Raw genomic sequence first — 69,796 nt, 5'->3', positions numbered from 1 at the left:
GCTCGCACAGAGGCACAGAGACTGGGGCTGCTTGCTTGTCTTGCCACCTCAAACTTCAAACGTAGCTTATGGGGTCCGTGCCGGGAGCCTGCGGCAGCCCTGCTCCGAAAATGCGAATGTCTGCAGATAGCTGGCAGGCAGAAGGGTCTAGCTTGGAAAGCTTTTGCTCAGCCTCATCTGCCCACGGCACTGCTCGCACAGAGGCACAGAGACTGGGGCTGCTTGCTTGTCTTGCCACGTCGAAATTCAAACGTAGCTTATGGTGTCCGTGCCGGGTGCCTCCGACAGCTCTGCTCCGAAAATGCGAACGTCTGCAGATAGCTGGCAGGTAGAACGGGATACCCTGTAAAGCTGTTGCTCAGCCTCATCTGCCCAGGGCACTGCTCGCACAGAGGCACAGAGACTGGGGCTGCTTGCTTGTCTTGCCATCTCAAACTTCAAACGTAGCTTATGGGGTCCGTGCCGGGAGCCTGCGGCAGCCCTGCTCCGAAAATGCGAATGTCTGCAGATAGCTGGCAGGCAGAAGGGGCTAGCTTGAAAAGCTTTTGCTCAGCCTCATCTGCCCACGGCACTGCTCGCACAGAGGCACAGAGACTGGGGCTGCTTGCTTGTCTTGCCACGTCGAAATTCAAACGTAGCTTATCGTGTCCGTGACGGGTGCGTCCGACAGCCCTGCTCCGAAAATGCGAACGGCTGCAGATAGCTGGCAGGCAGAAGTGGCTAGCCTGGAAAGCTGTTGCTCATCCTCGTCTGCCCATGGCACTGCTCGCACAGAGGCACAGAGACTGGGGCTGCTTGCTTGTCTTGCCACCTCAAACTTAAAACGTAGCTTATGGGGTCTGTGACAGGAGCCTGCGGGAGCCCTGCTCCGAAAATGCGAACGTCTGCAGATAGCTGGCAGGCAGAAGGGGCTAGCCTGGAAAGCTGTTGCTCAGCCTCATCTGCCCATGGCACTGCTCGCACAGAGGCACAGAGACTGGGGCTGCTTGCTTGTCTTGCCACCTCAAACTTCAAACGTAGCTTATGGGGTCTGTGCCGGGAGCCTGCGGCAGCCCTGCTCCGAAAATGCGAATGTCTGCAGATAGCTGGCAGGCAGAAGTGGCTAGCCTGGAAAGCTGTTGCTCAGCCTCATCTGCCCATGGCACTGGTCGCACAGAGGCGCAGAGACTGGGGCTGCTTGCCTGTCTTGCCACCTCAAACTTCAAACGTAGCTTATGGGGTCTGTGCCAGGAGCCTGCAGGAGCCCTGCTCCGAAAATGCGAACGGCTGCAGATAGCTGGCAGGTAGAACGGGCTACCCTGTAAAGCTGTTGCTCAGCCTCATCTGCCCAATGCACTGTTCGCACAGAGGCACAGAGACTGGGGCTGATGCTTGTCTTGCCACCTCAAACTTCAAATGTAGCTTATGGGGTCTGTGCCGGGAGCCTCAGGCAGCCCTGCTCCGAACATGCGAACGTCTGCAGATAGCTGGCAGGCAGAAGGGGCTGGCCTGGAAATCTGTTGCTCAGCCTCATCTGCCCACGGCACTGCTCACACGGAGGCACAGAGACTGGGGCTGCTTGCTTGTCTTGCCACGTCGAAATTCAAACGTAGCTTACGGTGTCCGTTCCGGGTGCCTGCGACAGCCCTGCTCCAAAAATGCGAACGTCTGCAGATAGCTGGCAGGCAGAAGGGGCTACCCTGTAAAGCTGTTGCTCAGCCTCATCTGCACACAGCACTGCTCACACAGAGGCACAGAGACTGGGGCTGCTTGCTTGTCTTGCCACGTCGAAATTCAAACGTAGCTTACGGTGTCCGTGCCGGGTGCCTCCGACAGCCCTGCTCCGAAAATGCGAACGGCTGCAGATAGCTGGCAGGCAGAAGTGGCTAGCCTGGAAAGCTGTTGCTCAGCCTCATCTGCCCATGGCACTGCTCGCACAGAGGCACAGAGACTGGGGCTGCTTGCTTGTCTTGCCACCTCAAACTTCAAACGTAGCTTATGGGGTCCGTGCCGGGAGCCTCAGGCAGCCCTGCTCCGAAAATGCAAACGTCTGCAGATAGCTGGCAGGCAGAAAGGGCTAGCCTGGAAAGCTGTTGCTCAGCCTCATCTGCCCAGGGCACTGCTCGCACAGAGGCACAGAGACTGGGGCTGCTTGCTTGTCTTGCGACCTCAGTCTTCAAATGTAGCTTATGGGGTCCGTGCCAGGAGCCTGCAGGAGCCCTGCTCCGAAAATGCGAACGTCTGCAGATAGCTGGCAGGCAGAACGAGCTAGCCTGGAAAGCTGTTGCTCAGCCTCATCTGCCCATGGCACTGCTCGCACAGAGGCACAGAGACTGGGGCTGCTTGCTTGTCTTGCCACCTCAAACTTCAAACGTAGCTTATGGGGTCCGTGCCGGGAGCCTGCGGCAGCCCTGCTCCGAAAATGCGAATGTCTGCAGATAGCTGGCAGGCAGAAGGGTCTAGCTTGGAAAGCTTTTGCTCAGCCTCATCTGCCCACGGCACTGCTCGCACAGAGGCACAGAGACTGGGGCTGCTTGCTTGTCTTGCCACGTCGAAATTCAAACGTAGCTTATGGTGTCCGTGCCGGGTGCCTCCGACAGCTCTGCTCCGAAAATGCGAACGTCTGCAGATAGCTGGCAGGTAGAACGGGATACCCTGTAAAGCTGTTGCTCAGCCTCATCTGCCCAGGGCACTGCTCGCACAGAGGCACAGAGACTGGGGCTGCTTGCTTGTCTTGCCATCTCAAACTTCAAACGTAGCTTATGGGGTCCGTGCCGGGAGCCTGCGGCAGCCCTGCTCCGAAAATGCGAATGTCTGCAGATAGCTGGCAGGCAGAAGGGGCTAGCTTGAAAAGCTTTTGCTCAGCCTCATCTGCCCACGGCACTGCTCGCACAGAGGCACAGAGACTGGGGCTGCTTGCTTGTCTTGCCACGTCGAAATTCAAACGTAGCTTATCGTGTCCGTGACGGGTGCGTCCGACAGCCCTGCTCCGAAAATGCGAACGGCTGCAGATAGCTGGCAGGCAGAAGTGGCTAGCCTGGAAAGCTGTTGCTCATCCTCGTCTGCCCATGGCACTGCTCGCACAGAGGCACAGAGACTGGGGCTGCTTGCTTGTCTTGCCACCTCAAACTTAAAACGTAGCTTATGGGGTCTGTGACAGGAGCCTGCGGGAGCCCTGCTCCGAAAATGCGAACGTCTGCAGATAGCTGGCAGGCAGAAGGGGCTAGCCTGGAAAGCTGTTGCTCAGCCTCATCTGCCCATGGCACTGCTCGCACAGAGGCACAGAGACTGGGGCTGCTTGCTTGTCTTGCCACGTCGAAATTCAAACGTAGCTTATCGTGTCCGTGCCGGGTGCGTCCGACAGCCCTGCTCCGAAAATGCGAACGTCTGCAGATAGCTGGCAGGCAGAAGTGCCTAGCCTGGAAAGCTGTTGCTCAGCCTCATCTGCCCATGGCACTGCTCGCACAGAGGCACAGAGACTGGGGCTGCTTGCCTGTCTTGCCACCTCAAACTTCAAACGTAGCTTATGGGGTCTGTGCCAGGAGCCTGCAGGAGCCCTGCTCCGAAAATGCGAACGTCTGCAGATAGCTGGCAGGTAGAACGGGCTACCCTGTAAAGCTGTTGCTCAGCCTCATCTGCCCAATGCACTGTTCGCACAGAGGCACAGAGACTGGGACTGATGCTTGTCTTGCCACCTCAAACTTCAAATGTAGCTTATGGGGTCTGTGCCGGGAGCCTCAGGCAGCCCTGCTCCGAACATGTGAACGTCTGCAGATAGCTGGCAGGCAGAAGGGGCTAGCCTGGAAAGCTGTTGCTCAGCCTCATCTGCCCACGGCACTGCTCGCACAGAGGCACAGAGACTGGGGCTGCTTGCTTGTCTTGCCACGTCGAAATTCAAACGTATCTTACGGTGTCCGTGCCGGGAGCCTGCGACAGCACTGCTCCAAAAATGCGAACGTTTGCAGATAGCTGGCAGGCAGAAGGGGCTACCCTGTAAAGCTGTTGCTCAGCCTCATCTGCACACAGCACTGCTCACACAGAGGCACAGAGACTGGGGCTGCTTGCTTGTCTTGCCACGTCGAAATTCAAACGTAGCTTACGGTGTCCGTGCCGGGTGCCTCCGACAGCCCTGCTCCGAAAATGCGAACGGCTGCAGATAGCTGGCAGGCAGAAGTGGCTAGCCTGGAAAGCTGTTGCTCAGCCTCATCTGCCCATGGCACTGCTCGCACAGAGGCACAGAGACTGGGGCTGCTTGCTTGTCTTGCCACCTCAAACTTCAAACGTAGCTTATGGGATCCGTGAAGGGAGCCTGCGGCAGCCCTGCTCTGAAAATGCGAATGTCTGCAGATAGCTGGCAGGCAGAAGTGGCTAGCCTGGAAAGCTGTTGCTCAGCCTCATGTGCCCATGGCACTGCTCGCACAGAGGCACAGAGACTGGGGCTGCTTGCCTGTCTTGCCACCTCAAACTTCAAACGTAGCTTATGGGCTCTGTACCAGGAGCCTGCAGGAGCCCTGCTCCGAAAATGCGAACGTCTGCAGATAGCTGGCAGGTAGAACGGGCTACCCTGTAAAGCTGTTGCTCAGCCTCATCTGCCCAATGCACTGTTCGCACAGAGGCACAGAGACTGGGGCTGATGCTTGTCTTGCCACCTCAAACTTCAAATGTAGCTTATGGGGTCTGTGCCGGGAGCCTCAGGCAGCCCTGCTCCGAACATGCGAACGTCTGCAGATAGCTGGCAGGCAGAAGGGCCTACCCTGTAAAGCTGTTGCTCAGCCTCATCTGCCCATGGCACTGCTCGCACAGAGGCACAGAGACTGGGGCTGCTTGCTTGTCTTGCCACCTCAAACTTCAAACGTAGCTTATGGGGTCCGTGCCGGGAGCCTGCGGCAGCCCTTGTCCGAAAATGCGAATGTCTGCAGATAGCTGGCAGGCAGAAGGGTCTAGCTTGGAAAGCTTTTGCTCAGCCTCATCTGCCCACGGCACTGCTCGCACAGAGGCACAGAGACTGGAGCTGCTTGCTTGTCTTGCCACGTCGAAATTCAAACGTAGCTTACGGTGTCCGTGCCGGGTGCCTCCGACAGCCCTGCTCCGAAAATGCGAACGTCTGCAGATAGCTGGCAGGCAGAAGGGGCTACCCTGTAAAGCTGTTGCTCAGCCTCATCTGCCCATGGCACTGCTCGCACAGAGGCACAGAGACTGGGGCTGCTTGCTTGTCTTGCCACCTCAAACTTCAAACGTAGCTTATGGGGTCCGTGCCGGGAGCCTCAGGCAGCCCTGCTCCGAAAATGCAAACGTCTGCAGATAGCTGGCAGGCAGAAGGGGCTAGCCTGGAAAGCTGTTGCTCAGCCTCATCTGCCCACGGCACTGCTCGCACGGAGGCACAGAGACTGGGGCTGCTTGCTTGTCTTGCCACCTCAAACTTCAAACGTATCTTATGGGGTCCGTGCCAGGAGCCTGCGGGAGCCCTGCTCCGAAAATGCGAACGTCTGCAGATAGCTGGCAGGCAGAACGAGCTAGCCTGGAAAGCTGTTGCTCAGCCTCATCTGCCCATGGCACTGCTCGCACAGAGGCACAGAGACTGGGGCTGCTTGCTTGTCTTGCCACCTCAAACTTCAAACGTAGCTTATGGGGTCCGTGCCGGGAGCCTGCGGCAGCCCTGTTCCGAAAATGCGAATGTCTGCAGATAGCTGGCAGGCAGAAGGGTCTAGCTTGGAAAGCTTTTGCTCAGCCTCATCTGCCCACGGCACTGCTCGCACAGAGGCACAGAGACTGGGGCTGCTTGCTTGTCTTGCCACGTCGAAATTCAAACGTAGCTTATCGTGTCCGTGCCGGGTGCGTCCGACAGCCCTGCTCCGAAAATGCGAACGGCTGCAGATAGCTGGCAGGCAGAAGGGGCTAGCCTGGAAAGCTGTTGCTCAGCCTCATCTGCCCATGGCACTGCTCGCACAGAGGCACAGAGACTGGGGCTGCTTGCTTGTCTTGCCACCTCAAACTTAAAACGTAGCTTATGGGGTCTGTGCCAGGAGCCTCCGACAGCCCTGCTCCGAAAATGCGAACGTCTGCAGATAGCTGGCAGGCAGAAGGGGCTAGCCTGGAAAGCTGTTGCTCAGCCTCATCTGCCCATGGCACTGCTCGCACAGAGGCACAGAGACTGGGGCTGCTTGCTTGTCTTGCCACCTCAAACTTCAAACGTAGCTTATGGGGTCTGTGCCGGGAGCCTGCGGCAGCCCTGCTCCGAAAATGCGAATGTCTGCAGATAGCTGGCAGGCAGAAGTGGCTAGCCTGGAAAGCTGTTGCTCAGCCTCATCTGCCCATGGCACTGGTCGCACAGAGGCGCAGAGACTGGGGCTGCTTGCCTGTCTTGCCACCTCAAACTTCAAACGTAGCTTATGGGGTCTGTGCCAGGAGCCTGCAGGAGCCCTGCTCCGAAAATGCGAACGTCTGCAGATAGCTGGCAGGTAGAACGGGCTACCCTGTAAAGCTGTTGCTCAGCCTCATCTGCCCAATGCACTGTTCGCACAGAGGCACAGAGACTGGGGCTGATGCTTGTCTTGCCACCTCAAACTTCAAATGTAGCTTATGGGGTCTGTGCCGGGAGCCTCAGGCAGCCCTGCTCCGAACATGCGAACGTCTGCAGATAGCTGGCAGGCAGAAGGGGCTGGCCTGGAAATCTGTTGCTCAGCCTCATCTGCCCACGGCACTGCTCACACGGAGGCACAGAGACTGGGGCTGCTTGCTTGTCTTGCCACGTCGAAATTCAAACGTAGCTTACGGTGTCCGTTCCGGGTGCCTGCGACAGCCCTGCTCCAAAAATGCGAACGTCTGCAGATAGCTGGCAGGCAGAAGGGGCTACCCTGTAAAGCTGTTGCTCAGCCTCATCTGCACACAGCACTGCTCACACAGAGGCACAGAGACTGGGGCTGCTTGCTTGTCTTGCCACGTCGAAATTCAAACGTAGCTTACGGTGTCCGTGCCGGGTGCCTCCGACAGCCCTGCTCCGAAAATGCGAACGGCTGCAGATAGCTGGCAGGCAGAAGTGGCTAGCCTGGAAAGCTGTTGCTCAGCCTCATCTGCCCATGGCACTGCTCGCACAGAGGCACAGAGACTGGGGCTGCTTGCTTGTCTTGCCACCTCAAACTTCAAACGTAGCTTATGGGGTCCGTGCCGGGAGCCTCAGGCAGCCCTGCTCCGAAAATGCAAACGTCTGCAGATAGCTGGCAGGCAGAAAGGGCTAGCCTGGAAAGCTGTTGCTCAGCCTCATCTGCCCAGGGCACTGCTCGCACAGAGGCACAGAGACTGGGGCTGCTTGCTTGTCTTGCGACCTCAGTCTTCAAATGTAGCTTATGGGGTCCGTGCCAGGAGCCTGCAGGAGCCCTGCTCCGAAAATGCGAACGTCTGCAGATAGCTGGCAGGCAGAACGAGCTAGCCTGGAAAGCTGTTGCTCAGCCTCATCTGCCCATGGCACTGCTCGCACAGAGGCACAGAGACTGGGGCTGCTTGCTTGTCTTGCCACCTCAAACTTCAAACGTAGCTTATGGGGTCCGTGCCGGGAGCCTGCGGCAGCCCTGCTCCGAAAATGCGAATGTCTGCAGATAGCTGGCAGGCAGAAGGGTCTAGCTTGGAAAGCTTTTGCTCAGCCTCATCTGCCCACGGCACTGCTCGCACAGAGGCACAGAGACTGGGGCTGCTTGCTTGTCTTGCCACGTCGAAATTCAAACGTAGCTTATGGTGTCCGTGCCGGGTGCCTCCGACAGCTCTGCTCCGAAAATGCGAACGTCTGCAGATAGCTGGCAGGTAGAACGGGATACCCTGTAAAGCTGTTGCTCAGCCTCATCTGCCCAGGGCACTGCTCGCACAGAGGCACAGAGACTGGGGCTGCTTGCTTGTCTTGCCATCTCAAACTTCAAACGTAGCTTATGGGGTCCGTGCCGGGAGCCTGCGGCAGCCCTGCTCCGAAAATGCGAATGTCTGCAGATAGCTGGCAGGCAGAAGGGGCTAGCTTGAAAAGCTTTTGCTCAGCCTCATCTGCCCACGGCACTGCTCGCACAGAGGCACAGAGACTGGGGCTGCTTGCTTGTCTTGCCACGTCGAAATTCAAACGTAGCTTATCGTGTCCGTGACGGGTGCGTCCGACAGCCCTGCTCCGAAAATGCGAACGGCTGCAGATAGCTGGCAGGCAGAAGTGGCTAGCCTGGAAAGCTGTTGCTCATCCTCGTCTGCCCATGGCACTGCTCGCACAGAGGCACAGAGACTGGGGCTGCTTGCTTGTCTTGCCACCTCAAACTTAAAACGTAGCTTATGGGGTCTGTGACAGGAGCCTGCGGGAGCCCTGCTCCGAAAATGCGAACGTCTGCAGATAGCTGGCAGGCAGAAGGGGCTAGCCTGGAAAGCTGTTGCTCAGCCTCATCTGCCCATGGCACTGCTCGCACAGAGGCACAGAGACTGGGGCTGCTTGCTTGTCTTGCCACCTCAAACTTCAAACGTAGCTTATGGGGTCTGTGCCGGGAGCCTGCGGCAGCCCTGCTCCGAAAATGCGAATGTCTGCAGATAGCTGGCAGGCAGAAGTGGCTAGCCTGGAAAGCTGTTGCTCAGCCTCATGTGCCCATGGCACTGCTCGCACAGAGGCACAGAGACTGGGGCTGCTTGCATGTCTTGCCACCTCAAACTTCAAACGTAGCTTATGGGCTCTGTGCCAGGAGCCTGCAGGAGCCCTGCTCCGAAAATGCGAACGTCTGCAGATAGCTGGCAGGTAGAACGTGCTACCCTGTAAAGCTGTTGCTCAGCCTCATCTGCCCAATGCACTGTTCGCACAGAGGCACAGAGACTGGGGCTGATGCTTGTCTTGCCACCTCAAACTTCAAATGTAGCTTATGGGGTCTGTGCCGGGAGCCTCAGGCAGCCCTGCTCCGAACATGCGAACGTCTGCAGATAGCTGGCAGGGAGAAGGGGCTAGGCTGTAAAGCTGTTGCTCAGCCTCATCTGCCCATGGCACTGCTCGCACGGAGGCACAGAGACTGGGGCTGCTTGCTTGTCTTGCCACCTCAAACTTCAAACGTAGCTTATGGGGTCCGTGCCGGGTGCCTCCGACAGCTCTGCTCCGAAAATGCGAATGTCTGCAGATAGCTGGCAGGCAGAAGGGTCTAGCTTGGAAAGCTTTTGCTCAGCCTCATCTGCCCACGGCACTGCTCGCACAGAGGCACAGAGACTGGGGCTGCTTGCTTGTCTTGCCACGTCGAAATTCAAACGTAGCTTATCGTGTCCGTGCCGGGTGCGTCCGACAGCCCTGCTCCGAAAATGCGAACGTCTGCAGATAGCTGGCAGGCAGAAGTGCCTAGCCTGGAAAGCTGTTGCTCAGCCTCATCTGCCCATGGCACTGCTCGCACAGAGGCACAGAGACTGGGGCTGCTTGCTTGTCTTGCCACCTCAAACTTAAAACGTAGCTTATGGGGTCTGTGCCAGGAGCCTGCGGCAGCCCTGCTCCGAAAATGCGAACGTCTGCAGATAGCTGGCAGGCAGAAGGGGCTAGCCTGGAAAGCTGTTGCTCAGCCTCATCTGCCCAGGGCACTGCTCGCACAGAGGCACAGAGACTGGGGCTGCTTGCTTGTCTTGCCACCTCAAACTTAAAACGTAGCTTATGGGGTCTGTGCCAGGAGCCTCCGACAGCCCTGCTCCGAAAATGCGAACGTCTGCAGATAGCTGGCAGGCAGAAGGGGCTAGCCTGGAAAGCTGTTGCTCAGCCTCATCTGCCCATGGCACTGCTCGCACAGAGGCACAGAGGCTGGGGCTGCTTGCTTGTCTTGCCACCTCAAACTTCAAACGTAGCTTATGGGGTCTGTGCCGGGAGCCTGCGGCAGCCCTGCTCTGAAAATGCGAATGTCTGCAGATAGCTGGCAGGCAGAAGTGGCTAGCCTGGAAAGCTGTTGCTCAGCCTCATCTGCCCATGGCACTGGTCGCACAGAGGCACAGAGACTGGGGCTGCTTGCCTGTATTGCCACCTCAAACTTCAAACGTAGCTTATGGGGTCTGTGCCAGGAGCCTGCAGGAGCCCTGCTCCGAAAATGCTAACGTCTGCAGATAGCTGGCAGGTAGAACGGGCTACCCTGTAAAGCTGTTGCTCAGCCTCATCTGCCCAATGCACTGTTCGCACAGAGGCACAGAGACTGGGGCTGATGCTTGTCTTGCCACCTCAAACTTCAAATGTAGCTTATGGGGTCTGTGCCGGGAGCCTCAGGCAGCCCTGCTCCGAACATGCGAACGTCTGCAGATAGCTGGCAGGCAGAAGGGGCTAGCCTGGAAAGCTGTTGCTCAGCCTCATCTGCCCATGGCACTGCTCGCACGGAGGCACAGAGACTGGGGCTGCTTGCTTGTCTTGCCACGTCGAAATTCAAACGTAGCTTACGGTGTCCGTGCCGGGTGCCTGCGACAGCACTGCTCCAAAAATGCGAACGTTTGCAGATAGCTGGCAGGCAGAAGGGGCTACCCTGTAAAGCTGTTGCTCAGCCTCATCTGCACACAGCACTGCTCACACAGAGGCACAGAGACTGGGGCTGCTTGCTTGTCTTGCCACGTCGAAATTCAAACGTAGCTTACGGTGTCCGTGCCGGGTGCCTGCGACAGCCCTGCTCCAAAAATGCGAACGTTTGCAGATAGCTGGCAGGCAGAAGGGGCTACCCTGTAAAGCTGTTGCTCAGCCTCATCTGCACACAGCACTGCTCACACAGAGGCACAGAGACTGGGGCTGCTTGCTTGTCTTGCCACGTCGAAATTCAAACGTAGCTTACGGTGTCCGTGCCGGGTGCCTCCGACAGCCCTGCTCCGAAAATGCGAACGGCTGCAGATAGCTGGCAGGCAGAAGTGGCTAGCCTGGAAAGCTGTTGCTCAGCCTCATCTGCCCATGGCACTGCTCGCACAGAGGCACAGAGACTGGGGCTGCTTGCTTGTCTTGCTACCTCAAACTTCAAACGTAGCTTATGGGGTCCGTGCCGGGAGCCTCAGGCAGCCCTGCTCCGAAAATGCAAACGTCTGCAGATAGCTGGCAGGCAGAAAGGGCTAGCCTGGAAAGCTGTTGCTCAGCCTCATCTGCCCACGGCACTGCTCGCACGGAGGCACAGAGACTGGGGCTGCTTGCTTGTCTTGCGACCTCAGTCTTCAAACGTAGCTTATGGGGTCCGTGCCAGGAGCCTGCGGGAGCCCTGCTCCGAAAATGCGAACGTCTGCAGATAGCTGGCAGGCAGAACGAGCTAGCCTGGAAAGCTGTTGCTCAGCCTCATCTGCCCATGGCACTGCTCGCACAGAGGCACAGAGACTGGGGCTGCTTGCTTGTCTTGCCACCTCAAACTTCAAACGTAGCTTATGGGGTCCGTGCCGGGAGCCTGCGGCAGCCCTGCTCCGAAAATGCGAATGTCTGCAGATAGCTGGCAGGCAGAAGGGTCTAGCTTGGAAAGCTTTTTCTCAGCCTCATCTGCCCAGGGTACTGCTCGCACAGAGGCACAGAGGCTGGGGCTGCTTGCTTGTCTTGCCACGTCGAAATTCAAACGTAGCTTATGGTGTCCGTGCCGGGTGCCTCCGACAGCTCTGCTCCGAAAATGCGAACGGCTGCAGATAGCTGGCAGGCAGAAGTGGCTAGCCTGGAAAGCTGTTGCTCAGCCTCATCTGCCCATGGCACTGCTCGCACAGAGGCACAGAGACTGGGGCTGCTTGCTTGTCTTGCCACCTCAAACTTAAAACGTAGCTTATGGGGTCTCTGCCAGGAGCCTCCGACAGCCCTGCTCCGAAAATGCGAACGTCTGCAGATAGCTGGCAGGCAGAAGGGGCTAGCCTGGAAAGCTGTTGCTCAGCCTCATCTGCCCATGGCACTGCTCGCACAGAGGCACAGAGACTGGGGCTGCTTGCTTGTCTTGCCACCTCAAACTTCAAACGTAGCTTATGGGGTCTGTGCCGAGAGCCTGCGGCAGCCCTGCTCTGAAAATGCGAATGTCTGCAGATAGCTGGCAGGCAGAAGTGGCTAGCCTGGAAAGCTGTTGCTCAGCCTCATCTGCCCATGGCACTGGTCGCACAGAGGCGCAGAGACTGGGGCTGCTTGCCTGTCTTGCCACCTCAAACTTCAAACGTAGCTTATGGGGTCTGTGCCAGGAGCCTGCAGGAGCCCTGCTCCGAAAATGCGAACGTCTGCAGATAGCTGGCAGGTAGAACGGGCTACCCTGTAAAGCTGTTGCTCAGCCTCATCTGCCCAATGCACTGTTCGCACAGAGGCACAGAGACTGGGACTGATGCTTGTCTTGCCACCTCAAACTTCAAATGTAGCTTATGGGGTCTGTGCCGGGAGCCTCAGGCAGCCCTGCTCCGAACATGTGAACGTCTGCAGATAGCTGGCAGGCAGAAGGGGCTAGCCTGGAAAGCTGTTGCTCAGCCTCATCTGCCCACGGCACTGCTCGCACGGAGGCACAGAGACTGGGGCTGCTTGCTTGTCTTGCCACGTCGAAATTCAAACGTAGCTTACGGTGTCCGTGCCGGGAGCCTGCGACAGCACTGCTCCAAAAATGCGAACGTTTGCAGATAGCTGGCAGGCAGAAGGGGCTACCCTGTAAAGCTGTTGCTCAGCCTCATCTGCACACAGCACTGCTCACACAGAGGCACAGAGACTGGGGTGCTTGCTTGTCTTGCCACGTCGAAATTCAAACGTAGCTTACGGTGTCCGTGCCGGGTGCCTCCGACAGCCCTGCTCCGAAAATGCGAACGGCTGCAGATAGCTGGCAGGCAGAAGTGGCTAGCCTGGAAAGCTGTTGCTCAGCCTCATCTGCCCATGGCACTGCTCGCACAGAGGCACAGAGACTGGGGCTGCTTGCTTGTCTTGCCACCTCAAACTTCAAACGTAGCTTATGGGGTCCGTGAAGGGAGCCTGCGGCAGCCCTGCTCTGAAAATGCGAATGTCTGCAGATAGCTGGCAGGCAGAAGTGGCTAGCCTGGAAAGCTGTTGCTCAGCCTCATGTGCCCATGGCACTGCTCGCACAGAGGCACAGAGACTGGGGCTGCTTGCCTGTCTTGCCACCTCAAACTTCAAACGTAGCTTATGGGCTCTGTACCAGGAGCCTGCAGGAGCCCTGCTCCGAAAATGCGAACGTCTGCAGATAGCTGGCAGGTAGAACGGGATACCCTGTAAAGCTGTTGCTCAGCCTCATCTGCCCAGGGCACTGCTCGCACAGAGGCACAGAGACTGGGGCTGCTTGCTTGTCTTGCCACCTCAAACTTCAAACGTAGCTTATGGGGTCCGTGCCGGGAGCCTGCGGCAGCCCTGCTCCGAAAATGCGAATGTCTGCAGATAGCTGGCAGGCAGAAGGGTCTAGCTTGGAAAGCTTTTGCTCAGCCTCATCTGCCCACGGCACTGCTCGCACAGAGGCACAGAGACTGGGGCTGCTTGCTTGTCTTGCCACGTCGAAATTCAAACGTAGCTTATCGTGTCCGTGCCGGGTGCGTCCGACAGCCCTGCTCCGAAAATGCGAAAGTCTGCAGATAGCTGGCAGGCAGAAGTGGCTAGCCTGGAAAGCTGTTGCTCAGCCTCATCTGCCCATGGCACTGCTCGCACAGAGGCACAGAGACTGGGGCTGCTTGCTTGTCTTGCCACCTCAAACTTAAAACGTAGCTTATGGGGTCTGTGCCAGGAGCCTGCGGGAGCCCTGCTCCGAAAATGCGAACGTCTGCAGATAGGTGGCAGGCAGAAGGGGCTAGCCTGGAAAGCTGTTGCTCAGCCTCATCTGCCCATGGCACTGCTCGCACAGAGGCACAGAGACTGGGGCTGCTTGCTTGTCTTGCCACCTCAAACTTCAAACGTAGCTTATGGGGTCCGTGCCGGGAGCCTGCGGCAGCCCTGCTCCGAAAATGCGAATGTCTGCAGATAGCTGGCAGGCAGAAGGGTCTAGCTTGGAAAGCTTTTGCTCAGCCTCATCTGCCCAGGGCACTGCTCGCACAGAGGCACAGAGACTGGGGCTGCTTGCTTGTCTTGCCACGTCGAAATTCAAACGTAGCTTATGGTGTCCGTGCCGGGTGCCTCCGACAGCCCTGCTCCGAAAATGCGAACGTCTGCAGATAGCTGGCAGGTAGAACGGGATACCCTGTAAAGCTTTTGCTCAGCCTCATCTGCCCAGGGCACTGCTCGCACAGAGGCACAGAGACTGGGGCTGCTTGCTTGTCTTGCCACGTCGAAATTCAAACGTAGCTTATCGTGTCTGTGCCGGGTGCCTCCGACAGCCCTGCTCCGAAAATGCGAACGGCTGCAGATAGCTGGCAGGCAGAAGTGGCTAGCCTGGAAAGCTGTTGCTCAGCCTCATCTGCCCATGGCACTGCTCGCACAGAGGCACAGAGACTGGGGCTGCTTGCTTGTCTTGCCACCTCAAACTTAAAACGTAGCTTATGGGGTCTGTGCCAGGAGCCTCCGACAGCCCTGCTCCGAAAATGCGAACGTCTGCAGATAGCTGGCAGGTAGAACGGGCTACCCTGTAAAGCTGTTGCTCAGCCTCATCTGCCCAATGCACTGTTCGCACAGAGGCACAGAGACTGGGGCTGATGCTTGTCTTGCCACCTCAAACTTCAAATGTAGCTTATGGGGTCTGTGCCTGGAGCCTCAGGCAGCCCTGCTCCGAACATGCGAACGTCTGCAGATAGCTGGCAGGCAGAAGGGGCTAGCCTGGAAAGCTGTTGCTCAGCCTCATCTGCCCATGGCACTGCTCGCACGGAGGCACAGAGACTGGGGCTGCTTGCTTGTCTTGCCACGTCGAAATTCAAACGTAGCTTACGGTGTCCGTGCCGGGTGCCTGCGACAGCACTGCTCCAAAAATGCGAACGTTTGCAGATAGCTGGCAGGCAGAAGGGGCTACCCTGTAAAGCTGTTCTCAGCCTCATCTGCACACAGCACTGCTCACACAGAGGCACAGAGACTGGGGCTGCTTGCTTGTCTTGCCACGTCGAAATTCAAACGTAGCTTACGGTGTCCGTGCCGGGTGCCTGCGACAGCCCTGCTCCAAAAATGCGAAGTTTGCAGATAGCTGGCAGGCAGAAGGGGCTACCCTGTAAAGATGTTGCTCAGCCTCATCTGCACACAGCACTGCTCACACAGAGGCACAGAGACTGGGGCTGCTTGCTTGTTTTGCCACGTCGAAATTCAAACGTAGCTTACGGTGTCCGTGCCGGGTGCCTCCGACAGCCCTGCTCCGAAAATGCGAACGGCTGCAGATAGCTGGCAGGCAGAAGTGGCTAGCCTGGAAAGCTGTTGCTCAGCCTCATCTGCCCATGGCACTGCTCGCACAGAGGCACAGAGACTGGGGCTGCTTGCTTGTCTTGCCACCTCAAACTTCAAACGTAGCTTATGGGGTCCGTGCCGGGAGCCTCAGGCAGCCCTGCTCCGAAAATGCAAACGTCTGCAGATAGCTGGCAGGCAGAAAGGGCTAGCCTGGGAAGCTGTTGCTCAGCCTCATCTGCCCACGGCACTGCTCGCACGGAGGCACAGAGACTGGGGCTGCTTGCTTGTCTTGCGACCTCAGTCTTCAAACGTAGCTTATGGGGTCCGTGCCAGGAACCTGCGGGAGCCCTGCTCCGAAAATGCGAACGTCTGCAGATAGCTGGCAGGCAGAACGAGCTAGCCTGGAAAGCTGTTGCTCAGCCTCATCTGCCCATGGCACTGCTCGCACAGAGGCACAGAGACTGGGGCTGCTTGCTTGTCTTGCCACCTCAAACTTCAAACGTAGCTTAAGGGGTCCGTGCCGGGAGCCTGCGGCAGCCCTGCTCCGAAAATGCGAATGTCTGCAGATAGCTGGCAGGCAGAAGGGTCTAGCTTGGAAAGCTTTTGCTCAGCCTCATCTGCCCACGGCACTGCTCGCACAGAGGCACAGAGGCTGGGGCTGCTTGCTTGTCTTGCCACGTCGAAATTCAAACGTAGCTTATGGTGTCCGTGCCGGGTGCCTCCGACAGCTCTGCTCCGAAAATGCGAACGTCTGCAGATAGCTGGCAGGTAGAACGGGATACCCTGTAAAGCTGTTGCTCAGCCTCATCTGCACACGGCACTGCTCGCACAGACGCACAGAGACTGGGGCTGCTTGCTTGTCTTGCCACCTCAAACTTCAAACGTATCTTATGGGGTCCGTGCCGGGAGCCTGCGGCAGCCCTGCTCCGAAAATGCGAATGTCTGCAGATAGCTGGCAGGCAGAAGGGGCTAGCTTGAAAAGCTTTTGCTCAGCCTCATCTGCCCACGGCACTGCTCACACAGAGGCACAGAGACTGGGGCTGCTTGCTTGTCTTGCCACGTCGAAATTCAAACGTAGCTTATCGTGTCCGTGCCGGGTGCCTCCGACAGCCCTGCTCCGAAAATGCGAACGGCTGCAGATAGCTGGCAGGCAGAAGTGGCTAGCCTGGAAAGCTGTTGCTCAGCCTCATCTGCCCATGGCACTGCTCGCACAGAGGCACAGAGACTGGGGCTGCTTGCTTGTCTTGCCACCTCAAACTTGAAACGTAGCTTATGGGGTCTGTGCCAGGAGCCTCCGACAGCCCTGCTCCGAAAATGCGAACGTCTGCAGATAGCTGGCAGGCAGAAGGGGCTAGCCTGGAAAGCTGTTGCTCAGCCTCATCTGCCCATGGCACTGCTCGCACAGAGGCACAGAGACTGGGGCTGCTTGCTTGTCTTGCCACCTCAAACTTCAAACGTAGCTTATGGGGTCCATGCCGGGAGCCTCAGGCAGCCCTGCTCCGAAAATGCAAACGTCTGCAGATAGCTGGCAGGCAGAAAGGGCTAGCCTGGAAAGCTGTTGCTCAGCCTCATCTGCCCACGCCACTGCTCGCACAGAGGCACAGAGACTGGGGCTGCTTGCTTGTCTTGCGACCTCAGTCTTCAAACGTAGCTTATGGGGTCCGTGCCAGGAGCCTGCGGGAGCCCTGCTCCGAAAATGCGAACGTCTGCAGATAGCTGGCAGGCAGAACGAGCTAGCCTGGAAAGCTGTTGCTCAGCCTCATCTGCCCATGGCACTGCTCGCACAGAGGCACAGAGACTGGGGCTGCTTGCTTGTCTTGCCACCTCAAACTTCAAACGTAGCTTATGGGGTCCGTGCCGGGAGCCTGCGGCAGCCCTGCTCCGAAAATGCGAATGTCTGCAGATAGCTGGCAGGCAGAAGGGTCTAGCTTGGAAAGCTTTTGCTCAGCCTCATCTGCCCACGGCACTGCTCGCACAGAGGCACAGAGGCTGGGGCTGCTTGCTTGTCTTGCCACGTCGAAATTCAAACGTAGCTTATGGTGTCCGTGCCGGGTGCCTCCGACAGCTCTGCTCCGAAAATGCGAACGTCTGCAGATAGCTGGCAGGCAGAAGGGGCTAGCCTGCAAAGCTGTTGCTCAGCCTCATCTGCCCATGGCACTGCTCGCACAGAGGCACAGAGACTGGGGCTGCTTGCTTGTCTTGCCACCTCAAACTTCAAACCTGGCTTATGGGGTCTGTGCCGGGAGCCTGCGGCAGCCCTGCTCTGAAAATGCGAATGTCTGCAGATAACTGGCAGGCAGAAGTGGCTAGCCTGGAAAGCTGTTGCTCAGCCTCATCTGCCCATGGCACTGGTCGCACAGAGGCGCAGAGACTGGGGCTGCTTGCCTGTCTTGCCACCTCAAACTTCAAACGTAGCTTATGGGGTCTGTGCCAGGAGCCTGCAGGAGCCCTGCTCCGAAAATGCGAACGTCTGCAGATAGCTGGCAGGTAGAACGGGCTACACTGTAAAGCTGTTGCTCAGCCTCATCTGCCCAATGCACTGTTCGCACAGAGGCACAGAGACTGGGGCTGATGCTTGTCTTGCCACCTCAGACTTCAAATGTAGCTTATGGGGTCTGTGCCGGGAGCCTCAGGCAGCCCTGCTCCGAACATGCGAACGTCTGCAGATAGCTGGCAGGCAGAAGGGGCTAGCCTGGAAAGCTGTTGCTCAGCCTCATCTGCCCACGGCACTGCTCGCACGGAGGCACAGAGACTGGGGCTGCTTGCTTGTCTTGCCACGTCGAAATTCAAACGTAGCTTACGGTGTCCGTGCCGGGTGCCTGCGACAGCACTGCTCCAAAAATGCGAACGTTTGCAGATAGCTGGCAGGCAGAAGGGGCTACCCTGTAAAGCTGTTGCTCAGCCTCATCTGCACACAGCACTGCTCACACAGAGGCACAGAGACTGGGGCTGCTTGCTTGTCTTGCCACGTCGAAATTCAAACGTAGCTTACGGTGTCCGTGCCGGGTGCCTCCGACAGCCCTGCTCCGAAAATGCGAACTGCTGCAGATAGCTGGCAGGCAGAAGTGGCTAGCCTGGAAAGCTGTTGCTCAGCCTCATCTGCCCATGGCACTGCTCGCACAGAGGCACAGAGACTGGGGCTGCTTGCTTGTCTTGCCACCTCAAACTTCAAACGTATCTTATGGGGTCCGTGCCGGGAGCCTCAGGCAGCCCTGCTCCGAAAATGCAAACGTCTGCAGATAGCTGGCAGGCAGAAAGGGCTAGCCTGGAAAGCTGTTGCTCAGCCTCATCTGCCCACGGCACTGCTCGCACAGAGGCACAGAGACTGGGGCTGCTTGCTTGTCTTGCGACCTCAGTCTTCAAACGTAGCTTATGGGGTCCGTGCCAGGAGCCTGCGGGAGCCCTGCTCCGAAAATGCGAACGTCTGCAGATAGCTGGCAGGCAGAACGAGCTAGCCTGGAAAGCTGTTGCTCAGCCTCATCTGCCCATGGCACTGCTCGCACAGAGGCACAGAGACTGGGGCTGCTTGCTTGTCTTGCCACCTCAAACTTCAAACGTAGCTTATGGGGTCCGTGCCGGGAGCCTGCGGCAGCCCTGCTCCGAAAATGCGAATGTCTGCAGATAGCTGGCAGGCAGAAGGGTCTAGCTTGGAAAGCTTTTGCTCAGCCTCATCTGCCCACGGCACTGCTCGCACAGAGGCACAGAGGCTGGGGCTGCTTGCTTGTCTTGCCACGTCGAAATTCAAACGTAGCTTATGGTGTCCGTGCCGGGTGCCTCCGACAGCTCTGCTCCGAAAATGCGAACGTCTGCAGATAGCTGGCAGGTAGAACGGGATACCCTGTAAAGCTGTTGCTCAGCCTCATCTGCCCATGGCACTGCTCGCACAGAGGCACAGAGACTGGGGCTGCTTGCCTGTCTTGCCACCTCAAACTTCAAACGTAGCTTATGGGGTCTGTGCCAGGAGCCTGCAGGAGCCCTGCTCCGAAAGTGCGAACGTCTGCAGATAGCTGGCAGGTAGAACGGGCTACCCTGTAAAGCTCTTGCTCAGCCTCATCTGCCCAATGCACTGTTCGCACAGAGGCACAGAGACTGGGGCTGATGCTTGTCTTGCCACCTCAAACTTCAAATGTAGCTTATGGGGTCTGTGCCGGGAGCCTCAGGCAGCCCTGCTCCGAACATGCGAACGTCTGCAGATAGCTGGCAGGGAGAAGGGGCTAGCCTGGAAAGCTGTTGCTCAGCCTCATCTGCCCACGGCACTGCTCGCACGGAGGCACAGAGACTGGGGCTGCTTGCTTGTCTTGCCACGTCGAAATTCAAACGTAGCTTACGGTGTCCGTGCCGGGTGCCTCCGACAGCCCTGCTCCGAAAATGCGAACGTCTGCAGATAGCTGGCAGGCAGAAGGGGCTACCCTGTAAAGCTGTTGCTCAGTCTCATCTGCCCATGGCACTGCTCGCACAGAGGCACAGAGACTGGGGCTGCTTGCTTGTCTTGCCACCTCAAACTTCAAACGTAGCTTATGGGGTCCGTGCCGGGAGCCTCAGGCAGCCCTGATCCGAAAATGCAAACGTCTGCAGATAGCTGGCAGGCAGAAGGGGCTAGCCTGGAAAGCTGTTGCTCAGCCTCATCTGCCCACGGCACTGCTCGCACGGAGGCACAGAGACTGGGGCTGCTTGCTTGTCTTGCCACCTCAAACTTCAAACGTAGCTTATGGGGTCCGTGCCAGGAGCCTGCGGGAGCCCTGCTCCGAAAATGCGAACGTCTGCAGATAGCTGGCAGGCAGAAGGGTCTAGCTTGGAAAGCTTTTGCTCAGCCTCATCTGCCCACGGCACTGCTCGCACAGAGGCACAGAGACTGGGGCTGCTTGCTTGTCTTGCCACGTCGAAATTCAAACGTAGCTTATGGTGTCCGTGCCGGGTGCCTCCGACAGCTCTGCTCCGAAAATGCGAACGTCTGCAGATAGCTGGCAGGTAGAACGGGATACCCTGTAAAGCTGTTGCTCAGCCTCATCTGCCCACGGCACTGCTCGCACAGAGGCACAGAGACTAGGGCTGCTTGCTTGTCTTGCCACCTCAAACTTCAAACGTAGGTTATGGGGTCCGTGCCAGGAGCCTGCGGGAGCCCTGCTCCGAAAATGCGAACGTCTGCAGATAGCTGGCAGGCAGAACGAGCTAGCCTGCAAAAGCTGTTGCTCAGCCTCATCTGCCCATGGCACTGCTCGCACAGAGGCACAGAGACTGGGGCTGCTTGCTTGTCTTGCCACCTCAAACTTCAAACGTAGCTTATGGGGTCCGTGCCGGGAGCCTCCGGCAGCCCTTGTCCGAAAATGCGAATGTCTGCAGATAGCTGGCAGGCAGAAGGGTCTAGCTTGGAAAGCTGTTGCTCAGCCTCATGTGCCCAGGGCACTGCTCGCACAGAGGCACAGAGACTGGGGCTGCTTGCTTGTCTTGCCACGTCGAAATTCAAACGTAGCTTATGGTGTCCGTGCCGGGTGCCTCCGACAGCTCTGCTCCGAAAATGCGAACGTCTGCAGATAGCTGGCAGGCAGAAGGGGCTAGCCTGGAAAGCTGTTGCTCAGCCTCATCTGCCCATGGCACTGCTCGCACAGAGGCACAGAGACTGGGGCTGCTTGCTTGTCTTGCCACCTCAAACTTCAAACGTAGCTTAAGGGGTCTGTGCCAGGAGCCTGTGGGAGCCCTGCTCCGAAAATGCGAACGTCTGCAGATAGCTGGCAGGCAGAAGGGGCTAGCCTGGAAAGCTGTTGCTCAGCCTCATCTGCCCACGGCACTGCTCGCACAGAGGCACAGAGGCTGGGGCTGCTTGCTTGTCTTGCGACCTCAATCTTCAAACGTAACTTATGGGGGTCCGTGCCCGGAGTCTCTGACAACACTGCTCCGAAAATGCAAACGTCTGCAGATAGCTGGCAGGCAGAAGGGGCTAGCCTGGAAAGCTGTTGCTTAGCCTCATCTGCCCAGGGCACTGCTCGCACAGAGGCACAGAGACTGGGGCTGCTTGCTTGTCTTGCCACCTCAAACTTCAAACGTAGCTTATGGAGTCTGTGCCGGGAGCCTGCGGCAGCCCTGCTCCGAAAACGCAAACGTCTGCAGATAGCTGGCAGGCAGAAGGGGCTAGCCTGGGAAGCTCTTGCTCAGCCTCATCTGCCCAAGGCACTGCTCGCACGGAGGCACAGAGACTGGGGCTGCTTGCTTGTCTTGCCACCTCAAACTTCAAATGTAGCTTATGGGATCCGTGACGGGAGCCTGCGGCAGCCCTGCTCCGAAAATGCGAATGTCTGCAGATAGCTGGCAGGCAGAAGGGGCTAGCCTGGAAAGCTGTTGCTCAGCCTCATCTGCCCACGGCACTGCTCGCACAGAGGCACAGAGGCTGGGGCTGCTTGCTTGTCTTGCCACCTCAAACCTCAAACGTAAGTTATGGGGTCCGTGCCAGGAGCCTGCGGGAGCCCTGCTCCGAAAATGCGAACGTCTGCAGATAGCTGGCAGGCAGAACGAGCTAGCCTGTAAAGCTGTTGCTCAGCCTCATCTGCCCATGGCACTGCTCGCACAGAGGCACAGAGACTGGGGCTGCTTGCTTGTCTTGCCACGTCGAAATTCAAACGTAGCTTATGGTGTCCGTGCCGGGTGCATCCGACAGCTCTGCTCCTAAAATGCGAACGTCTGCAGATAGCTGGCAGGCAGAAGTGGCTAGCCTGGAAAGCTGTTGCTCAGCCTCATCTGCCCACGGCACTGCTCGCACAGAGGCACAGAGACTGGGGCTGCTTGCTTGTCTTGCCACCTCAAACTTCAAACGTAGCTTATGGAGTCCGTGCCGGGAGCCTCCAGCAGCCCTGCTCCGAAAATGCGAACGTCTGCAGATAGCTGGCAGGCAGAAGGGGCTAGCCTGGAAAGCTGTTGCTCAGCCTCATCTGCCCACGGCACTGCTCACACAGAGGCACAGAGACTGGGGCTGCTTGCTTGTCTTGCCACCTCAAACTTCAAACGGAGATTATGGGGTCCGTGCCGGGAGCCTCCGGAAGCCCTGCTCCAAAAATGCGAACGTCTGCAGATAGCTGGCAGGCAGAAGGTGCTAGCCTGGAAAGCTTTTGCTCAGCCTCATGTGCCCACGGCACTGCTCGCACAGAGGCACAGAGACTGGGGCTGCTTGCTTGTCTTGCCACCTCAAACTTCAAACGTATCTTATGGGGTCCGTGCCGGGTGCCTCCGACAGCCCTTCTCCGAAAATGCGAACGTCTGCAGATAGCTGGCAGGCAGAAGGGGCTACCCTGGAAAGCTGTTGCTCAGCCTTATCTGCCCACGGCACTGCTCGCACGGAGGCACAGAGACTGGGGCTGCTTGCTTGTCTTGCCACCTCAAACTTCAAACGTATCTTATGGGGTCCGTGCCGGTAGCCTGCGGCAGCCCTGCTCCGAAAATGCGAATGTCTGCAGATAGTTGGCAGGCAGAAGGGGCTAGCTTGGAAAGCTGTTGCTCAGCCTCATCTGCCCAGGGCACTGCTCGCACAGAGGCACAGAGACTGGGGCTGCTTGCTTGTCTTGCCACCTCAAACTTCAAACGTAGCTTATGGGGTCCGTGAAGGGAGCCTCCGACAGCCCTGCTCTGAAAATGCGAACGTCTGCAGATAGCTGGCAGGCAGAAGGGGCTAGCCTGGAAAGCTGTTGCTCAGCCTTATCTGCCCACGGCACTGCTCGCACGGAGGCACAGAGACTGGGGCTGCTTGCTTGTCTTGCCACCTCAAACTTCAAACGTATCTTATGGGGTCCGTGCAGGGTGCCTCCGACAGCCGTGCTCCGAAAATGCGAACGGCTGCAGATAGCTGGCAGGCAGAAGGGTCTAGCTTGGAAAGCTTTTTCTCAGCCTCATCTGCCCACGGCACTGCTCGCACGGAGGCACAGAGACTGGGGCTGCTTGCTTGTCTTGCCACCTCAAACTTCAAACGTAGCTTATGGGGTTCGTGCCGGGAGCCTCCAGCAGCCCTGCTCCGAAAATGCAAACGTCTGCAGATAGCTGGCAGGCAGAAGGGGCTAGCCTGGAAAGCTGTTGCTCAGCCTCATGTGCCCACGGCACTGCTCGCACAGAGGCACAGAGACTGGGGCTGCTTGCTTGTCTTGCCACCTCAAACTTCAAACGTAGCTTATGGAGTCCGTGCCGGGAGCCTCAGGCAGCCCTGCTCCGAAAATGCGAACGTCTGCAGATAGCTGGCAGGCAGAAGGGGCTAGCCTGGAAAGCTGTTGCTCAGCCTCATCTGCCCACGGCACTGCTCACACAGAGGCACAGAGACTGGGGCTGCTTGCTTGTCTTGCCACCTCAAACTTCAAACGGAGATTATGGGGTCCGTGCCGGGAGCCTGCGGAAGCCCTGCTCCAAAAATGCGAACGTCTGCAGATAGCTGGCAGGCAGAACGGGCTACCCTGTAAAGCTGTTGCTCAGCCTCATCTGCCCATGGCACTGCTCGCACAGAGGCACAGAGACTGGGGCTGCTTGCTTGTCTTGCCACCTCAAACTTCAAACGTATCTTATGGGGTCCGTGCCGGTAGCCTGCGGCAGCCCTGCTCCGAAAATGCAAACGGCTGCAGATAGCTGGAAGGCAGAAGTGGCTAACCTGGAAAGCTGTTTCTCAGCCTCATCTGCCCACGGCACTGCTCACACAGAGGCACAGAGACTGGGGCTGCTTGCTTGTCTTCCCACCTCAAACTTCAAACGTAGCTTATGGGGTCTGTGCCAGGAGCCTGAAGGAGCCCTGCTCCGAAAATGCGAACGTCTGCAGATAGCTGGCAGGTAGAACGGGCTACCCTGTAAAGCTGTTGCTCATCCTCATCTGCCCATGGCACTGTTCGCACAGAGGCACAGAGACTGGGGCTGCTTGCTTGTCTTGCCACCTCAAACTTCAAACGTAGCTTATGGGGTCTGTGCCGAGAGCCTCAGGCAGCCCTGCTCCGAAAATGCAAACGTCTGCAGATAGCTGGCAGGCAGAAGGGGCTAGCCTGGAAAGCTGTTGCTCAGCCTCATCTGCCCAGGGCACTGCTCGCACAGAGGCACAGAGGCTGGGGCTGCTTGCTTGTCTTGCCACCTCAAACTTCAAACGTAGCTTATGGGGTCCGTGCCGGGAGCCTGCGACAGCCCTGCTCCGAAAATGCGAACGTCTGCAGATAGCTGGCAGGCAGAAAGGGCTACCCTGTAAAGCTGTTGCTCAGCCTCATCTGCCCACGGCACTGCTCGCACAGAGGCACAGAGACTGGGGCTGCTTGCTTGTCTTGCCACCTCAAACTTCAAACGTAGCTTAAGGGGTCTGTGCCGGGAGCCTGCGGCACCCCTGCTCCCAAAATGCGAATGCCTGCAGATAGCTGGCAGGCAGAGGAGTCTAGCTTGGAAAGCTCTGGCTCAGCCTCATCTGCCCACGGCACTGCTCGCACAGAGGCACAGAGACTGGGGCTGCTTGCTTGTCTTGCCACCTCAAACTTCAAACGTATCTTATGGGGTCTGTGCCAGGAGCCTGCGGCAGCCCTGCTTTGAAAATGTGAACGTCTGCAGAGAGCTGGCAGGCAGAAGGGTCTAGCTTGGAAAGCTGTTGCTCAGCCTCATCTGCCCACGGCACTGCTCGCACAGAGGCACAGAGACTGGGGCTGCTTGCTTGTCTTGCCACCTCAAACTTCAAACGTAGCTTATGGGGTCTGTGCCAGGAGACTGCGGCAGCCCTGCTTTGAAAATGTGAACGTCTGCAGATAGCTGGCAGGCAGAATAGGCTAGCGTGGAAAGCTGTTGCTCAGCCTCATCTGCCCACGGCACTGCTCGCACAGAGGCACAGAGACTGGGGCTGCTTGCTTGTCTTACCACCTCAAACTTCAAACGTAGCTTATGGGGTCCGTGCCAGGAACCTGCGGCACCCCTGCTCCCAAAATGCGAATGTCTGCAGATAGCTGGCAGGCAGAAGGGGCTAGCTTGGAAAGCTTTTGCTCAGCCTCATCTGCCCACGACACTGCTCGCACAGAGGCACAGAGACTGGGGTTATTGCTTGTCTTGCCACGTCGAAATTCAAACATAGCTTACGGTGTCCGTGCCGGGTGCCTCCGACGGCCCTGCTCCGAAAATGCGAACGTCTGCAGATAGTTGGCAGGCAGAAGTGGCTAGCCTGGAAAGCTGTTGCTCAGCCTCATCTGCCCAGGGCACTGATCGCACAGAGGCACAGAGACTGGGGCTGCTTGCTTGTCTTGCCACTTCAAAATTCAAACGTATCTTATGGGGTCCGTGCCGGGAGCCTGCGGGAGCCCTGCTCCGAAAATGCGAACGTCTGCAGATAGCTGGCAGGCAGAACGGGCTACCCTGTAATGCTGTTGCTCAGCCTCATCTGCCCATGGCACTGCTCGCACAGAGGCACAGAGACTGGGGCTGCTTGCTTGTCTTGCCACCTCAAACTTCAAACGTATCTTATGGGGTCCGTGCCGGTAGCCTGCGGCATTCCTGCTCCGAAAATTCAAACGGCTGCAGATAGATGGCAGGCAGAAGTGGCTAGCCTGGAAAGCTGTTGCTCAGCCTCATCTGCCCATGGCACTGCTCGCACAGAGGCGCAGAGACTGGGGCTGCTTGCTTCTCTTGCCACCTCAAAATTCAAACGTAGCTTATGGGGTCTGTGCCGGGAGCGTCAGGCAGCCCTGCTCCGAAAATGCGAACGTCTGCAGATAGCTGGCAGGCAGAATGGGCTAGCCTGGAAAGCTGTTGCTCAGCCTCATCTGCCCACGGCACTGCTCGCACGGAGGCACAGAGACTGTGGCTGCTTGCTTGTCTTGCCACCTCAATCTTCAAACGTAGCTTATGGGGGTCCTTGCCCGGAGTCTCTGACAACACTGCTCCGAAAATGCGAACGTCTGCAGATAGCTGGCAGGCAGAAGGGTCTAGCTTGGAAAGCTTTTGCTCAGCCTCATCTGCCCACGGCACTACTCGCACAGAGGCACAGAGACTGGAGCTGCTTGCTTGTCTTGCCACGTCGAAATTCAAACGTATCTTACGCTGTCCGTGCCGGATGCCTCCGACAGCCCTTGTCCGAAAATGCGAATGTCTGCAGATAGCTGGCAGGCAGAAGGGTCTAGCCTGGAAAGCTGTTGCTCAGCCTCATCTGCCCACGGCACTGCTCGCACAGAGGCACAGAGACTGGGGCTGCTTGCTTGTCTTGCCACCTCAAAATTCAAACGTGGCTTATGGGTTCCGTGCCGGATGCCTCCGACAGCACTGCTCCGAAAATGCGAACGGCTGCAGATAGCTGGCAGGCAGAAGTGGCTATCCTGCAAAGCTGTTGCTCAGCCTCATCTGCCCATGGCACTGCTCGCACAGAGGCACAGAGGCTGGGGCTGCTTGCTTGTCTTGCCACCTCAAACTTCAAACGTAGCTTATGGGGTCTGTGCCAGGAGCCTGCGTCAGACCTGCTTTGAAAATGTGAACGTCTGCAGATAGCTGGCAGGCAGAATGGGCTAGCGTGGAAAGCTGTTGCTCAGCCTCATCTGCCCACGGCACTGCTCGCACAGAGGCACAGAGACTGGGGCTGCTTGCTTGTCTTGCCACCTCAAACTTCAAACTTAGGTTATGGGGTCCGTGCCGGGAGCCTGCGGGAGCCCTGCTCCGAAAATGCGAACGTCTGCAGATAGCTGGCAGGCAGAACGAGCTAACCTGGAAAGATGTTGCTCAGCCTTATCTGCCCAGGGCACTGCTCGCACAGAGGCACAGAGACTGGGGCTGCTTGCTTGTCTTGCGACCTCAATCTTCAGACGTAGCTTATGGGGGTCCGTGCCCGGAGTCTCTGACAACACTGCTCCGAAAATGCGAACGTCTGCAGATAGCTGGCAGGCAGAAGGGGCTAGCCTGGAAAGCTGTTGCTCAGCCTCATCTGCCCTTGGCACTGCTCGCACAGAGGCACAGAGACTGGGGCTGCTTGCTTGTCTTACCACCTCAAACTTCAAACGTAGCTTATGGAGTCCGTGAAGGGAGCCTCCGACAGCCCAGCTCTGAAAATGCGAACGTCTGCAGATAGCTGGCAGGCAGAAGGGGCTAGCCTGGAAAGCTGTTGCTCAGCCTCATCTGCCCAGGGCACTGCTCGCACAGAGGCACAGAGGCTGGGGCTGCTTGCTTGTCTTGCCACCTCAAACTTCAAACGTAGCTTATGGTGTCTGTGCCGGGTGCCTCCGACAGCACTGCTCCAAAAATGCGAACGGCTGCAGATAGTTGGCAGGCAGAAGTGGCTAGCCTGCAAAGCTGTTGCTCAGCCTCATCTGCCCATGGCACTGCTCGCACAGAGGCACAGAGGCTGGGGCTGCTTGCTTGTCTTGCCACCTCAAACTTCAAACGTAGCTTATGGGGTCTGTGCCAGGAGCCTGCGGCAGACCTGCTTTGAAAATGTGAACGTCTGCAGATAGCTGACAGGCAGAATGGGCTAGCGTGGAAAGCTGTTGCTCAGCCTCATCTGCCCACGGCACTGCTCGCACAGAGGCACAGAGACTGGGGCTGCTTGCTTGTCTTGCCACCTCAAACTTCAAACTTAGGTTATGGGGTCCGTGCCGGGAGCCTGCGGGAGCCCTGCTCCGAAAATGCGAACGTCTGCAGATAGCTGGCAGGCAGAACGAGCTAACCTGGAAAGATGTTGCTCAGCCTTATCTGCCCAGGGCACTGCTCGCACAGAGGCACAGAGGATGGGGCTGCTTGCTTGTCTTGCGACCTCAAACTTCAAACGCAGCATATGGGGGTCCGTGCCCGGAGTCTCTGACAACACTGCTCCGAAAATGCGAACGTCTGCAGATAGCTGGCAGGCAGAAGGGGCTAGCCTGGAAAGCTGTTGCTCAGCCTCATCTGCCCATGGCACTGCTCGCACAGAGGCACAGAGACTGGGGCTGCTTGCTTGTCTTACCACCTCAAACTTCAAACGTAGCTTATGGGGTCCGTGAAGGGAGCCTCCGACAGCCCTGCTCTGAAAATGCGAACGTCTGCAGATAGCTGGCAGGCAGAAGGGGCTAGCCTGGAAAGCTGTTGCTCAGCCTCATCTGCCCAGGGCACTGCTCGCACAGAGGCACAGAGGCTGGGGCTGCTTGCTTGTCTTGCCACCTCAAACTTCAAACGTAGCTTATGGGGTCCGTGCCGGGAGCCTGCGGCAGCCTTGCTCCGAAAAAGCGAACGTCTGCAGATAGCTGGCAGGCAGAAGGGGCTAGCCTGGAAAGCTGTTGCTCAGCCTTATCTGCCCACGGCACTGCTCACACAGAGGCACAGAGACTGGGGCTGCTTGCTTGTCTTGCCACCTCAAACTTCAAACGTAGCTTATGGGGTCCGTGCCGGGAGCCTGCGGCAGCCCTGCTCCCAAAATGCGAATGTCTGCAGATAGCTGGCAGGCAGAAGGGTCTAGCTTGGAAAGCTTTTTCTCAGCCTCATCTGCCCATGGCACTGCTCGCACAGAGGCACAGAGACTGGGGCTGCTTGCTTGTCTTGCCACCTCAAACTTCAAACGTAGCTTATGGTGTCTGTGCCGGGTGCCTCCGACAGCACTGCTCCAAAAATGCGAACGGCTGCAGATAGTTGGCAGGCAGAAGTGGCTAGCCTGCAAAGCTGTTGCTCAGCCTCATCTGCCCATGGCACTGCTCGCACAGAGGCACAGAGGCTGGGGCTGCTTGCTTGTCTTGCCACCTCAAACTTCAAACGTAGCTTATGGGGTCTGTGCCAGGAGCCTGCGGCAGACCTGCTTTGAAAATGTGAACGTCTGCAGATAGCTGGCAGGCACAATGGGCTAGCGTGGAAAGCTGTTGCTCAGCCTCATCTGCCCACGGCACTGTTCGCACAGAGGCACAGAGACTGGGGCTGCTTGCTTGTCTTGCCACCTCAAACTTCAAACTTAGGTTATGGGGTCCGTGCCGGGAGCCTGCGGGAGCCCTGCTCCGAAAATGCGAACGTCTGCAGATAGCTGGCAGGCAGAACGAGCTAACCTGGAAAGATGTTGCTCAGCCTTATCTGCCCAGGGCACTGCTCACACAGATGCACAGAGAATGGGGCTGCTTGCTTGTCTTGCGACCTCAAACTTCAAACGTAGCTTATGGGGTCCGTGCCCGGAGCCTCCAGCAACCCTGCTCCGAAAATGCGAACGTCTGCAGATAGCTGGCAGGTAGAAGGGGCTAGCCTGGAAAGCTGTTGCTCAGCCTCATCTGCCCACGGCACTGCTTGCACAGAGGCACAGAGACTGGGGCTGCTTGCTTGTCTTGCGACATCAATCTTCAGACGTAGCTTATGGGGGTCCGTGCCCGGAGTCTCTGACAACACTGCTCCGAAAATGCGAACGTCTGCAGATAGCTGGCAGGCAGAAGGGGCTAGCCTGGAAAGCTGTTGCTCAGCCTCATCTGCCCATGGCACTGCTCACACAGAGGCGCAGAGACTGGGGCTGCTTGCTTGTCTTGCCACCTCAAACTTCAAACGTAGCTTATGGGGTCTGTGCAAAGAGCCTGCAGGAGCCCTGCTCCGAAAATGCGAACGTCTGCAGATAGCTGGCAGGTAGAACGGGCTACCCTGTAAAGCTGTAGCTCAGCCTCATCTGCCCAATGCACTGTTCGCACAGAGGCACAGAGACTGGGGCTGCTTGCTTGTCTTGCCACCTCAAACTTCAAACGTAGCTTATGGGGTCTGTGCCGGGAGCCTGCGGCAGCCCTGCTCCGAAAATGCGAACGTCTGCAGATAGCTGGCAGGCAGAAGGGGCTAGCCTGGAAAGCTGTTGCTCAGCCTCATTTGCCCAGGGCACTGCTCGCACAGAGGCACAGAGGCTGGGGCTGCTTGCTTGTCTTGCCACCTCAAACTTCAAACGTAGCTTATGGGGTCCGTGCCGGGAGCCTGCGGCAGCCCTGCTCCGAAAATGCGAACGTCTGCAGATAGCTGGCAGGCAGAAGGGGCTAGCCTGGAAAGCTGTTGCTCAGCCTCATCTGCCCACGGCACTGCTCACACAGAGGCACAGAGACTGGGGCTGCTTGCTTGTCTTGCCACCTCAAACTTCAAACGTATCTTATGGGGTCCGTGCCGGGAGCCTCCGACAGCCGTGCTCCGAAAATGCGAACGTCTGCAGATAGTTGGCAGGCAGAAGGGTCTAACTTGGAAAGCTTTTTCTCAGCCTCATCTGCCCATGGCACTGCTCGCACGGAGGCACAGAGACTGGGGCTGCTTGCTTGTATTGCCACCTCAAACTTCAAATGTAGCTTATGGGGTCTGTGCCAGGAGCCTGCGGGAGCCCTGCTCCGAAAATGCGAACGTCTGCAGATAGCTGGCAGGCAGAACGGGCTACCCTGTAAAGCTGTTGCTCAGCCTCATCTGCCCTTGGCACTGCTCGCACAGAGGCACAGAGACTGGGGCTGCTTGCTTGTCTTGCCAACTCAAACTTCAAACGCAGCATATGGGGGTCCGTGCCCGGAGTCTCTGACAACACTGCTCCGAAAATGCGAACGTCTGCAGATAGCTGGCAGGCAGAAGTGGCTAGCCTGGAAAGCTGTTGCTCAGCCTCATCTGCCCAGGGCACTGCTCACACAGAGGCACAGAGACTGGGGCTGCTTGCTTGTCTTGCCACCTCAAACTTCAAACGTAGCTTATGGGGTCCGTGCCGGCAGCCTGCAGCAGCCCTGCTCCGAAAATGCGAACGTCTGCAGATAGCTGGCAGGCAGAAGTGGCTAGCCTGGAAAGCTGTTGCTCAGCCTCATCTGCCCATGGCACTGCTCGCACAGAGGCACAGAGTCTGGGGCTGCTTGCTTGTCTTGCCACGTCGTAATTCAAACGTAGCTTACGGTGTCCGTGCCGGGTGCCTCCGACAGCCCTGCTCCAAAAATGCGAACGTCTGCAGATAGCTGGCAGGCAGAAGGGGCTAGCCTGGAAAGCTGTTGCTCAGCCTCATCTGCCCACGGCACTGCTCGCACAGAGGCACAGAGACTGGGGCTGCTTGCTTGTCTTGCCACCTCAAACTTCAAACGTAGCTTAAGGGTTCTGTGCCAGGAGCCTGCGGGAGCCGTGCTCCGAAAATGCGAACGTCTGCAGATAGCTGGCAGGCAGAACGGGCTACCCTGTAAAGCTGTTGCTCAGCCTCATCTGCCCACGGCACTGCTCGCACAGAGGCACAGAGACTGGGGCTGCTTGCTTGTCTTGCCACCTCAAACTTCAAACGTATCTTATGGGGTCCGTGCCGGTAGCCTGCGGCAGCCCTGCTCCGAAAATGCAAACGGCTGCAGATAGCTGGCAGGCAGAAGTGGCTAGCCTGGAAAGCTGTTGCTCAGCCTCATCTGCCCATGGCACTGCTCGCACAGAGGCACAGAGACTGGGGCTGCTTGCTTGTCTTGCCACCTCAAACTTCAAACGTAACTTATGGGGTCTGTGCCGGGAGCGTCAGGCACCCCTGCTCCGAAAATGCGAACGTCTTCAGAAAGCTGGCAGGCAGAAGGGGCTAGCCTGGAAAGCTGTTGCTCAGCCTCATCTGCCCATGGCACTGTTCGCACAGAGGCACAGAGACTGGGGCTGCTTGCTTGTCTTGCCACCTCAAACTTCAAACGTAGCTTATGGGGTCCGTGAAGGGAGCCTCCGACAGCCCTGCTCTGAAAATGCGAACGTCTGCAGATAGCTGGCAGGCAGAAGGGGCTAGCCTGGAAAGCTTTTGCTCAGCCTCATCTGCCCACGGCACTGCTCGCACAGAGGCACAGAGACTGGGGCTGCTTGCTTGTCTTGCGACCTCAAACTTCAAACGTAGCTTATGGGGTCCGTGCCGGGAGCCTCCAGCAACCCTGCTCCGAAAATGCGAACGTCTGCAGATAGCTGGCAGCCAGAAGGGGCTAGCCTGGAAAGCTGTTGCTCAGCCTCATCTGCCCACGGCACTGCTCGCACAGAGGCACAGAGGATGGGGCTGCTTGCTTGTCTTGCGACCTCAAACTTCAAACGCAGCATATGGGGGTCCGTGCCCGGAGTCTCTGACAACACTGCTCCGACAATGCGAACGTCTGCAGATAGCTGGCAGGCAGAAGGGGCTAGCCTGGAAAGCTGTTGCTCAGCCTCATCTGCCCATGGCACTGCTCGCACAGAGGCACAGAGACTGGGGCTGCTTGCTTGTCTTACCACCTCAAACTTCAAACGTAGCTTATGGGGTCCGTGAAGGGAGCCTCCGACAGCCCTGCTCTGAAAATGCGAACGTCTGCAGATAGCTGGCAGGCAGAAGGGGCTAGCCTGGAAAGCTGTTGCTCAGCCTCATCTGCCCAGGGCACTGCTCGCACAGAGGCACAGAGGCTGGGGCTGCTTGCTTGTCTTGCCACCTCAAACTTCAAACGTAGCTTATGGGGTCCGTGCCGGGAGCCTGCGGCAGCCTTGCTCCGAAAAAGCGAACGTCTGCAGATAGCTGGCAGGCAGAAGGGGCTAGCCTGGAAAGCTGTTGCTCAGCCTTATCTGCCCACGGCACTGCTCACACAGAGGCACAGAGACTGGGGCTGCTTGCTTGTCTTGCCACCTCAAACTTCAAACGTAGCTTATGGGGTCCGTGCCGGGAGCCTGCGGCAGCCCTGCTCCCAAAATGCGAATGTCTGCAGATAGCTGGCAGGCAGAAGGGTCTAGCTTGGAAAGCTTTTTCTCAGCCTCATCTGCCCATGGCACTGCTCGCACAGAGGCACAGAGACTGGGTCTGCTTGCTTGTCTTGCCACCTCAAACTTCAAACGTAGCTTATGGTGTCTGTGCCGGGTGCCTCCGACAGCACTGCTCCAAAAATGCGAACGGCTGCAGATAGTTGGCAGGCAGAAGTGGCTAGCCTGCAAAGCTGTTGCTCAGCCTCATCTGCCCATGGCACTGCTCGCACAGAGGCACAGAGGCTGGGGCTGCTTGCTTGTCTTGCCACCTCAAACTTCAAACGTAGCTTATGGGGTCTGTGCCAGGAGCCTGCGGCAGACCTGCTTTGAAAATGTGAACGTCTGCAGATAGCTGGCAGGCACAATGGGCTAGCGTGGAAAGCTGTTGCTCAGCCTCATCTGCCCACGGCACTGTTCGCACAGAGGCACAGAGACTGGGGCTGCTTGCTTGTCTTGCCACCTCAAACTTCAAACTTAGGTTATGGGGTCCGTGCCGGGAGCCTGCGGGAGCCCTGCTCCGAAAATGCGAACGTCTGCAGATAGCTGGCAGGCAGAACGAGCTAACCTGGAAAGATGTTGCTCAGCCTTATCTGCCCAGGGCACTGCTCACACAGATGCACAGAGAATGGGGCTGCTTGCTTGTCTTGCGACCTCAAACTTCAAACGTAGCTTATGGGGTCCGTGCCCGGAGCCTCCAGCAACCCTGCTCCGAAAATGCGAACGTCTGCAGATAGCTGGCAGGTAGAAGGGGCTAGCCTGGAAAGCTGTTGCTCAGCCTCATCTGCCCACGGCACTGCTTGCACAGAGGCACAGAGACTGGGGCTGCTTGCTTGTCTTGCGACATCAATCTTCAGACGTAGCTTATGGGGGTCCGTGCCCGGAGTCTCTGACAACACTGCTCCGAAAATGCGAACGTCTGCAGATAGCTGGCAGGCAGAAGGGGCTAGCCTGGAAAGCTGTTGCTCAGCCTCATCTGCCCATGGCACTGCTCACACAGAGGCGCAGAGACTGGGGCTGCTTGCTTGTCTTGCCACCTCAAACTTCAAACGTAGCTTATGGGGTCTGTGCAAAGAGCCTGCAGGAGCCCTGCTCCGAAAATGCGAACGTCTGCAGATAGCTGGCAGGTAGAACGGGCTACCCTGTAAAGCTGTAGCTCAGCCTCATCTGCCCAATGCACTGTTCGCACAGAGGCACAGAGACTGGGGCTGCTTGCTTGTCTTGCCACCTCAAACTTCAAACGTAGCTTATGGGGTCTGTGCCGGGATCCTGCGGCAGCCCTGCTCCGAAAATGCGAACGTCTGCAGATAGCTGGCAGGCAGAAGGGGCTAGCCTGGAAAGCTGTTTCTCAGCCTCATCTGCCCAGGGCACTGCTCGCACAGAGGCACAGAGGCTGGGGCTGCTTGCTTGTCTTGCCACCTCAAACTTCAAACGTAGCTTATGGGGTCCGTGCCGGGAGCCTGCGGCAGCCCTGCTCCGAAAATGCGAACGTCTGCAGATAGCTGGCAGGCAGAAGGGGCTAGCCTGGAAAGCTGTTGCTCAGCCTCATCTGCCCACGGCACTGCTCACACAGAGGCACAGAGACTGGGGCTGCTTGCTTGTCTTGCCACCTCAAACTTCAAACGTATCTTATGGGGTCCGTGCCGGGAGCCTCCGACAGCCGTGCTCCGAAAATGCGAACGTCTGCAGATAGTTGGCAGGCAGAAGGGTCTAGCTTGGAAAGCTTTTTCTCAGCCTCATCTGCCCATGGCACTGCTCGCACGGAGGCACAGAGACTGGGGCTGCTTGCTTGTATTGCCACCTCAAACTTCAAATGTAGCTTATGGGGTCTGTGCCAGGAGCCTGCGGGAGCCCTGCTCCGAAAATGCGAACGTCTGCAGATAGCTGGCAGGCAGAACGGGCTACCCTGTAAAGCTGTTGCTCAGCCTCATCTGCCCTTGGCACTGCTCGCACAGAGGCACAGAGACTGGGGCTGCTTGCTTGTCTTGCCAACTCAAACTTCAAACGCAGCATATGGGGGTCCGTGCCCGGAGTCTCTGACAACACTGCTCCGAAAATGCGAACGTCTGCAGATAGCTGGCAGGCAGAAGTGGCTAGCCTGGAAAGCTGTTGCTCAGCCTCATCTGCCCAGGGCACTGCTCACACAGAGGCACAGAGACTGGGGCTGCTTGCTTGTCTTGCCACCTCAAACTTCAAACGTAGCTTATGGGGTCCGTGCCGGCAGCCTGCAGCAGCCCTGCTCCGAAAATGCGAACGTCTGCAGATAGCTGGCAGGCAGAAGTGGCTAGCCTGGAAAGCTGTTGCTCAGCCTCATCTGCCCATGGCACTGCTCGCACAGAGGCACAGAGTCTGGGGCTGCTTGCTTGTCTTGCCACGTCGTAATTCAAACGTAGCTTACGGTGTCCGTGCCGGGTGCCTCCGACAGCCCTGCTCCAAAAATGCGAACGTCTGCAGATAGCTGGCAGGCAGAAGGGGCTAGCCTGGAAAGCTGTTGCTCAGCCTCATCTGCCCACGGCACTGCTCGCACAGAGGCACAGAGACTGGGGCTGCTTGCTTGTCTTGCCACCTCAAACTTCAAACGTAGCTTAAGGGTTCTGTGCCAGGAGCCTGCGGGAGCCGTGCTCCGAAAATGCGAACGTCTGCAGATAGCTGGCAGGCAGAACGGGCTACCCTGTAAAGCTGTTGCTCAGCCTCATCTGCCCACGGCACTGCTCGCACAGAGGCACAGAGACTGGGGCTGCTTGCTTGTCTTGCCACCTCAAACTTCAAACGTATCTTATGGGGTCCGTGCCGGTAGCCTGCGGCAGCCCTGCTCCGAAAATGCAAACGGCTGCAGATAGCTGGCAGGCAGAAGTGGCTAGCCTGGAAAGCTGTTGCTCAGCCTCATCTGCCCATGGCACTGCTCGCACAGAGGCACAGAGACTGGGGCTGCTTGCTTGTCTTGCCACCTCAAACTTCAAACGTAGCTTATGGGGTCTGTGCCGGGAGCGTCAGGCACCCCTGCTCCGAAAATGCGAACGTCTTCAGAAAGCTGGCAGGCAGAAGGGGCTAGCCTGGAAAGCTGTTGCTCAGCCTCATCTGCCCATGGCACTGTTCGCACAGAGGCACAGAGACTGGGGCTGCTTGCTTGTCTTGCCACCTCAAACTTCAAACGTAGCTTATGGGGTCCGTGAAGGGAGCCTCCGACAGCCCTGCTCTGAAAATGCGAACGTCTGCAGATAGCTGGCAGGCAGAAGGGGCTAGCCTGGAAAGCTTTTGCTCAGCCTCATCTGCCCACGGCACTGCTCGCACAGAGGCACAGAGACTGGGGCTGCTTGCTTGTCTTGCGACCTCAAACTTCAAACGTAGCTTATGGGGTCCGTGCCGGGAGCCTCCAGCAACCCTGCTCCGAAAATGCGAACGTCTGCAGATAGCTGGCAGGCAGAAGGGGCTAGCCTGGAAAGCTGTTGCTCAGCCTCATCTGCCCACGGCACTGCTCGCACAGAGGCACAGAGACTGGGGCTGCTTGCTTGTCTTGCGACCTCAATCTTCAGACGTAGCTTATGGGGGTCCGTGCCCGGAGTCTCTGACAACACTGCTCCGAAAATGCGAACGTCTGCAGATAGCTGGCAGGCAGAAGGGGCTAGCCTGGAAAGCTGTTGCTCAGCCTCATCTGCCCAGGGCACTGCTCGCACAGAGGCACAGAGACTGGGGCTGCTTGCTTGTCTTGCCACCTCAAACTTCAAACGTAGCTTATGGGGTCCGTGCCGGGAGCCTGCGGCAGCCCTGCTCCGAAAATGCGAACGTTTGCAGATAGCTGGCAGGCAGAAGGGGCTAGCCTGGAAAGCTGTTGCTCAGCCTCATCTGCCCACGGCCCTGCTCACACAGAGGCACAGAGACTGGGGCTGCTTGCTTGTCTTGCCACCTCAAACTTCAAACGTAGCTTATGGGGTCCGTGCCGGGAGCCTGCGGCACCCCTGCTCCCAAAATGCGAATGTCTGCAGATAGCTGGCAGGCAGAAGGGTCTAGCTTGGAAAGCTTTTTCTCAGCCTCATCTGCCCACGGCACTGCTCGCACAGAGGCACAGAGACTGGGGCTGCTTGCTCGTCTTGCCACCTCAAAATTCAAACGTAGCTTATGGGGTCCGTGCCGGGTGCCTCCGACAGCACTGCTCCGAAAATGGGAACGTCTGTAGATAGCTGGCAGCCAGAAGTGGCTAGCCTGGAAAGCTGTTGCTCAGCCTCATCTGCCCATGGCACTGCTCGCACAGAGGCGCAGAGACTGGGGCTGCTTGCTTGTCTTGCCACCTCAAACTTCAAACGTAGCTTATGGGGTCTATGCCAGGAGCCTGCAGGAGCCCTGCTCCGAAAATGCGAACGTCTGCAGATAGCTGGCAGGCAGAAGGGGCTAGCCTGGAAAGCTGTTGCTCAGCCTCATCTGCCCAGGGCACTGCTCGCACAGAGGCACAGAGACTGGGGCTGCTTGCTTGTCTTGCCACCTCAAACTTCAAACGTAGCTTATGGGGTCCGTGCCGGGTGCCTCCGACAGCCCTGCTCCAAAAATGCGAACGGCTGCAGATAGTTGGCAGGCAGAAGTGGCTAGCCTGGATAGCTGTTGCTCAGCCTCATCTGCCCATGGCACTGCTCGCACAGAGGCACGGAGACTGGGGCTGCTTGCTTGTCTTGCCACCTCAAACTTCAAACGTAGCTTATGGGGTCTGTGCCAGGAGCCTGCAGGAGCCCTGCTCCGAAAATGCGAACGTCTGCAGATAGCTGGCAGGTAGAACGGGCTACCCTGTAAAGCTGTTGCTCAGCCTCATCTGCCCATGGCACTGTTCGCACAGAGGCACAGAGACTGGGGCTGCTTGCTTGTCTTGCCACCTCAAACTTCAAACGTAGCTTATGGGGTCTGTGCCGGGAGACTCAGGCAGCCCTGCTCCAAAAATGCGAACGTCTGCAGATAGCTGGCAGGCAGAAGGGGCTAGCCTGGAAAGCTGTTGCTCAGCCTCATCTGCCCACGGCACTGCTCTCACAGAGGCACAGAGACTGGGGCTGCTTGCTTGTCTTGCCACCTCAAACTTCAAACGTAGCATATGGGGTCCGTGAAGGGAGCCTCCGACAGCCCTGCTCTAAAAATGCGAACGTCTGCAGATAGCTGGCAGGCAGAAGGGGCTAGCATGGAAAGCTGTTGCTCAGCCTCATCTGCCCAGGGCACAGATTGCACAGAGGCACAGAGACTGGGGCTGCTTGCTTGTCTTGCCACCTCAAACTTCAAACGTAGCTTATGGGGTCCGTGCCGGGAGCCTCCAGCAGCCCTGCTCCGAAAATGCGAACGTCTGCAGATAGCTGGCAGGCAGAAGGGTCTAGCCTGGAAAGCTGTTGCTCAGCCTCATCTGCCCACGGCACTGCTCGCACAGAGGCACAGAGACTGGGGCTGCTTGCTTGTCTTGCGACCTCAATCTTCAGACGTAGCTTATGGGGGTCCGTGCCCGGAGTCTCTGACAACACTGCTCCGAAAATGCGAGCGTCTGCAGATAGCTGGCAGGCAGAAGGGGCTAGCCTGGAAAGCTGTTGCTCAGCCTCATCTGCCCAGGGCACTGCTCGCACAGAGGCACAGAGACTGGGGCTGCTTGCTTGTCTTGCCACCTCAAACTTCAAACGTAGCTTACGGGGTCCGTGCCGGGAGCCTGCGGCAGCCCTGCTCCCAAAATGCGAATGTCTGCAGATAGCTGGCAGGCAGAAGGGTCTAGCTTGGAAAGCTTTTTCTCAGCCTCATCTGCCCACGGCACTGCTCGCACAGAGGCACAGAGACTGGGGCTGCTTGCTTGTCTTGCCACCTCAAACTTCAAACGTAGCTTATGGGGTCTGTGCCAGGAGCCTGCGGCAGCCCTGCTTTGAAAATGTGAACGTCTGCAGATAGCTGGCAGGCAGAATGGGCTACCCTGTAAAGCTGTTGCTCAGCCTCATCTGCCCATGGCACTGCTCGCACAGAGGCACAGAGGCTGGGGCTGCTTGCTTGTCTTGCCACCTCAATCTTCAAACGTAGCTTATGGGGGTCCGTGCCCGGAGTCTCTGACAGCCCTGCTCCGAAAATGCGAACGTCTGCAGATAGCTGGCAGGCAGAAGGGGCTAGCCTGGAAAGCTGTTGCTCAGCCTCATCTGCCCACGGCACTGCTCGCACAGAGGCACAGAGACTGGGGCTGCTTGCTTGTCTTGCCACCTCAAACTTCAAACGTATCTTATGGGGTCCGTGCCAGGTGCCTCCTACAGCCCTGCTCCGAAAATGCGAACGGCTGCAGATAGCTGGCAGCCAGAAGGGGCTAGCCTGGAAAGCTGTTGCTCAGCCTCATCTACCCACGGCACTGCTCGCACACAGGCACAGAGACTGGGGCTGCTTGCTTGTCTTGCCACCTCAAACTTCAAACGTAGCTTATGGGGTCCGTGCCGGGAGCGTCCGGAAGCCCTGCTCCAAAAATGCGAACGTCTGCAGATAGCTGGCAGGCAGAAGGAGCTAGCCTGGAAAGCTTTTGCTCAGCCTCATGTGCCCACGGCACTGCTCGCACAGAGGCACAGAGACTGGGGCTGCTTGCTTGTCTTGCCACCTCAAACTTCAAACGTATCTTATGGTGTCCGTGCCAGGAGCCTCCGACATCCCTGCTCCAAAAATGCGAACGGCTGCAGATAGTTGGCAGGCAGAAGTGGCTAGCCTGGAAAGCTGTTGCTCAGCCTCATCTGCCCAGGGCACTGCTCGCACAGAGGCACAGAGACTGCGGCTGCTTGCTTCTCTTGCCACCTCAAACTTCCAAAGTATCCGGGGGATGGGCAGTCCCTGCTGGGCTCGTTTTGCAGCTCTGCTCTGAAAACGCGAAGGTCTGCAGATACCTCGCATCCAGAAGGGGCTAGCCTGGAAAGCTGTTGCTCAGCCTCATCTGCCCATGGCACTGCTCGAAGAGAGGCACAGAGACTGGGGCTGCTTGCTTGTCTTGCCACCTCAAACTTCAAACGTACATTAAGCGGTCCATGCCGGCAGCCCTGCAGCAGCCCTGCTTCGAAAACACGAACGTCTGCAGATAGCTCTCAGATAGAAGGGGCTAGCCTGGAAAGCTATTGCACAGTGCAATCTGCCAATGCCACTGCTCGCACAGAGGCACAGACACTGGAGCTGCTTGCTTGTCTTCCCACCTCAAACTTGAAACCAAAGTTACAGGGTCCGTGACGGTCACCTCTAACAGTCCTGATTTTAAAATGTGAATGTCTGCAGATGTATCGCAGCCAGAAGGGGCTAGCCTGGAAAGCTGTTGCTCAGCCTCATCTGCCCATGGCACTGCTCGCACAGAGGCACAGAGAATGGGGCTGCTTGCTTGTCTTGCCACCGCAAACTTCCAACGTGCCTTAAGGGTTCCGTGCCGGGCAGCTCCGGCATCCCTGCTCCAAAAACGCGAAAGTCTGCAGATAGCTCGCAGCCACAAGGGCCTAGCCTGGAAAGATGTTGCTCTGCCTCATCTGCCCATGGCACTGCTCGCACAGAGGCACAGAGACTTGGGCTGCTTGCTTGTCTTGCCACCTCAAACTTCCAAAGTATCCGAGGGATGGGCGCTGCTTGCCAGGCTCCTTTTGCAGCTCTGCTCTGAAAACGAGAATGTCTGCAGATACCTCACAGACAGAAGGGGCTAGCCTGGAAAGCTGTTGCTCAGCCTCATCTGCCCATGGCACTGCTCGCACAGAGGCACAGAGAATGGGGTTGCTTGCTTGTGTTACCACCTCAAACTTCAAACGTAACTTTGGGTGTCCGTGCTGGGCGCCTGCAGCAGCCCTGCTCCGAAAATTTGAACGTCTGCAGATAGCTCGCAGCCAGAAGGAGCTAGCCTGGAAAGCTGTTGCTCTGCCTCATCTGCCCAGGGCACTGCTCGCACAGAGGCACAGAGAAGGGGGCTTCTTGCTTGTCTTGCCACCTCAAACTTCCAAAGTATCCGGGGGATGGGGGCTCCCTCCCAGACTCCTTTTGCAGCTCTGCTCTGAAAACGCGAATGTCTGCAGATAGCTCGCAGCCAGAAGGGGCTAGCCTGGAAAGCTGTTGCTCTGCCTCATCTGCCCAGGGCACTGCTCGCACAGAGGCACAGAGACTGGGGCTGCTTGCTTGTCTTGCCACCTCAAACTTCAAACGTAGCTTACGGGGTCCGTGCCGGGAGCCTGCGGCAGCCCTGCTCCCAAAATGCGAATGTCTGCAGATAGCTGGCAGGCAGAAGGGTCTAGCTTGGAAAGCTTTTTCTCAGCCTCATCTGCCCACGGCACTGCTCGCACAGAGGCACAGAGACTGGGGCTGCTTGCTTGTCTTGCCACCTCAAACTTCAAACGTAGCTTATGGGGTCTGTGCCAGGAGCCTGCGGCACCCTGCTTTGAAAATGTGAACGTCTGCAGATAGCTGGCAGGCAGAATGGGCTACCCTGTAAAGCTGTTGCTCAGCCTCATCTGCCCATGGCACTGCTCGCACAGAGGCACAGAGGCTGGGGCTGCTTGCTTGTCTTGCCACCTCAATCTTCAAACGTAGCTTATGGGGGTCCGTGCCCGGAGTCTCTGACAGCCCTGCTCCGAAAATGCGAACGTCTGCAGATAGCTGGCAGGCAGAAGGGGCTAGCCTGGAAAGCTGTTGCTCAGCCTCATCTGCCCACGGCACTGCTCGCACAGAGGCACAGAGACTGGGGCTGCTTGCTTGTCTTGCCACCTCAAACTTCAAACGTATCTTATGGGGTCCGTGCCAGGTGCCTCCTACAGCCCTGCTCCGAAAATGCGAACGGCTGCAGATAGCTGGCAGCCAGAAGGGGCTAGCCTGGAAAGCTGTTGCTCAGCCTCATCTACCCACGGCACTGCTCGCACACAGGCACAGAGACTGGGGCTGCTTGCTTGTCTTGCCACCTCAAACTTCAAACGTAGCTTATGGGGTCCGTGCCGGGAGCGTCCGGAAGCCCTGCTCCAAAAATGCGAATGTCTGCAGATAGCTGGCAGGCAGAAGGAGCTAGCCTGGAAAGCTTTTGCTCAGCCTCATGTGCCCACGGCACTGCTCGCACAGAGGCACAGAGACTGGGGCTGCTTGCTTGTCTTGCCACCTCAAACTTCAAACGTATCTTATGGTGTCCGTGCCAGGAGCCTCCGACATCCCTGCTCCAAAAATGCGAACGGCTGCAGATAGTTGGCAGGCAGAAGTGGCTAGCCTGGAAAGCTGTTGCTCAGCCTCATCTGCCCAGGGCACTGCTCGCACAGAGGCACAGAGACTGCGGCTGCTTGCTTCTCTTGCCACCTCAAACTTCCAAAGTATCCGGGGGATGGGCAGTCCCTGCTGGGCTCGTTTTGCAGCTCTGCTCTGAAAACGCGAAGGTCTGCAGATACCTCGCATCCAGAAGGGGCTAGCCTGGAAAGCTGTTGCTCAGCCTCATCTGCCCATGGCACTGCTCGAAGAGAGGCACAGAGACTGGGGCTGCTTGCTTGTCTTGCCACCTCAAACTTCAAACGTACATTAAGCGGTCCATGCCGGCAGCCCTGCAGCAGCCCTGCTTCGAAAACACGAACGTCTGCAGATAGCTCTCAGACAGAAGGGGCTAGCCTGGAAAGCTATTGCACAGTGCAATCTGCCAATGCCACTGCTCGCACAGAGGCACAGACACTGGAGCTGCTTGCTTGTCTTCCCACCTCAAACTTGAAACCAAAGTTACAGGGTCCGTGACGGTCACCTCTAACAGTCCTGATTTTAAAATGTGAATGTCTGCAGATGTATCGCAGCCAGAAGGGGCTAGCCTGGAAAGCTGTTGCTCAGCCTCATCTGCCCATGGCACTGCTCGCACAGAGGCACAGAGAATGGGGCTGCTTGCTTGTCTTGCCACCGCAAACTTCCAACGTGCCTTAAGGGTTCCGTGCTGGGCAGCTCCGGCATCCCTGCTCCAAAAACGCGAAAGTCTGCAGATAGCTCGCAGCCACAAGGGCCTAGCCTGGAAAGATGTTGCTCTGCCTCATCTGCCCATGGCACTGCTCGCACAGAGGCACAGAGACTTGGGCTGCTTGCTTGTCTTGCCACCTCAAACTTCCAAAGTATCCGAGGGATGGGCGCTGCTTGCCAGGCTCCTTTTGCAGCTCTGCTCTGAAAACGAGAATGTCTGCAGATACCTCACAGACAGAAGGGGCTAGCCTGGAAAGCTGTTGCTCAGCCTCATCTGCCCATGGCACTGCTCGCACAGAGGCACAGAGAATGGGGTTGCTTGCTTGTGTTACCACCTCAAACTTCAAACGTAACTTTGGGTGTCCGTGCTGGGCGCCTGCAGCAGCCCTGCTCCGAAAATTTGAACGTCTGCAGATAGCTCGCAGCCAGAAGGGGCTAGCCTGGAAAGCTGTTGCTCTGCCTCATCTGCCCAGGGCACTGCTCGCACAGAGGCACAGAGAAGGGGGCTTCTTGCTTGTCTTGCCACCTCAAACTTCCAAAGTATCCGGGGGATGGGGGCTCCCTGCCAGACTCCTTTTGCAGCTCTGCTCTGAAAACGCGAATGTCTGCAGATAGCTCGCAGCCAGAAGGGGCTAGCCTGGAAAGCTGTTGCTCTGCCTCATCTGCCCAGGGCACTGCTCGCACAGAGGCACAGAGAAGGGGACTGCTTGCTTGTCTTGCCACCTCAAACTTCCAACGTATCCCGGGGATGGGTGTTCCCTACCGGGCTCCCTTTACAGCTCTGCTGTGAAAACGCGAATGTCTGCAGATAGCTCGCACCCAGAAGGGGCTAGTCTGGAAAGCTGTTGCTCAGCCTCATCTGCCCATGGCACTGCTCGCACAGAGGCACAGAGGCTGGGGATGCTTGCTTGTCTTGCCACCTCAAACTTCAAACGTAGCTTATGGGGTCTGTGCCAGGAGCCTGCGGCAGACCTGCTTTGAAAATGTGAACGTCTGCAGATAGCTGGAAGGCAGAATGGGCTAGCGTGGAAAGCTGTTGCTCAGCCTCATCTGCCCACGGCACTGCTCGCACAGAGGCACAGAGACTGGGGCTGCTTGCTTGTCTTGCCACCTCAAACTTCAAACTTAGCTTATGGGGTCCGTGCCGGGAGCCTGCGGGAGCCCTGCTCCGAAAATGCGAACGTCTGCAGATAGCTGGCAGGCAGAACGAGCTAACCTGGAAAGATGTTGCTCAGCCTTATCTGCCCAGGGCACTGCTCGCACAGAGGCACAGAGGCTGGGGCTGCTTGCTTGTCTTGCCACCTCAAACTTCAAACGTAGCTTATGGGGGTCCGTGCCCGGAGTCTCTGACAACACTGCTCCGAAAATGCGAACGTCTGCAGATAGCTGGCAGGCAGAAGGGGCTAGCCTGGAAAGCTGTTGCTCAGCCTCATCTGCCCAGGGCACTGCTCACACAGAGGCACAGAGACTGGGGCTGCTTGCTTGTCTTGCCACCTCAAACTTCAAACGTAGCTTATGGGGTCCGTGCCGGCAGCCTGCAGCACCCCTGCTCCGAAAATGCGAACGTCTGCAGATAGCTGGCAGCCAGAAGTGGATAGCCTGGAAAGCTGTTGCTCAGCCTCATCTGCCCATGGCACTGCTCGCACAGAGGCACAGAGTCTGGGGCTGCTTGCTTGTCTTGCCACGTCGAAATTCAAACGTAGCTTACGGTGTCCGTGCCGGGTGCCTCCGACAGCCCTGCTCCAAAAATGCGAACGTCTGCAGATAGCTGGCAGGCAGAAGTGGCTAGCCTGGAAAGCTGTTGCTCAGCCTCATCTGCCCACGGCACTGCTCGCACAGAGTCACAGAGACTGGGGCTGCTTGCTTGTCTTGCCACCTCAAACTTCAAACGTAGCTTAAGTGTTCTGTGCCAGGAGCCTGCGGGAGCCCTGCTCCGAAAATGCGAACGTCTGCAGATAGCTGGCAGGCAGAAGTGGCTAGCCTGGAAAGCTGTTGCTCAGCCTCATCTGCCCATGGCACTGCTCGCACAGAGGCACAGAGACTGGGGCTGCTTGCTTGTCTTGCCACCTCAAACTTCAAACGTAGCTTATGGGGTCTGTGCCGGGAGCGTCAGGCACCCCTGCTCCGAAAATGCGAACGTCTTCAGAAAGCTGGCAGGCAGAAGGGGCTAGCCTGTAAAGCTGTTGCTCAGCCTCATCTGCCCATGGCACTGTTCGCACAGAGGCACAGAGACTGGGGCTGCTTGCTTGTCTTGCCACCTCAAACTTCAAACGTAGCTTATGGGGTCCGTGAAGGGAGCCTCCGACAGCCCTGCTCTGAAAATGCGAACGTCTGCAGATAGCTGGCAGGCAGAAGGGGCTAGCCTGGAAAGCTGTTGCTCAGCCTCATCTGCCCACGGCACTGCTCGCACAGAGGCACAGAGACTGGGGCTGCTTGCTTGTCTTGCCACCTCAAACTTCAGACGTAGCTTATGGGGGTCCGTGCCCGGAGTCTCTGACAACACTGCTCCGAAAATGCGAACGTCTGCAGATAGCTGGCAGGCAGAAGGGGCTAGCCTGGAAAGCTGTTGCTCAGCCTCATCTGCCCAGGGCACTGCTCGCACAGAGGCACAGAGACTGGGGCTGCTTGCTTGTCTTGCCACCTCAAACTTCAAACGTAGCTTATGGGGTCCGTGCCGGGAGCCTGCGGCAGCCCTGCTCCGAAAATGCGAACGTTTGCAGATAGCTGGCAGGCAGAAGGGGCTAGCCTGGAAAGCTGTTGCTCAGCCTCATCTGCCCACGGCCCTGCTCGCACAGAGGCACAGAGACTGGGGCTGCTTGCTTGTCTTGCCACCTCAAACTTCAAACGTAGCTTATGGGGTCCGTGCCGGGAGCCTGCGGCAGCCCTGCTCCCAAAATGCGAATGTCTGCAGATAGCTGGCAGGCAGAAGGGTCTAGCTTGGAAAGCTTTTTCTCAGCCTCATCTGCCCACGGCACTGCTCGCACAGAGGCACAGAGACTGGGGCTGCTTGCTTGTCTTGCCACCTCAAAATTCAAACGTATCTTATGGGGTCCGTGCCGGGTGCCTCCGACAGCCCTGCTCCGAAAATGCGAACGTCTGCAGATAGCTGGCAGGCAGAAGTGGCTAGCCTGGAAAGCTGTTGCTCAGCCTCATCTGCCCATGGCACTGCTCGCACAGAGGCGCAGAGACTGGGGCTGCTTGCTTGTCTTGCCACCTCAATCTTCAAACGTAGCTTATGGGGTCTATGCCAGGAGCCTGCAGGAGCCCTGCTCCGAAAATGCGAACGTCTGCAGATAGCTGGCAGGCAGAAGGGGCTAGCCTGGAAAGCTGTTGCTCAGCCTCATCTGCCCAGGGCACTGCTCGCACAGAGGCACAGAGACTGGGGCTGCTTGCTTGTCTTGCCACCTCAAACTTCAAACGTAGCTTACGGGGTCCGTGCCGGGACCCTGCGGCAGCCCTGCTCCCAAAATGCGAATGTCTGCAGATAGCTGGCAGGCAGAAGGGTCTAGCTTGGAAAGCTTTTTCTCAGCCTCATCTGCCCACGGCACTGCTCGCACAGAGGCACAGAGACTGGGGCTGCTTGCTTGTCTTGCCACTTCAAAATTCAAACGTATCTTATGAGGTCCGTGCCAGGTGCCTCCTACAGCCCTGCTCCGAAAATGCGAACGGCTGCAGATAGCTGGCAGCCAGAAGGGGCTAGCCTGGAAAGCTGTTGCTCAGCCTCATCTACCCACGGCACTGCTCGCACGGAGGCACAGAGACTGGGGCTGCTTGCTTGTCTTGCCACCTCAAACTTCAAACGTAGCTTATGGGGTCCGTGCCGGGAGCGTCAGGCACCCCTGCTCCGAAAATGCGAACGTCTTCAGAAAGCTGGCAGGCAGAAGGGGCTAGCCTGTAAAGCTGTTGCTCAGCCTCATCTGCCCATGGCACTGTTCGCACAGAGGCACAGAGACTGGGGCTGCTTGCTTGTCTTGCCACCTCAAACTTCAAAAGTAGCTTATGGGGTCCGTGAAGGGAGCCTCCGACAGCCCTGCTCTGAAAATGCGAACGTCTGCAGATAGCTGGCAGGCAGAAGGGGCTAGCCTGGAAAGCTGTTGCTCAGCCTCATCTGCCCACGGCACTGCTCGCACAGAGGCACAGAGACTGGGGCTGCTTGCTTGTCTTGCCACCTCAAACTTCAGACGTAGCTTATGGGGGTCCGTGCCCGGAGTCTCTGACAACACTGCTCCGAAAATGCGAACGTCTGCAGATAGCTGGCAGGCAGAAGGGGCTAGCCTGGAAAGCTGTTGCTCAGCCTCATCTGCCCAGGGCACTGCTCGCACAGAGGCACAGAGACTGGGGCTGCTTGCTTGTCTTGCCACCTCAAACTTCAAACGTAGCTTATGGGGTCCGTGCCGGGAGCCTGCGGCAGCCCTGCTCCGAAAATGCGAACGTTTGCAGATAGCTGGCAGGCAGAAGGGGCTAGCCTGGAAAGCTGTTGCTCAGCCTCATCTGCCCACGGCCCTGCTCACACAGAGGCACAGAGACTGGGGCTGCTTGCTTGTCTTGCCACCTCAAACTTCAAACGTAGCTTATGGGGTCCGTGCCGGGAGCCTGCGGCAGCCCTGCTCCCAAAATGCGAATGTCTGCAGATAGCTGGCAGGCAGAAGGGTCTAGCTTGGAAAGCTTTTTCTCAGCCTCATCTGCCCACGGCACTGCTCGCACAGAGGCACAGAGACTGGGGCTGCTTGCTTGTCTTGCCACCTCAAAATTCAAACGTATCTTATGGGGTCCGTGCCGGGTGCCTCCGACAGCCCTGCTCCGAAAATGCGAACGTCTGCAGATAGCTGGCAGGCAGAAGTGGCTAGCCTGGAAAGCTGTTGCTCAGCCTCATCTGCCCATGGCACTGCTCGCACAGAGGCGCAGAGACTGGGGCTGCTTGCTTGTCTTGCCACCTCAATCTTCAAACGTAGCTTATGGGGTCTATGCCAGGAGCCTGCAGGAGCCCTGCTCCGAAAATGCGAACGTCTGCAGATAGCTGGCAGGCAGAAGGGGCTAGCCTGGAAAGCTGTTGCTCAGCCTCATCTGCCCAGGGCACTGCTCGCACAGAGGCACAGAGACTGGGGCTGCTTGCTTGTCTTGCCACCTCAAACTTCAAACGTAGCTTACGGGGTCCGTGCCGGGACCCTGCGGCAGCCCTGCTCCCAAAATGCGAATGTCTGCAGATAGCTGGCAGGCAGAAGGGTCTAGCTTGGAAAGCTTTTTCTCAGCCTCATCTACCCACGGCACTGCTCGCACAGAGGCACAGAGACTGGGGCTGCTTGCTTGTCTTGCCACCTCAAACTTCAAACGTAGCTTATGGGGTCCGTGCCGGGTGCCTCCGACAGCCCTGCTCCAAAAATGCGAACGGCTGCAGATAGTTGGCAGGCAGAAGTGGCTAGCCTGGATAGCTGTTGCTCAGCCTCATCTGCCCATGGCACTGCTCGCACTGAGGCACAGAGGCTGGGGCTGCTTGCTTGTCTTGCCACCTCAAACTTCAAACGTAGCTTATGGGGTCTGTGCCAGGAGCCTGCGGCAGCCCTGCTTTGAAAATGTGAACGTCTGCAGATAGCTGGCAGGCAGAAGGGGCTAGCCTGGAAAGCTGTTGCTCAGCCTCATCTGCCCACGGCACTGCTCGCACAGAGGCACAGAGACTGGGGCTGCTTGCTTGTCTTGCCACCTCAAACTTCAGACGTAGCTTATGGGGGTCCGTGCCCGGAGTCTCTGACAACACTGCTCCGAAAATGCGAACGTCTGCAGATAGCTGGCAGGCAGAAGGGGCTAGCCTGGAAAGCTGTTGCTCAGCCTCATCTGCCCACGGCACTGCTCGCACAGAGGCACAGAGACTGGGGCTGCTTGCTTGTCTTGCCACCTCAAACTTCAAACGTAGCTTATGGGGTCCGTGCCGGGAGCCTGCGGCAGCCCTGCTCCGAAAATGCGAACGTTTGCAGATAGCTGGCAGGCAGAAGGGGCTAGCCTGGAAAGCTGTTGCTCAGCCTCATCTGCCCACGGCCCTGCTCGCACAGAGGCACAGAGACTGGGGCTGCTTGCTTGTCTTGCCACCTCAAACTTCAAACGTAGCTTATGGGGTCCGTGCCGGGAGCCTGCGACAGCCCTGCTCCCAAAATGCGAATGTCTGCAGATAGCTGGCAGGCAGAAGGGTCTAGCTTGGAAAGCTTTTTCTCAGCCTCATCTGCCCACGGCACTGCTCGCACAGAGGCACAGAGACTGGGGCTGCTTGCTTGTCTTGCCACCTCAAAATTCAAACGTATCTTATGGGGTCCGTGCCGGGTGCCTCCGACAGCCCTGCTCCGAAAATGCGAACGTCTGCAGATAGCTGGCAGGCAGAAGTGGCTAGCCTGGAAAGCTGTTGCTCAGCCTCATCTGCCCATGGCACTGCTCGCACAGAGGCGCAGAGACTGGGGCTGCTTGCTTGTCTTGCCACCTCAATCTTCAAACGTAGCTTATGGGGTCTATGCCAGGAGCCTGCAGGAGCCCTGCTCCGAAAATGCGAACGTCTGCAGATAGCTGGCAGGCAGAAGGGGCTAGCCTGGAAAGCTGTTGCTCAGCCTCATCTGCCCAGGGCACTGCTCGCACAGAGGCACAGAGACTGGGGCTGCTTGCTTGTCTTGCCACCTCAAACTTCAAACGTAGCTTACGGGGTCCGTGCCGGGACCCTGCGGCAGCCCTGCTCCCAAAATGCGAATGTCTGCAGATAGCTGGCAGGCAGAAGGTTCTAGCTTGGAAAGCTTTTTCTCAGCCTCATCTACCCACGGCACTGCTCGCACAGAGGCACAGAGACTGGGGCTGCTTGCTTGTCTTGCCACCTCAAACTTCAAACGTAGCTTATGGGGTCCGTGCCGGGTGCCTCCGACAGCCCTGCTCCAAAAATGCGAACGGCTGCAGATAGTTGGCAGGCAGAAGTGGCTAGCCTGGATAGCTGTTGCTCAGCCTCATCTGCCCATGGCACTGCTCGCACTGAGGCACAGAGGCTGGGGCTGCTTGCTTGTCTTGCCACCTCAAACTTCAAACGTAGCTTATGGGGTCTGTGCCAGGAGCCTGCGGCAGCCCTGCTTTGAAAATGTGAACGTCTGCAGATAGCTGGCAGGCAGAATGGGCTACCCTGTAAAGCTGTTGCTTAGCCTCATCTGCCCATGGCACTGCTCGCACAGAGGCACAGAGGCTGGGGCTGCTTGCTTGTCTTGCCACCTCAATCTTCAAACGTAGCTTATGGGGGTCCGTGCCCGGAGTCTCTGACAGCCCTGCTCCGAAAATGCGAACGTCTGCAGATAGCTGGCAGGCAGAAGGGGCTAGCCTGGAAAGCTGTTGCTCAGCCTCATCTGCCCACGGCACTGCTCGCACAGAGGCACAGAGACTGGGGCTGCTTGCTTGTCTTGCCACTTCAAAATTCAAACGTATCTTATGAGGTCCGTGCCAGGTGCCTCCTACAGCCCTGCTCCGAAAATGCGAATGTCTGCAGATAGCTGGCAGGCAGAAGGGGCTAGCCTGTAAAGCTGTTGCTCAGCCTCATCTGCCCATGGCACTGCTCGCACTGAGGCACAGAGGCTGGGGCTGCTTGCTTGTCTTGCCACCTCAAACTTCAAACGTAGCTTATGGGGTCTGTGCCAGGAGCCTGCGGCAGCCCTGCTTTGAAAATGTGAACGTCTGCAGATAGCTGGCAGGCAGAAGGGGCTAGCCTGGAAAGCTGTTGCTCAGCCTCATCTGCCCACGGCACTGCTCGCACAGAGGCACAGAGACTGGGGCTGCTTGCTTGTCTTGCCACCTCAAACTTCAGACGTAGCTTACGGGGTCCGTGCCGGGACCCTGCGGCAGCCCTGCTCCCAAAATGCGAATGTCTGCAGATAGCTGGCAGGCAGAAGGGTCTAGCTTGGAAAGCTTTTTCTCAGCCTCATCTACCCACGGCACTGCTCGCACAGAGGCACAGAGACTGGGGCTGCTTGCTTGTCTTGCCACCTCAAACTTCAAACGTAGCTTATGGGGTCCGTGCCGGGTGCCTCCGACAGCCCTGCTCCAAAAATGCGAACGGCTGCAGATAGTTGGCAGGCAGAAGTGGCTAGCCTGGATAGCTGTTGCTCAGCCTCATCTGCCCATGGCACTGCTCGCACTGAGGCACAGAGGCTGGGGCTGCTTGCTTGTCTTGCCACCTCAAACTTCAAACGTAGCTTATGGGGGTCTGTGCCAGGAGCCTGCGGCAGCCCTGCTTTGAAAATGTGAACGTCTGCAGATAGCTGGCAGGCAGAATGGGCTACCCTGTAAAGCTGTTGCTTAGCCTCATCTGCCCATGGCACTGCTCGCACAGAGGCACAGAGGCTGGGGCTGCTTGCTTGTCTTGCCACCTCAATCTTCAAACGTAGCTTATGGGGGTCCGTGCCCGGAGTCTCTGACAGCCCTGCTCCGAAAATGCGAACGTCTGCAGATAGCTGGCAGGCAGAAGGGGCTAGCCTGGAAAGCTGTTGCTCAGCCTCATCTGCCCACGGCACTGCTCGCACAGAGGCACAGAGACTGGGGCTGCTTGCTTGTCTTGCCACTTCAAAATTCAAACGTATCTTATGAGGTCCGTGCCAGGTGCCTCCTACAGCCCTGCTCCGAAAATGCGAACGGCTGCAGATAGCTGGCAGCCAGAAGGGGCTAGCCTGGAAAGCTGTTGCTCAGCCTCATCTACCCACGGCACTGCTCGCACGGAGGCACAGAGACTGGGGCTGCTTGCTTGTCTTGCCACCTCAAACTTCAAACGTAGCTTATGGGGTCCGTGCCGGGAGCGTCAGGCACCCCTGCTCCGAAAATGCGAACGTCTTCAGAAAGCTGGCAGGCAGAAGGGGCTAGCCTGTAAAGCTGTTGCTCAGCCTCATCTGCCCATGGCACTGTTCGCACAGAGGCACAGAGACTGGGGCTGCTTGCTTGTCTTGCCACCTCAAACTTCAAAAGTAGCTTATGGGGTCCGTGAAGGGAGCCTCCGACAGCCCTGCTCTGAAAATGCGAACGTCTGCAGATAGCTGGCAGGCAGAAGGGGCTAGCCTGGAAAGCTGTTGCTCAGCCTCATCTGCCCACGGCACTGCTCGCACAGAGGCACAGAGACTGGGGCTGCTTGCTTGTCTTGCCACCTCAAACTTCAGACGTAGCTTATGGGGGTCCGTGCCCGGAGTCTCTGACAACACTGCTCCGAAAATGCGAACGTCTGCAGATAGCTGGCAGGCAGAAGGGGCTAGCCTGGAAAGCTGTTGCTCAGCCTCATCTGCCCAGGGCACTGCTCGCACAGAGGCACAGAGACTGGGGCTGCTTGCTTGTCTTGCCACCTCAAACTTCAAACGTAGCTTATGGGGTCCGTGCCGGGAGCCTGCGGCAGCCCTGCTCCGAAAATGCGAACGTTTGCAGATAGCTGGCAGGCAGAAGGGGCTAGCCTGGAAAGCTGTTGCTCAGCCTCATCTGCCCACGGCCCTGCTCACACAGAGGCACAGAGACTGGGGCTGCTTGCTTGTCTTGCCACCTCAAACTTCAAACGTAGCTTATGGGGTCCGTGCCGGGAGCCTGCGGCAGCCCTGCTCCCAAAATGCGAATGTCTGCAGATAGCTGGCAGGCAGAAGGGTCTAGCTTGGAAAGCTTTTTCTCAGCCTCATCTGCCCACGGCACTGCTCGCACAGAGGCACAGAGACTGGGGCTGCTTGCTTGTCTTGCCACCTCAAAATTCAAACGTATCTTATGGGGTCCGTGCCGGGTGCCTCCGACAGCCCTGCTCCGAAAATGCGAACGTCTGCAGATAGCTGGCAGGCAGAAGTGGCTAGCCTGGAAAGCTGTTGCTCAGCCTCATCTGCCCATGGCACTGCTCGCACAGAGGCGCAGAGACTGGGGCTGCTTGCTTGTCTTGCCACCTCAATCTTCAAACGTAGCTTATGGGGTCTATGCCAGGAGCCTGCAGGAGCCCTGCTCCGAAAATGCGAACGTCTGCAGATAGCTGGCAGGCAGAAGGGGCTAGCCTGGAAAGCTGTTGCTCAGCCTCATCTGCCCAGGGCACTGCTCGCACAGAGGCACAGAGACTGGGGCTGCTTGCTTGTCTTGCCACCTCAAACTTCAAACGTAGCTTACGGGGTCCGTGCCGGGACCCTGCGGCAGCCCTGCTCCCAAAATGCGAAAGTCTGCAGATAGCTGGCAGGCAGAAGGGTCTAGCTTGGAAAGCTTTTTCTCAGCCTCATCTACCCACGGCACTGCTCGCACAGAGGCACAGAGACTGGGGCTGCTTGCTTGTCTTGCCACCTCAAACTTCAAACGTAGCTTATGGGGTCCGTGCCGGGTGCCTCCGACAGCCCTGCTCCAAAAATGCGAACGGCTGCAGATAGTTGGCAGGCAGAAGTGGCTAGCCTGGATAGCTGTTGCTCAGCCTCATCTGCCCATGGCACTGCTCGCACTGAGGCACAGAGGCTGGGGCTGCTTGCTTGTCTTGCCACCTCAAACTTCAAACGTAGCTTATGGGGTCTGTGCCAGGAGCCTGCGGCAGCCCTGCTTTGAAAATGTGAACGTCTGCAGATAGCTGGCAGGCAGAATGGGCTACCCTGTAAAGCTGTTGCTCAGCCTCATCTGCCCATGGCACTGCTCGCACAGAGGCACAGAGACTTCGGCTGCTTGCTTGTCTTACCACCTCAAACTTCCAAAGTATCCGGGGGATGGGTGGTTCCTGCCGGGCTCCTTTTGCAGTTGTGCTCTGAAAACGCGAATGTCTGCGGATACCTCACAGCCAGAAGGGGCTAGCCTGAAAAGCTATTGCGCAGTCCAATCTGCCCATGGCACTGCTCGCACAGAGGCACAGAGAATGGGGCTGCTTGCTTGTCTTGCCACTTCAAAATTCAAACGTATCTTATGGGGTCCGTGCCAGGTGCCTCCTACAGCCCTGCTCCGAAAATGCGAACGGCTGCAGATAGCTGGCAGCCAGAAGGGGCTAGCCTGGAAAGCTGTTGCTCAGCCTCATCTACCCACGGCACTGCTCGCACGGAGGCACAGAGACTGGGGCTGCTTGCTTGTCTTGCCACCTCAAACTTCAAACGTAGCTTATGGGGTCCGTGCCGGGAGCGTCCGGAAGCCCTGCTCCAAAAATGCGAACGTCTGCAGATAGCTGGCAGGCAGAAGGAGCTAGCCTGGAAAGCTTTTGCTCAGCCTCATGTGCCCACGGCACTGCTCGCACAGAGACTGGGGCTGCTTGCTTGTCTTGCCACCTCAAACTTCAAACGTATCTTATGGTGTCCGTGCCAGGAGCCTCCGACATCCCTGCTCCAAAAATGCGAACGGCTGCAGATAGTTGGCAGGCAGAAGTGGCTAGCCTGGAAAGCTGTTGCTCAGCCTCATCTGCCCAGGGCACTGCTCGCACAGAGGCACAGAGACTGCGGCTGCTTGCTTCTCTTGCCACCTCAAACTTCCAAAGTATCCGGGGGATGGGCAGTCCCTGCCGGGCTCGTTTTGCAGCTCTGCTCTGAAAACGCGAAGGTCTGCAGATACCTCGCATCCAGAAGGGGCTAGCCTGGAAAGCTGTTGCTCAGCCTCATCTGCCCATGGCACTGCTCGAAGAGAGGCACAGAGACTGGGGCTGCTTGCTTGTCTTGCCACCTCAAACTTCAAACGTACATTAAGCGGTCCATGCCGGCAGCCCTGCAGCAGCCCTGCTTCGAAAACACGAACGTCAGCAGATAGCTCTCAGATAGAAGGGGCTAGCCTGGAAAGCTATTGCGCAGTGCAATCTGCCAATGCCACTGCTCGCACAGAGGCACAGACACTGGAGCTGCTTGCTTGTCTTCCCACCTCAAACTTGAAACCAAAGTTACAGGGTCCGTGACGGTCACCTCTAACAGTCCTGATTTTAAAATGTGAATGTCTGCAGATGTATCGCAGCCAGAAGGGGCTAGCCTGGAAAGCTGTTGCTCAGCCTCATCTGCCCATGGCACTGCTCGCACAGAGGCACAGAGAATGGGGCTGCTTGCTTGTCTTGCCACCGCAAACTTCCAACGTGCCTTAAGGGTTCCGTGCCGGGCAGCTCCGGCATCCCTGCTCCAAAAACGCGAAAGTCTGCAGATAGCTCGCAGCCACAAGGGCCTAGCCTGGAAAGATGTTGCTCTGCCTCATCTGCCCATGGCACTGCTCGCACAGAGGCACAGAGACTTGGTCTGCTTGCTTGTCTTGCCACCTCAAACTTCCAAAGTATCCGAGGGATGGGCGCTGCTTGCCAGGCTCCTTTTGCAGCTCTGCTCTGAAAACGAGAATGTCTGCAGATACCTCACAGACAGAAGGGGCTAGCCTGGAAAGCTGTTGCTCAGCCTCATCTGCCCATGGCACTGCTCGCACAGAGGCACAGAGAATGGGGCTGCTTGCTTATGTTACCACCTCAAACTTCAAACGTAACTTTGGGTGTCCGTGCTGGGCGCCTGCAGCAGCCCTGCTCCGAAAATTTGAACGTCTGCAGATAGCTCGCAGCCAGAAGGGGCTAGCCTGGAAAGCTGTTGCTCTGCCTCATCTGCCCAGGGCACTGCTCGCACAGAGGCACAGAGAAGGGGGCTTCTTGCTTGTCTTGCCACCTCAAACTTCCAAAGTATCCGGGGGATGGGGGCTCCCTGCCAGACTCCTTTTGCAGCTCTGCTCTGAAAACGCGAATGTCTGCAGATAGCTCGCAGCCAGAAGGGGCTAGCCTGGAAAGCTGTTGCTCTGCCTCATCTGCCCAGGGCACTGCTCGCACAGAGACACAGAGAAGGGGACTGCTTGCTTGTCTTGCCACCTCAAACTTTCAAAGTATCAGGGGGATGGGGGCTCCCTACCACGCTCCTTTTGCAGCTCTGCTCTGAAAACGCGAACGTCTGCAGATAGCTCGCAGCCAGAAGGGGCTAGCCTGGAAAGATATTGCGCAGTCCAATCTGCCCATGGCACTGCTCGCACAGAGGCACAGAGACTTGGGCTGCTTACTTGTCTTGCCACCTCAAACTTCCAACGTATCCCGGGGATGGGTGTTCCCTACCGGGCTCCCTTTACAGCTCTGCTGTGAAAACGCGAATGTCTGCAGATAGCTCGCACCCAGAAGGGGCTAGTCTGGAAAGCTGTTGCTCAGCCTCATCTGCCCATGGCACTGCTCGCACAGAGGCACACAGGCTGGGGCTGCTTAATTGTCTTGCCACCTCTAACGTCCAACGTATCCCGGGGATGGGTGCTGTCTACCGGTCTCCTTTTGCAGCTCTGCTCTGAAAACGCGAATGTCTGCAGATAGCTCGCAGATAGAAGGGGCTAGCCTCGAAAGCTGTTGCTCAGCCTCATCTGCCCATGGCACTGCTGTCACAGAGGGACAGAGACTGGCGCTGCTTGCTTGTTTTGCCACCTCAAACTTCAAACGTTACTTATGGGGTCCGTGCCGGACATTCCGGCAACCCTGCTCCAAAAACGCGAACGTCTGCAGACAGCTTGTAGCCAGAAGGCGCTAGCCTGGAAAGCTGTTGCTCAGCCTCATCTGCCCACGGCACTGCTCGCACAGATGCACAGAGAATGGGGCTGCTTGCTTGTCCTGCCACCTCAAACTTCAAACGTACCTTAAGGGGTCCGTGCCAGGCACCTCCGGCATCCCTGCTCCAAAAATGCGAACGTCTGCAGATAGATCGCAGCCTGAAGGGGCTAGCCTGGAAAGCAGTTGCTCAACCCCATCTGCCCACAGCACTGCTCGCACAGAGGCACAGAGACTGCGGCTGCTTGCTTCTCTTGCCACCTCAAACTTCCAAAGTATCCGGGGGATGGGCAGTCCCTGCCGGGCTCGTTTTGCAGCTCTGCTCTGAAAACGCGAAGGTCTGCAGATACCTCGCATCCAGAAGGGGCTAGCCTGGAAAGCTGTTGCTCAGCCTCATCTGTCCATGGCACTGCTCGAAGAGAGGCACAGAGACTGGGGCTGCTTGCTTGTCTTGCCACCTCAAACTTCAAACGTACATTAAGCGGTCCATGCCGGCAGCCCTGCAGCAGCCCTGCTTCGAAAACACGAATGTCTGCAGATAGCTCTCAGATAGAAGGGGCTAGCCTGGAAAGCTATTGCGCAGTGCAATCTGCCAATGCCACTGCTCGCACAGAGCCACAGACACTGGAGCTGCTTGCTTGTCTTGCCACCTCAAACTTCAAACGAACCTTACAGGGTCCGTGACGGTCACCTCTAACAGTCCTGATTTTAAAATGTGAATGTCTGCAGACGGATCGCAGCCAGAAGGGGCTAGCCTGGAAAGCTGTTGCTCAGCCTCATCTGCCTGCGGCACTGCTCGCACAGATGCAAAGAGAATGGGGCTGCTTGCTTGTCTTGCCACCTCAAACTTCAAACGTTCCTTAGGGAGTCCATGCCGAACACCTCCGGCATCCCTGCTCCAAAAATGCGAACTTCTGCAGATAGATCGCAGCCTGAAGGGGCTAGCCTGGAAAGCAGTTGCTCAACCCCATCTGCCCACGGCACTGCTCGCACAGAGGCACAGAGACTGCGGCTGCTTGCTTGTCTTGCCACCTCAAACTTCCAAAGTATCCGGGGCATGGGGAGTCCCTGCCGGGCTCCTTTTGCAGCTCTGCTCTGAAAACGCGAAGGTCTGCAGATACCTCGCAGCCAGAAGGGGCTAGCCTGGAAAGCTGTTGCTCAGCCTCATCTGCCCACGGCACTGCTCGCACAGAGGCACAGAGACTGGGGCTGCTTGCTTGTCTTGCCACCTTAAACTTCAAACGTACCTTACAGGGTCTGCGAGAGCCGTTTCCGGCATCCCTGCTCCCTAAATGCGAACGTCTGCAGATACCTCGCACCCAGAAGGGGCTAGTCTGGAAAGCTGTTGCTCAGCCTCATCTGCCCATGGCACTGCTCGCACAGAGGCACAGAGACTGGGGCTGCTTACTTGTCTTGCCACCTCAAACTTCAAACGTAGCTTATGGGGTCCGTGCCGGGAGCCTGCGGCAGCCCTGCTCCCAAAATGCGAATGTCTGCAGATAGCTGGCAGGCAGAAGGGTCTAGCTTGGAAAGCTTTTTCTCAGCCTCATCTGCCCACGGCACTGCTCGCACAGAGGCACAGAGACTGGGGCTGCTTGCTTGTCTTGCCACCTCAAAATTCAAACGTATCTTATGGGGTCCGTGCCGGGTGCCTCCGACAGCCCTGCTCCGAAAATGCGAACGTCTGCAGATAGCTGGCAGGCAGAAGTGGCTAGCCTGGAAAGCTGTTGCTCAGCCTCATCTGCCCATGGCACTGCTCGCACAGAGGCGCAGAGACTGGGGCTGCTTGCTTGTCTTGCCACCTCAATCTTCAAACGTAGCTTATGGGGTCTATGCCAGGAGCCTGCAGGAGCCCTGCTCCGAAAATGCGAACGTCTGCAGATAGCTGGCAGGCAGAAGGGGCTAGCCTGGAAAGCTGTTGCTCAGCCTCATCTGCCCAGGGCACTGCTCGCACAGAGGCACAGAGACTGGGGCTGCTTGCTTGTCTTGCCACCTCAAACTTCAAACGTAGCTTACGGGGTCCGTGCCGGGACCCTGCGGCAGCCCTGCTCCCAAAATGCGAATGTCTGCAGATAGCTGGCAGGCAGAAGGGTCTAGCTTGGAAAGCTTTTTCTCAGCCTCATCTACCCACGGCACTGCTCGCACAGAGGCACAGAGACTGGGGCTGCTTGCTTGTCTTGCCACCTCAAACTTCAAACGTAGCTTATGGGGTCCGTGCCGGGTGCCTCCGACAGCCCTGCTCCAAAAATGCGAACGGCTGCAGATAGTTGGCAGGCAGAAGTGGCTAGCCTGGATAGCTGTTGCTCAGCCTCATCTGCCCATGGCACTGCTCGCACTGAGGCACAGAGGCTGGGGCTGCTTGCTTGTCTTGCCACCTCAAACTTCAAACGGAGATTATGGGGTCTGTGCCAGGAGCCTGCGGCAGCCCTGCTTTGAAAATGTGAACGTCTGCAGATAGCTGGCAGGCAGAAGGGGCTAGCCTGGAAAGCTGTTGCTCAGCCTCATCTGCCCACGGCACTGCTCGCACAGAGGCACAGAGACTGGGGCTGCTTGCTTGTCTTGCCACCTCAAACTTCAGACGTAGCTTATGGGGGTCCGTGCCCGGAGTCTCTGACAACACTGCTCCGAAAATGCGAACGTCTGCAGATAGCTGGCAGGCAGAAGGGGCTAGCCTGGAAAGCTGTTGCTCAGCCTCATCTGCCCAGGGCACTGCTCGCACAGAGGCACAGAGACTGGGGCTGCTTGCTTGTCTTGCCACCTCAAACTTCAAACGTAGCTTATGGGGTCCGTGCCGGGAGCCTGCGGCAGCCCTGCTCCGAAAATGCGAACGTTTGCAGATAGCTGGCAGGCAGAAGGGGCTAGCCTGGAAAGCTGTTGCTCAGCCTCATCTGCCCACGGCCCTGCTCGCACAGAGGCACAGAGACTGGGGCTGCTTGCTTGTCTTGCCACCTCAAACTTCAAACGTAGCTTATGGGGTCCGTGCCGGGAGCCTGCGGCAGCCCTGCTCCCAAAATGCGAATGTCTGCAGATAGCTGGCAGGCAGAAGGGTCTAGCTTGGAAAGCTTTTTCTCAGCCTCATCTGCCCACGGCACTGCTCGCACAGAGGCACAGAGACTGGGGCTGCTTGCTTGTCTTGCCACCTCAAAATTCAAACGTATCTTATGGGGTCCGTGCCGGGTGCCTCCGACAGCCCTGCTCCGAAAATGCGAACGTCTGCAGATAGCTGGCAGGCAGAAGTGGCTAGCCTGGAAAGCTGTTGCTCAGCCTCATCTGCCCATGGCACTGCTCGCACAGAGGCGCAGAGACTGGGGCTGCTTGCTTGTCTTGCCACCTCAATCTTCAAACGTAGCTTATGGGGTCTATGCCAGGAGCCTGCAGGAGCCCTGCTCCGAAAATGCGAACGTCTGCAGATAGCTGGCAGGCAGAAGGGGCTAGCCTGGAAAGCTGTTGCTCAGCCTCATCTGCCCAGGGCACTGCTCGCACAGAGGCACAGAGACTGGGGCTGCTTGCTTGTCTTGCCACCTCAAACTTCAAACGTAGCTTACGGGGTCCGTGCCGGGACCCTGCGGCAGCCCTGCTCCCAAAATGCGAATGTCTGCAGATAGCTGGCAGGCAGAAGGGTCTAGCTTGGAAAGCTTTTTCTCAGCCTCATCTACCCACGGCACTGCTCGCACAGAGGCACAGAGACTGGGGCTGCTTGCTTGTCTTGCCACCTCAAACTTCAAACGTAGCTTATGGGGTCCGTGCCGGGTGCCTCCGACAGCCCTGCTCCAAAAATGCGAACGGCTGCAGATAGTTGGCAGGCAGAAGTGGCTAGCCTGGATAGCTGTTGCTCAGCCTCATCTGCCCATGGCACTGCTCGCACTGAGGCACAGAGGCTGGGGCTGCTTGCTTGTCTTGCCACCTCAAACTTCAAACGTAGCTTATGGGGTCTGTGCCAGGAGCCTGCGGCAGCCCTGCTTTGAAAATGTGAACGTCTGCAGATAGCTGGCAGGCAGAATGGGCTACCCTGTAAAGCTGTTGCTCAGCCTCATCTGCCCATGGCACTGCTCGCACAGAGGCACAGAGACTTCGGCTGCTTGCTTGTCTTGCCACCTCAAACTTCCAAAGTATCCGGGGGATGGGTGGTTCCTGCCGGGCTCCTTTTGCAGTTGTGCTCTGAAAACGCGAATGTCTGCGGATACCTCACAGCCAGAAGGGGCTAGCCTGAAAAGCTATTGCGCAGTCCAATCTGCCCATGGCACTGCTCGCACAGAGGCACAGAGAATGGGGCTGCTTGCTTGTCTTGCCACTTCAAAATTCAAACGTATCTTATGGGGTCCGTGCCAGGTGCCTCCTACAGCCCTGCTCCGAAAATGCGAACGGCTGCAGATAGCTGGCAGCCAGAAGGGGCTAGCCTGGAAAGCTGTTGCTCAGCCTCATCTACCCACGGCACTGCTCGCACGGAGGCACAGAGACTGGGGCTGCTTGCTTGTCTTGCCACCTCAAACTTCAAACGTAGCTTATGGGGTCCGTGCCGGGAGCGTCCGGAAGCCCTGCTCCAAAAATGCGAACGTCTGCAGATAGCTGGCAGGCAGAAGGAGCTAGCCTGGAAAGCTTTTGCTCAGCCTCATGTGCCCACGGCACTGCTCGCACAGAGACTGGGGCTGCTTGCTTGTCTTGCCACCTCAAACTTCAAACGTATCTTATGGTGTCCGTGCCAGGAGCCTCCGACATCCCTGCTCCAAAAATGCGAACGGCTGCAGATAGTTGGCAGGCAGAAGTGGCTAGCCTGGAAAGCTGTTGCTCAGCCTCATCTGCCCAGGGCACTGCTCGCACAGAGGCACAGAGACTGCGGCTGCTTGCTTCTCTTGCCACCTCAAACTTCCAAAGTATCCGGGGGATGGGCAGTCCCTGCCGGGCTCGTTTTGCAGCTCTGCTCTGAAAACGCGAAGGTCTGCAGATACCTCGCATCCAGAAGGGGCTAGCCTGGAAAGCTGTTGCTCAGCCTCATCTGCCCATGGCACTGCTCGAAGAGAGGCACAGAGACTGGGGCTGCTTGCTTGTCTTGCCACCTCAAACTTCAAACGTACATTAAGCGGTCCATGCCGGCAGCCCTGCAGCAGCCCTGCTTCGAAAACACGAACGTCAGCAGATAGCTCTCAGATAGAAGGGGCTAGCCTGGAAAGCTATTGCGCAGTGCAATCTGCCAATGCCACTGCTCGCACAGAGGCACAGACACTGGAGCTGCTTGCTTGTCTTCCCACCTCAAACTTGAAACCAAAGTTACAGGGTCCGTGACGGTCACCTCTAACAGTCCTGATTTTAAAATGTGAATGTCTGCAGATGTATCGCAGCCAGAAGGGGCTAGCCTGGAAAGCTGTTGCTCAGCCTCATCTGCCCATGGCACTGCTCGCACAGAGGCACAGAGAATGGGGCTGCTTGCTTGTCTTGCCACCGCAAACTTCCAACGTGCCTTAAGGGTTCCGTGCCGGGCAGCTCCGGCATCCCTGCTCCAAAAACGCGAAAGTCTGCAGATAGCTCGCAGCCACAAGGGCCTAGCCTGGAAAGATGTTGCTCTGCCTCATCTGCCCATGGCACTGCTCGCACAGAGGCACAGAGACTTGGTCTGCTTGCTTGTCTTGCCACCTCAAACTTCCAAAGTATCCGAGGGATGGGCGCTGCTTGCCAGGCTCCTTTTGCAGCTCTGCTCTGAAAACGAGAATGTCTGCAGATACCTCACAGACAGAAGGGGCTAGCCTGGAAAGCTGTTGCTCAGCCTCATCTGCCCATGGCACTGCTCGCACAGAGGCACAGAGAATGGGGCTGCTTGCTTATGTTACCACCTCAAACTTCAAACGTAACTTTGGGTGTCCGTGCTGGGCGCCTGCAGCAGCCCTGCTCCGAAAATTTGAACGTCTGCAGATAGCTCGCAGCCAGAAGGGGCTAGCCTGGAAAGCTGTTGCTCTGCCTCATCTGCCCAGGGCACTGCTCGCACAGAGGCACAGAGAAGGGGGCTTCTTGCTTGTCTTGCCACCTCAAACTTCCAAAGTATCCGGGGGATGGGGGCTCCCTGCCAGACTCCTTTTGCAGCTCTGCTCTGAAAACGCGAATGTCTGCAGATAGCTCGCAGCCAGAAGGGGCTAGCCTGGAAAGCTGTTGCTCTGCCTCATCTGCCCAGGGCACTGCTCGCACAGAGACACAGAGAAGGGGACTGCTTGCTTGTCTTGCCACCTCAAACTTTCAAAGTATCAGGGGGATGGGGGCTCCCTACCACGCTCCTTTTGCAGCTCTGCTCTGAAAACGCGAACGTCTGCAGATAGCTCGCAGCCAGAAGGGGCTAGCCTGGAAAGATATTGCGCAGTCCAATCTGCCCATGGCACTGCTCGCACAGAGGCACAGAGACTTGGGCTGCTTACTTGTCTTGCCACCTCAAACTTCCAACGTATCCCGGGGATGGGTGTTCCCTACCGGGCTCCCTTTACAGCTCTGCTGTGAAAACGCGAATGTCTGCAGATAGCTCGCACCCAGAAGGGGCTAGTCTGGAAAGCTGTTGCTCAGCCTCATCTGCCCATGGCACTGCTCGCACAGAGGCACACAGGCTGGGGCTGCTTAATTGTCTTGCCACCTCTAACGTCCAACGTATCCCGGGGATGGGTGCTGTCTACCGGTCTCCTTTTGCAGCTCTGCTCTGAAAACGCGAATGTCTGCAGATAGCTCGCAGATAGAAGGGGCTAGCCTCGAAAGCTGTTGCTCAGCCTCATCTGCCCATGGCACTGCTGTCACAGAGGGACAGAGACTGGCGCTGCTTGCTTGTTTTGCCACCTCAAACTTCAAACGTTACTTATGGGGTCCGTGCCGGACATTCCGGCAACCCTGCTCCAAAAACGCGAACGTCTGCAGACAGCTTGTAGCCAGAAGGCGCTAGCCTGGAAAGCTGTTGCTCAGCCTCATCTGCCCACGGCACTGCTCGCACAGATGCACAGAGAATGGGGCTGCTTGCTTGTCCTGCCACCTCAAACTTCAAACGTACCTTAAGGGGTCCGTGCCAGGCACCTCCGGCATCCCTGCTCCAAAAATGCGAACGTCTGCAGATAGATCGCAGCCTGAAGGGGCTAGCCTGGAAAGCAGTTGCTCAACCCCATCTGCCCACAGCACTGCTCGCACAGAGGCACAGAGACTGCGGCTGCTTGCTTCTCTTGCCACCTCAAACTTCCAAAGTATCCGGGGGATGGGCAGTCCCTGCCGGGCTCGTTTTGCAGCTCTGCTCTGAAAACGCGAAGGTCTGCAGATACCTCGCATCCAGAAGGGGCTAGCCTGGAAAGCTGTTGCTCAGCCTCATCTGTCCATGGCACTGCTCGAGGAGAGGCACAGAGACTGGGGCTGCTTGCTTGTCTTGCCACCTCAAACTTCAAACGTACATTAAGCGGTCCATGCCGGCAGCCCTGCAGCAGCCCTGCTTCGAAAACACGAATGTCTGCAGATAGCTCTCAGATAGAAGGGGCTAGCCTGGAAAGCTATTGTGCAGTGCAATCTGCCAATGCCACTGCTCGCACAGAGGCACAGACACTGGAGCTGCTTGCTTGTCTTGCCACCTCAAACTTCAAACGAACCTTACAGGGTCCGTGACGGTCACCTCTAACAGTCCTGATTTTAAAATGTGAATGTCTGCAGACGGATCGCAGCCAGAAGGGGCTAGCCTGGAAAGCTGTTGCTCAGCCTCATCTGCCTGCGGCACTGCTCGCACAGATGCAAAGAGAATGGGGCTGCTTGCTTGTCTTGCCACCTCAAACTTCAAACGTTCCTTAGGGAGTCCATGCCGAACACCTCCGGCATCCCTGCTCCAAAAATGCGAACTTCTGCAGATAGATCGCAGCCTGAAGGGGCTAGCCTGGAAAGCAGTTGCTCAACCCCATCTGCCCATGGCACTGCTCGCACAGAGGCACAGAGACTGCGGCTGCTTGCTTGTCTTGCCACCTCAAACTTCCAAAGTATCCGGGGGATGGGGAGTCCCTGCCGGGCTCCTTTTGCAGCTCTGCTCTGAAAACGCGAAGGTCTGCAGATACCTCGCAGCCAGAAGGGGCTAGCCTGGAAAGCTGTTGCTCAGCCTCATCTGCCCACGGCACTGCTCGCACAGAGGCACAGAGACTGGGGCTGCTTGCTTGTCTTGCCACCTTAAACTTCAAACGTACCTTACAGGGTCTGCGAGAGCCGTTTCCGGCATCCCTGCTCCCTAAATGCGAACGTCTGCAGATACCTCGCACCCAGAAGGGGCTAGCCTGGAAAGCTGTTGCTCAGCCTCATCTGCCCAGGGCACTGCTCGCACAGAGGCACAGAGACTGGGGCTGCTTACTTGTCTTGCCACCTCAAACTTCCAAAGTATCCCGGGGATGGGTGCTCTCTACCGCTCTCCTTTTGCAGCTCTGCTTTGAAAACGCGAATGTCTGCAGATAGCTCGCACCCAGAAGGGGCTAGTCTGGAAAGCAGTTGCTCCGCCTCATCTGAACATGGCACTGCTCGCACAGAGGCACAGAGACTTGGGCTGCTTGCTTGTTTTGCCACCTCAAACTTCCAAAGTATCCGGGGGATGGCGGCTCCTTGCCAGGCTCCTTTTGCAGCTCTGCTGTGAAAACGCGAGTGTCTGCAGATAGCTCGCAGCCAGAAGGGGCTAGCCTGGAAAGCTGTTGCTCTGCCTCATCTGCCCATGGCACTGCTCGCACAGAGGCACAGAGACGGGGGCTGCTTGCTTGTCTTGCCACCTCAAACTTCAAACGTAAATTTGGGTGTCCGTGCCGGGCGCCTGCAGCTGCCCTACTCCGAAAATGCGAATGTCTGCAGATGGCTCGCAGCCAGAAGGGTATAGCCTCCAAAGCTGTTGCTCAGCCTCTTCTGCCCATGGCACTGCTGGCACAGAGGCACAGAGACTGGCGCTACTTGCTTGTCTTGCCACCTCAAACTTCAAACGAATGTTTGGGGTTCCGTGCCGTACGTTCCGGCAACCCTGCAAAGAAAACACGAACGTCTGTAGATAGATTGTAGCCAGAAGGGGCTAGCCTGTAAAGCTGTTGCTCAGCTTCATCTGCCCAGGGCACTGCTCGCACAGAGGCACAGAGCCAGGGGCTGCTTGCTTGTCTTGCCACCTCAAACTTCAAACGTAAACCGGGAATGGGGGGTCCCTGCCAGGCTCCTTTCGCAGCCCTGCTCCGAAAATAACGAACATCTGCAGATAGCTCGCAGGCAGAAGGGGCAAGCCTGGAAAGCTGTTGCTCAGCCTCATCTGCCCATGGCACTGCTCGCACAGAGGCACAGAGAATGGGGCTGCTTGCTTGTCTTGCCACCGCAAACTCCAACGTACCTTAAGCGGTCCGTGCCAGGCACCTTCGGCATCCCTGCTCCAAAAATGCGAACGTCTGCAGATAGATCGCAGCCAGAAGGGGCTAGCCTGGAAAGCTGTTGCTCACCCTCATCTGCCCATGGCACTGCTCGCACAGAGGCACAGAGACGGGGGCTGCTTGCTTGTCTTCCCACCTCAAACTTCCAATGAATCTTAGGGGGTCGTGCCGGGCGCCTGCAGCAGCTTTGCTCCGAAAATTGGAACGTCTGCAGAGAGCTCACAGCCAGAAGGGGCTAGCCTGGAAAGCTGTTGCTCAGCCTCATCTGCCCATGGCACTGCTCGCACAGAGGCACAGAGACTTGGGCTGCTGGCTTGTCTTGCCACCTCAAACTTCCAACGTACATTAACGGGTCTATGCCGGGCGCCTGCTGCAGAACAGCTCCGAAAACGCGAACGTCTGCAAGTAGCTCGCAGCAAGAATGGGCTAGCCTGCAAAGCTGTTGCTCAGCCTCATCTGCCCATGGCACTGCTCGCACAGAGGCACAGAGACCGGGGCTGCTTGCTTGTCTTGCCACCTCAAACTTCCAAAGTATCCGGGGGATGGGGGGTCCCTGCCGGTTTCCTCTCGCAGGCCTGCTCAAAAAACGCGTATGTCTGCAGATAGCTCGCAGCCAGAAGGGGCTAGCCTGGAAAGCTGTTGCTCAGCCTCATCTGCCCATGGCACTGCTCGCACAGAGGCACAGAGACTTCGGCTGCTTGCTTGTCTTGCCACCTCAAACTTCCAAAGTATCCGGGGGATGGGTGGTTCCTGCCGGGCTCCTTTTGCAGTTGTGCTCTGAAAACGCGAATGTCTGCGGATACCTCACAGCCAGAAGGGGCTAGCCTGAAAAGCTATTGCGCAGTCCAATCTGCCGATGGCACTGCTCGCACAGAGGCACAGAGAATGGGGCTGCTTGCTTGTCTTGCCACTTCAAAATTCAAACGTATCTTATGGGGTCCGTGCCAGGTGCCTCCTACAGCCCTGCTCCGAAAATGCGAACGGCTGCAGATAGCTGGCAGCCAGAAGGGGCTAGCCTGGAAAGCTGTTGCTCAGCCTCATCTACCCACGGCACTGCTCGCACGGAGGCACAGAGACTGGGGCTGCTTGCTTGTCTTGCCACCTCAAACTTCAAACGTAGCTTATGGGGTCCGTGCCGGGAGCGTCCGGAAGCCCTGCTCCAAAAATGCGAACGTCTGCAGATAGCTGGCAGGCAGAAGGAGCTAGCCTGGAAAGCTTTTGCTCAGCCTCATGTGCCCACGGCACTGCTCGCACAGAGACTGGGGCTGCTTGCTTGTCTTGCCACCTCAAACTTCAAACGTATCTTATGGTGTCCGTGCCAGGAGCCTCCGACATCCCTGCTCCAAAAATGCGAACGGCTGCAGATAGTTGGCAGGCAGAAGTGGCTAGCCTGGAAAGCTGTTGCTCAGCCTCATCTGCCCAGGGCACTGCTCGCACAGAGGCACAGAGACTGCGGCTGCTTGCTTCTCTTGCCACCTCAAACTTCCAAAGTATCCGGGGGATGGGCAGTCCCTGCCGGGCTCGTTTTGCAGCTCTGCTCTGAAAACGCGAAGGTCTGCAGATACCTCGCATCCAGAAGGGGCTAGCCTGGAAAGCTGTTGCTCAGCCTCATCTGCCCATGGCACTGCTCGAAGAGAGGCACAGAGACTGGGGCTGCTTGCTTGTCTTGCCACCTCAAACTTCAAACGTACATTAAGCGGTCCATGCCGGCAGCCCTGCAGCAGCCCTGCTTCGAAAACACGAACGTCTGCAGATAGCTCTCAGATAGAAGGGGCTAGCCTGGAAAGCTATTGCGCAGTGCAATCTGCCAATGCCACTGCTCGCACAGAGGCACAGACACTGGAGCTGCTTGCTTGTCTTCCCACCTCAAACTTGAAACCAAAGTTACAGGGTCCGTGACGGTCACCTCTAACAGTCCTGATTTTAAAATGTGAATGTCTGCAGATGTATCGCAGCCAGAAGGGGCTAGCCTGGAAAGCTGTTGCTCAGCCTCATCTGCCCATGGCACTGCTCGCACAGAGGCACAGAGAATGGGGCTGCTTGCTTGTCTTGCCACCGCAAACTTCCAACGTGCCTTAAGGGTTCCGTGCCGGGCAGCTCCGGCATCCCTGCTCCAAAAACGCGAAAGTCTGCAGATAGCTCGCAGCCACAAGGGCCTAGCCTGGAAAGATGTTGCTCTGCCTCATCTGCCCATGGCACTGCTCGCACAGAGGCACAGAGACTTGGTCTGCTTGCTTGTCTTGCCACCTCAAACTTCCAAAGTATTCGAGGGATGGGCGCTGCTTGCCAGGCTCCTTTTGCAGCTCTGCTCTGAAAACGAGAATGTCTGCAGATACCTCACAGACAGAAGGGGCTAGCCTGGAAAGCTGTTGCTCAGCCTCATCTGCCCATGGCACTGCTCGCACAGAGGCACAGAGAATGGGGCTGCTTGCTTATGTTACCACCTCAAACTTCAAACGTAACTTTGGGTGTCCGTGCTGGGCGCCTGCAGCAGCCCTGCTCCGAAAATTTGAACGTCTGCAGATAGCTCGCAGCCAGAAGGGGCTAGCCTGGAAAGCTGTTGCTCTGCCTCATCTGCCCAGGGCACTGCTCGCACAGAGGCACAGAGAAGGGGGCTTCTTGCTTGTCTTGCCACCTCAAACTTCCAAAGTATCCGGGGGATGGGGGCTCCCTGCCAGACTCCTTTTGCAGCTCTGCTCTGAAAACGCGAATGTCTGCAGATAGCTCGCAGCCAGAAGGGGCTAGCCTGGAAAGCTGTTGCTCTGCCTCATCTGCCCAGGGCACTGCTCGCACAGAGACACAGAGAAGGGGACTGCTTGCTTGTCTTGCCACCTCAAACTTTCAAAGTATCAGGGGGATGGGGGCTCCCTACCACGCTCCTTTTGCAGCTCTGCTCTGAAAACGCGAACGTCTGCAGATAGCTCGCAGCCAGAAGGGGCTAGCCTGGAAAGATATTGCGCAGTCCAATCTGCCCATGGCACTGCTCGCACAGAGGCACAGAGACTTGGGCTGCTTACTTGTCTTGCCACCTCAAACTTCCAACGTATCCCGGGGATGGGTGTTCCCTACCGGGCTCCCTTTACAGCTCTGCTGTGAAAACGCGAATGTCTGCAGATAGCTCGCACCCAGAAGGGGCTAGTCTGGAAAGCTGTTGCTCAGCCTCATCTGCCCATGGCACTGCTCGCACAGAGGCACACAGGCTGGGGCTGCTTAATTGTCTTGCCACCTCTAACGTCCAACGTATCCCGGGGATGGGTGCTGTCTACCGGTCTCCTTTTGCAGCTCTGCTCTGAAAACGCGAATGTCTGCAGATAGCTCGCAGATAGAAGGGGCTAGCCTCGAAAGCTGTTGCTCAGCCTCATCTGCCCATGGCACTGCTGTCACAGAGGGACAGAGACTGGCGCTGCTTGCTTGTTTTGCCACCTCAAACTTCAAACGTTACTTATGGGGTCCGTGCCGGACATTCCGGCAACCCTGCTCCAAAAACGCGAACGTCTGCAGACAGCTTGTAGCCAGAAGGCGCTAGCCTGGAAAGCTGTTGCTCAGCCTCATCTGCCCACGGCACTGCTCGCACAGATGCACAGAGAATGGGGCTGCTTGCTTGTCCTGCCACCTCAAACTTCAAACGTACCTTAAGGGGTCCGTGCCAGGCACCTCCGGCATCCCTGCTCCAAAAATGCGAACGTCTGCAGATAGATCGCAGCCTGAAGGGGCTAGCCTGGAAAGCAGTTGCTCAACCCCATCTGCCCACAGCACTGCTCGCACAGAGGCACAGAGACTGCGGCTGCTTGCTTCTCTTGCCACCTCAAACTTCCAAAGTATCCGGGGGATGGGCAGTCCCTGCCGGGCTCGTTTTGCAGCTCTGCTCTGAAAACGCGAAGGTCTGCAGATACCTCGCATCCAGAAGGGGCTAGCCTGGAAAGCTGTTGCTCAGCCTCATCTGTCCATGGCACTGCTCGAAGAGAGGCACAGAGACTGGGGCTGCTTGCTTGTCTTGCCACCTCAAACTTCAAACGTACATTAAGCGGTCCATGCCGGCAGCCCTGCAGCAGCCCTGCTTCGAAAACACGAATGTCTGCAGATAGCTCTCAGATAGAAGGGGCTAGCCTGGAAAGCTATTGCGCAGTGCAATCTGCCAATGCCACTGCTCGCACAGAGGCACAGACACTGGAGCTGCTTGCTTGTCTTCCCACCTCAAACTTCAAACGA

The sequence above is a fragment of the Opisthocomus hoazin genome, chromosome 21 (genome assembly GCF_030867145.1).
Source record: "Opisthocomus hoazin isolate bOpiHoa1 chromosome 21, bOpiHoa1.hap1, whole genome shotgun sequence".
In the NCBI taxonomy this organism is placed as follows: Eukaryota; Metazoa; Chordata; class Aves; order Opisthocomiformes; family Opisthocomidae; genus Opisthocomus; species Opisthocomus hoazin.
Note: the sequence above shows the minus strand (reverse complement) of the source record.